Below are 72089 nucleotides of genomic sequence, written 5' to 3'. Positions count from 1 at the left end.
GTAGATTTGCCATGTTCTTAGGAAATATGAGTTTAGAAAGCCATGGGTCAGGTTCCACCCTGAACTGAAATAATCAAACAGGGTTATAAATTTGTATTCCCAAATCCTCCTTTCCCTTTGGGATCTGAAGTCACCTTTTCAGTACTCTTACTTTCAAATCCTGGAAGTTGTGATTTGGTCTGTTGAAATGTTTGCCTACCGGTGTATCTGTTATTTTGTTGGTGATTGTGAACCGGTGGAGATCAATTCTCTTCCTGAGGTGTTGTCTTGTTTCTCCAATTGGAGTGACCCCCTTTTTTGTATTAGTTACATGTAATGAGTTGCACTACATTTGATGAAAAACAAGTAAAACAGCCCTGGATTTTGTATTCCTGTTCTTTGGGTAGTGCCTCTGTTGTTAAGATGTGAGGGCAGGTTTTGCATCGCTTTACATAATGAGTGCATATTCTCCATCACAAATCTCTCCCTAGAATATTTACCAGCTGAATGCTCATCTCCACTACTAGATTTTGTATAAAGGGGACAATAAATCTTAGAAATGTATACAAATAAAGTGTGCTTGATATAACTTGCTTTACACTATAGTTGTTCTTTTTATGCATAATGTATTTAAGCATCTAAACACCTGTGAAACAGACTGTCATTTTATACGAGACCTCCCATGTTTTCTTATTATTGATTCCTTATTGTTTCCTTTTGTGTGGCTATCTTTGACCTTGGGAAACATCAGATATCAAATATATTACTTAATACAATATAACTCATGTATAACAAATAAAAAAGCTAGGCTACACTGCTAGATGTCCTACAGCGACATCAGTATTTGTTTCCCAAAATGATCTGTACAATACGTTGTATCCAAGTAGTTAAATTGTGTGCTTTGTATTCTGGAAACACAGCAGGATTCTCAGATATTATTATTATTATTATTATTATTATTATTATTATTATTAGGAAATACAATAGACCAAGTCCGTATATGCTGAGCTCCCCCCAAAATATTAATCTCCAGTGATATCACATTAAAATCCTTATTGTTATGATTATTAACTTGTATACTTGTTGTTGTTGGTAGTTCACTTGTGCATGATAGTGATATTAACACAATGTGTCTATAGTTCCTATTTCACAGTCCCTTCCATCATCCACTCCTCCAAAGATGCCACCGGCCAGCCTGGCAAGTAGTGTTGGAGCTCCACCCACTGGACAAGTTGTCTCACCTCTGAGAGCAGAAGGAGTAAAGCAGTTTTCTAACCAGTCTGAATCGGAGTGTGACATTAATGTAAAGGATATTTTAGCACCACTAAGTGAAACCCTAGACGCCTGTAAGGATCTAATCACGGTAATTACTCATTGTCCATAACAGACCTGTAGGAGTAGGTTTGTCTTCTTTTTCCTTCTGTTTTCATAATGCTCTATTTATTTGCTATTCCTTCACCTAATTTGGTCATCTACCTAGTCTGTGCTTCTGTTTTATGCTGTGTACAGCAGAGTAAATTGTAAACTGCATGAACATTGTGAAGCAGTGATTATTCTTCATGTATAAAATGTCAACCTTATTCTACTATTGTTTCTTTCTTCTGGTGATTTAACCCCTTTGCTACTGGGAATTGGAGATAAAAAACTTGCCCAAAGTACAAGAATCACTCAATTTAAACAGAAATGGAACCTTTGTGTTTGATTTACCTATGAAAACTATATATATTTTAAAGTAGACAACATAAGGTATTAATCTAGGCCCGTTATGGGATATATTAGATGACACTCTTTGGTTGCCAAATAGGATCATATAAAAAAAAAAATATTTTTCGCAAATTTTTGGTTTCTCACTGAAATTATTTACACACAACAAATGGTTGTAAAAGCTTCTCTGGGGTTCCCTTTGTTCAGAAATAGCAGGCATGCATGGCTTTGCCATTAGTTTTTGGCAATTAGAAGGTCACTAATTGTAGCTGCACACCAGTGAAGGGGTTAATCAGCTAGCTTGTTAGGTTAAAGGGTCAGTCTAGTAAAAAATTAATTTTCATGATTCAGATAGGGCATGTCATTTTAAACAACTTTCCAAAGTACTTTTATCATCAGTTTTGCTTTGTTCTCTTGGTATTCTTAGTTGAAAGCTAAACCTAGGAGGCTCATATACTAATTTTTTAGCCTTTGAAGAACTCCTTTTGACATTTTTGCACAACTAGAGGGCTTTAGTTCATGTGTGCTATATATATATATATATATATATATATATATACATTGTGCTTATGCATGTGGAATTACCTAGGAGTCAGCACTGATTGGCTAAAATACAAGTCTGCCAAAAGAACTTAGATAAGGGTGCAGTCTGCAGAGGCTTAGATACACGGTAACCACAGAGGTAAAAAGTATATTAATATAACTGTTGATTATGCAAAAGTGGGGAATGGGTAATAAAGGGACTATCTATCTTTTTAAACCATAATAATTCTGGTGTAGACTGTCCCTTTAATATTTGCTAGTGTAGGGATTACCCTTACATCCAGCACCCCCTGATCCCTCCTAGCTACTCTGCCATTAACAAATTAGTGTTTTTTTTTCCCCATTTATTTATTGTACTTTTTTTCCATAGTGTAGGTTTCCCCTCACCCTCCCTACCTCATGCAATCTTCTTTTTTTATATTGCCAGTAACAAATTTAGTGTATTTTTATTTATTTATTGTACTTTTTCTGTAGTGTAGGTTCTCCCTCATCCTCCCTACCTTCCCTGTTTAGCCCATCTTCTTTTTCTTCTTCTTTATACCAAAAAGTCAGTTTGTTGTTTCATGACCAATTGGCCTTACAGCAAATAGAAACATATATGGACATATTTCTGCATCAGCAAAACGTTAATACTTTATTATATGTAGTGTTTTGTCCTTAGATTTGAAGCCATAATTCCGTATGGCACCACAGAGAGTGCAAGTTGCTAAAAAGAGGAATGTGTAATAGAGCAAATTTGCTACTTATATGGTCATGAAACAACAAACTGACTTTTTTTTATAAGTTTTACTTAGTGGGTTTTATAGAATAACAGAGGCTGGAGAGGACTGTTAAAAAATGTCTTTATATTGATAGAAAATAGAGTGTTTTTTGACTATATTTTTTTGTTTTTTTAAATAATTTCCAGAAACAAGTTTTTAATGACATAAGTCGGAGGCTGAAAGTGCTTGAAGAAATGTGGAACAGTGAAAAATTATCTTCTCCTGTACGCAAGAGAATGAGTATCCTAGTAAAAGGTAAAAAGAGCGCTAACTTCATTTTCTACGTATGCGCTCTTAAAAGTTAAACTTTTTTTTTTTTTTTTTTTTTTACAGAATCTGCATGAAACCAGTAAATAAACCCATGTAAAATCCAAAATAGTAGTAATGAAATTAGAAATTTATCACAAGTAATAATTATTTACAACAAAATTCAGCAGTTTTATGATTAATCAAGCTCATACTGGAAAAACAGTAGATGCTCATTTATGTTAAAATTTTAGATTTTTTAAATATATCTTTACGACCCTTGCCTTTTTTGTATGCAGTTACTCGCTAAATCTCTAAAGAAAGTGTGTGTGTGTGTGTATAATCAACAAAGAAATTAGCAGTTAGTGTGCACTGAATTATTTGTATAGAAAAAAAATATTCAAAAGTGCCGGTTGTAAGTAGACACTTCAATTTAACATGTTCATTTTAAAATAATAACAAAATAGCCTCAGCAATTTTAGTGAATGTAGACCAGTTTCCCTCTAAGAAAAGTAATAGCAAAAATTATAACCCGTACTGTATTTGTGAAAGTCTTTTTCTCTTCTCAAATCTGCTGCATCCTAAAGAGAAAAACATGTGAGGGTGTTCTTAAAGGGAAATTAAGCACTAAATAGGTATGCACCTCCCTCTAATTATGGGTGTCTATAGGAGAGTTGCTGCACACGTGCAAACAGGCCAGCACTGGAATGCACATGGTAGCACCTACGACTAGAGGGAAGTAAGTGGAGCATAACTTATGCTTATAAAGTGTTTAATGTCCCTTTTAAAGGAAGTATTTGCTTTTGTTTGTAAGTTATAGTATTTTTTTTATATTTATTTATATGTTGTTGTTTTTTTTTGCCTTAAGAGCTAAAATGTCAGAACTGGGATTCTGCTGACGAGATTCATAGGTCTCTTATGGTGGATCATGTCACTGAAGTTAGCCAGTGGATGGTTGGAGTAAAACGTTTAATTGCTGAAGCAAGAAACCTTCCTGAAGATCATTTAGTGACTAAAGACGAGACACCAGAAGCCTCTTGCGAACATGAAGTTAAGCAGGACAAATAAGTAGCACATTTGCTCTATTACACATTCCTCTTTTTAGCAACTTGCAATTTCTGTGGTGCCATACAAAACACTACATATAATAAAGTATTAACCCTTTGCTGCTGCAGGAACATGGCCATTACTTTTCTATTTGTTGTAAGACCCGTTGGTCATGAAACAACAAACTGACTTTTTTCTATTTAAAAAGACAAAAAAAAATTCTTGGTGGGAATTTTTCCTTAAAGTGTTTAAAATGCATTTAAAGTGATTGTCAATCCTAGCGTTTTGTGAAACGCTAGGATTTACAACTGGAGCCAATAAAGGGGACTTTCAGTCATAAAGTAAACAAATACTTCAGGCTGAAATCTCCTTTTTGTATCAAGCGTTAGCCACACTGAGCTGCTCAGGCAGCCCACGGCAGAACTCAGTTTTACTGAAAGGTCACGTTTTCACCTCTTAGCCAATAGCTGTGCAGGAAATACGGCTTGGCGCCATGCGCGCTGGATTTCCGACATGGCTATTTGCTAAGAGGTGGAAATGTCACCTCTCAGACAAATAGCTTTCTGCCGTGGGCTGCCTGAGCAGCTCAGTGTGGCAAATGCTTGAAACAAATAAAGGAGCTTTCAGCATGAAGTATTTTATACTTCATGAATGAAAGTCCCTTTTATTTGTACCAATGGTTTCACAAACGCTAGGATTGACAATCACTTTAACATCAGTTTAATATTCTTTGTGATGAATTTGTAGTTTTAACATTTCTTCTTAATGTAGCAATCATTCTAATTAGTATTTTGTTTTTATTTTGACTAGTAGTATTCTAACAAGGCTGTAAATGTGCTTTACAAGGCTGAAAGCAAATGAACAAAAAATAATTAAACTTCCCTTAATATTACATTAGCTGTGTTTTTCTGACGGTGGCTTCTACAATCAGTCTGGTTATACTGGGTGCTTTTTATTTTCATATCTTCTGTATAAATCAGCACAATTTTTTTTGGGGGGAGGAAACGATCACCCTGATTAGTTATATTTACTGAGTTTGCGTGTTTGTTCTGCCATTTGACTGTCAGGTAATTACCTTGGGCAGCATTTTGATCCTGTGATGAAATACATGATATACATTATTCATAATGCCAAGAGTACAATTGGAGAGATGTTGATACCATATGTGAATTAATAAAATATTTATTTGTTTTTTCACTTGAATGTGTGTTTTTAGTACTCTTTAAGGGTAAAGGCTGGTTGTTGATTTTAAAACTTTTCATGGAAAAATATTTTGATATCCTGTTTTAGTTATGCCAAACCATTTACATTTTATTGGGAGTGTAAAAATGCTGTATAAACACTATTACAGTATCAGTTCTTATACGGACGCATCCCACATCTCGGCAGGAAATATATATATATAGTTCCAAGGTAATTCTTCACTCTAATAACCAACTCACTTATGCAGCTGCCATGGTGCAAAGTCAAAAATAATGCAGTTTTCCAGGAAGAGACTGCACTTACTGGGCTTGTATAAAAAAATACCTTTTATTTAACATAGGTTAAAATAGGGAATAGAGCATAACGTTCTGATGCCCTACTGGCATCTTTATCAAATGTCCCCAAATAGAATAGCAACATCACCAGCGTGATGAACCAAAGGAGGTCATTACACTGGTGATGTTGCTATTCTAACTATTTGGGGACATTTAATAAAGATGCCAGTAGGGTATCGAAAGGTCATGCTCTATTCCCTATTTTAACCCGTGTTAAATAAAAGCTATTTTTTTATACAAGCCCAGTGAGTGCATTCTCTTCCTATACAGTATGTATGTATGTATGTGTGTGTGTATATGTACAGGTGAAACTCGAAAAATTAGAATATTGTGCAAAAGTTAATTTATTTCACTAATGCAACTTAAAAGGTGAAACTAATATATGAGATAGACTCATTACATGCAAAGCAAGATAGTTCAAGTCGTGATTTGTCATAATTGTGAAGATTATGGCTTACAGCTCATGAAAACCCCAATTCCACAATCTCAGAAAATTAGAATATTGTGAAAAGGTGCAATATTCTAGGCTCAAAGTATCCCACTCTAATCTGCTAATTAAGTCATAACACATGCAAAGGGTTCCTGAGCCTTTAAATGGTCTCTCAGTCTTGTTCAGTAGGAATCACAATCATGGGAGAGACTGCTGACCTGACAGTTGTGAAGAAAACCATCATTGACACCCTCCATAAGGAGGGAAAGCCTCAAAGGGTAATTGCAAAAGAATTTGGATGTTCCCAAAGTGATGTATCAAAGCACATTAATAGAAAGTTATGTGGAAAAGTGTGGGGAAAAAAGGTGCACAAGCAGCAGGGATGACCGCAGCCTGGAGAGGATTGTCAGGAAAAGGCCATTCAAAAGTGTTGGGGACTTTCACAAGAGCCACCATACACAGACGGATCCTGGACATGGGCTTCAAATGTCGTATTCCTCTTGTCAAGCCACTCCTGAACAACAAACAACGTCAGAAGCGTCTTACCTGGGCTAAAGAAAAACAGACCTGATCTGTTGCTCAGTGGTCCAAAGTCCTCTTTTCTGTTGAGAGCAAATTTTGCATCTCATTTGGAAACCAAGGACCCAGAGTATGGAGGAAGAATGGAGAGGCACACACTGCAAGATGCTTGAAGTCAAGTGTGAAGTTTCCACAGTCTGTGTTGATTTGGGGAGCCATGTCATCTGCTGGTGTTGGTCCACTGTGCTTCATTAAGTCCAGGGTCAACGCAGCCGTCTACCAGGAGATTTTGGAGCACTTCATGCTTCCTTCCGCAGACGAGCTCTATGGGGATGCTGACTTCATTTTCCAGCAGGACTTGGCACTTGTCCACACTGCCAAAAGCACCAAAACCTGGTTCAATGACCGTTGGATTACTGTGCTTGATTGGCAAGCAAACCCGCCTGACCTGAACCCCATAGAGAATCTATGGGGCTTTGCCAAGAGAAAGATGAGAGACATGAGACTGAACAATGCAGAAGAGCTGAAGGCCGCTATTGAAGCATCCTGGTATTCCATAACACCTCAGCAGTGCCACAGACTGATAGCTTCCATGCCACGCCGCATTGAGGCAGTAATTGCTGCAAAAGGGGCCCAAACAAGTACTGAGTACATACAGTATGCATGCTTATACTTTTTAAAGGTCCGATATTGTTCTACAGGTATGTACAATCCTTGTTTTATTGATTGCATGTAATATTCTAATTTTCTGAGATTGTGGATTTGGGGTTTTCATGAGCTGTAAGCCATAATCATCACAATTATGACAAATCACGGCTTGAACTATCTTGCTTTGCATGTAATGAGTCTATCTCGTATATTAGTTTCACCTTTTAAGTTGCATTAGTGAAATAATTTAACTTTTGCACAATATTCTAATTTTTCTAGTTTCACCTGTATATGTGTGTGTGTGTGTGTATATATATATATATATATATATATATATATATATATATATATATATATATATATATATATATATATATATATATATATATATATATATATATATATATATATATATATATATATATATATATATATATATATATATATATATATATATATATATATATATATTATATTATATTTTTTTTTATTTTTTTTAGTCAATACCTTATGGACCTACTTACCATGCTGACATTTTTCCACCATGTTTCTGTAATGTTAATGTGTAATTAGCCATTGAGCTTGTTCCTTTACTAAATACAAATTAGAGTTTATATAAGTTTATGGTTTCTAGGTTAAATAGGGATTTCACTGCAGTAGTAGTAGTGTCATATTTTTTTTTTTTTATCAGTAAATCTACTTCTCAATGTACTTTAATGAAAAAAACCTTTTTTTTATTTTATTATTAATTATTTATAAACAATTTATTTTTATTTGCATCCTCATGCATATTTGGACATAACACCCTATCTATATTTTCACACTGAATGTGACTATACCCAGTATTAAAATATTTATATCTATAAATAGAACATTAAAATATCATTCTCTTTACACAATAATGAAATTTTACTGAGTACCCTTATAACCACTTTAAAATTGGGTAACACTTTCATGCCAAGCCTTAGGGTGGCATTAGATATCAATGTGTAAAGGGACAGTAAACATAAAAAATAATGTTACATAATTCTGCATCATGTGCAGAACTATTTAACGTTATCCAAGCGACACTCAAAAACGAAAGATATGTGAGAGATTTAACCCCCAAAGATATACTTAGCTTCTGCTCCTCGCCAGCCTTTACTGAATTTTTATTTCTCCTACATAGGTGTGTCCGGTCCACGGCTTCATCCTTACTTGTGGGAAATATTCTCTTCCCTAACAGGAAATGGCAAAGAGGCACACAGCAAAAGCTGTCCATATAGCCCCTCCTCTGGCCCCGCCCCCCAGCCATTCTCTTTGCCGCTCTGAACAAGTAGCATCTCCACGGGGATGGTAAAGAGTTTGTGGTGTTTAGTTGTAGTTTTTATTTCTTCTATCAAGAGTTTGTTATTTTAAAATAGTGCCGGCTTGTACTATTTACTCTACAACAGAAAAGTGATGAAGATTTCTGTTAAAGAGGGCTATGATTTTAGCACAAGTAACTAAAATCCATTGCTGTTACCACGCAGGACTGTTGAAACCAGAGAACTTCAGTTGGCGGTAACAGTTTGCAGACTCATCTGCTTCAGGTATGACTAGTCTCCTTTCTAACAACACAGGCTATTGCTAGAAGACTGTCATTTTTCCCCTCAGGGAAAACGGTAAGCCATTTTTCTTAGAACTCAGCAACAAGATAACAGGCTTACTTTTTCTAGTTCGTATGCTGGTAGACACTATTGTGGGCCAAATCGATTGATTTTTATTACATTTTAATGGCATTTGAGATGTTTTGTAAACTTACATACACTTGGGAACGTTTTTATTAGATCTGGCTTGTATTAGACGCCTAATCTAGTCAGGAAGGCCCCTTCACTCTAGTATGCTGAGGGAGGAGGCCCCATTTTCGCGCCTCAGTTACGCAGTTGATTTCAAAGGCAGTGCATGCAGCTTCATGTGAAAGGGTCCTGTGGCTCAGAAACCGACTCCGGAGGGCTTATTTCTGTGGTGGTTGACCCCTAAGGAAGGTAAAAGCTGCAGCAAAAGCTGTAGCAGGGACTGTAGTGTGTAAAACCGGTTAAAATCAACAATTGGCTCCGGTTTGCTTATTTTTGGGTCTAGAGTCTCTATATTTGGTGTGCAATACTTTCAAAGTATTAGGACACTGCGGTATAAATTTTATAAAAATCGGATATTGCCTTCATAGTTTTTTGAACATTCAGAAATAAAGTGTGTCATTTTATTATTTAAAGAGACAGTAACGTTTTTGCTTAAAATCGTTTTTATTGCATTAAAAGCCTGCCAAAGTCTGTTTAACATGTCTGAACCATCAGATAACTTATGTTCTGTGTGTATAGAGGCAAATGTGGCCCCCCCTGCGAGTGTATGTGATAATTGTGCCATAGCGTCCAAACAAAGTAAGGACAGTTCTGTCACATTTAATAAAGTTGCCCAAGATGATTCATCTAATGAAGGTAGTGGGGATAGTTCTACATCCTCTCCTTCTGTGTCTACACCAGCTTTGCCCGCGCAGACATCTTCTGGCGCGACAATGCTTGTTTCTATGCAGCAATTATCAGCAGTAGTGGATAATTCTATAGCAAATCTTTTATCCAAACTGCCAGCATTTCAGAGAAAACGTGATTGTTCAGTTTTAAATACAGATAAAAAGGATGAACAATTAGACGCTGACGATGCCTTATCTATTTTACCCTCACATCAATCGGAATTGGCTGTAAGGGAGGGACTGTCTGAGGGAGAAATTTCTGACTCAGGAAAAATTTCTCAACAGGCAGAGCCCGATATAGTAGCATTTAAATTTAAGCTAGAACATCTCCGCGCCCTGCTTAAGGAGGTATTAGCTACTCTGGATGACTGTGATTCTATGGTAATCCCAGAAAAGTTGTGCAAATTGGACAAGTTCTTAGAGGTTCCAGTGCACGATGACGCCTTTCCAATACCCAAAAGGGTAGCGGACATAGTGAATGAGTGGGAGAAACCGGGTATTCCCTTTGCCCCACCTCCTATATTTAAGAAAATGTTTCCCATTGTAGACCCCAGAAGGGACGCATGGCAGACGGTCCCAAAGGTAGAGGGAGCAGTTTCAACGTTAGCGAAGCGCACAACTATTCCTATAGAGGACAGCTGCGCTTTCAAAGATCCTATGGATAAAAAATTGGAAGATTAAAAAAAGATTTTTGTTCAGCAAGGCTTCATTCTTCAACCAGCTACGTGTATTATTACTGTCACCTCAGCGGCGTCCTTTTGGTTCGAGGAATTAGAAAGGTCGCTCCAGAAGGAGACTTCATATGAAGAAGTCATGGACAGAATTCACGCACTAAAGTTAGCTAATTCCTTTATATTGGATGCCGCTTTTCAAATAACGAAATTAGCGGCGAAAAACTCAGGTTTTGCTATAGTGGCGCGTAGGGCGCTTTGGCTAAACTCATGGTCGGCAGATGTGTCGTCCAAGACTAAGTTACTTAATATTCCTTTCAAAGGTAAGACCCTTTTTGGGCCGGAATTGAAGGAGATTATTTCAGACATCGCTGGGGGTAAGGGCCATGCCCTCCCTCAAGATAGGCCTTTCAAGGCTAAGAACAAATCTAATTTTCGTTCCTTTCGCAATTTCAGGAACGGACCGGTTAATAACCCTACAGCCTCTAGACAAGACGGTAACGCTGTCCAGCCCAAACCTGCATGGAAGCCCGTGCAAGGCTGGAACAAGGGTAAACAGACCAAGAAACCTGCTGCTGCTACCAAGACAGCATGAAGGGGTAGCCCCCGATCTGGGAACGGATCTAGAAGGGGGCAGATTATCTCTCTTTGCTCAGGCTTGGGCAAGAGATGTTCCGGATCCCTGGGCACTAGAAATAGTCTCCCAGGGATACCTTCTAGAGTTCAAAGGACTTCCTCCAAAGGGAAGGTTCCACATGTCTCGCTTATCTTCAGACCAGATAAAGAAACAGGCATTCTTACATTGCGTAAGAGACCTATTAAAGATGGGAGTGATAAACCCAGTCCCCTCAGGGGAACAAGGTCTAGGTTTTTACTCGAATCTGTTTGTAGTTCCCAAAAAAGAGGGAACTTTCAGGCCAATTCTGGATTTAAAGATATTAAACAAATTCCTCAGAGTTCCATCGTTCAAAATGGAAACCATTCGGACAATCTTGCCAACAATCCAGGAGGGTCAATATTTGACTACCGTGGACTTAAAGGATGCGTATCTGCATATCCCGATCCACAAAACTCATCATCAGTTCCTGAGGTTCGCCTTTCTGGACAAACATTACCAGTTCGTGGCTCTTCCATTCGGTTTAGCCACCGCTCCCAGAATTTTCACAAAGGTGTTAGGGTCCCTTCTAGCGGTCCTGAGGCCGAGGGGCATTGCTGTAGCACCTTACCTAGACGACATTCTAATCCAAGCGTCGTCTCTTTCCAAAGCAAGGGCTCATACAGACATTGTCGTAGCCTTTCTCAGATCTCACGGGTGGAAGGTGAACATAGAAAAAAGTTCCCTGTCACCGTCCACAAGGGTTCCTTTTCTAGGAACAATAATAGATTCTGTGGAAATGAAGATCTTTCTGACAGAGGTCAGAAAGGTAAAGCTTCTAAATGCTTGTCAAGTTCTTCATTCTATTCCTCAGCCCTCCATAGCTCAGTGCATGGAAGTAATAGGACTAATGGTTGCAGCAATGGACGTGGTTCCTTTTGCTCGAATTCATTTAAGACCATTACAGCTGTGCATGCTCAAACAGTGGAATGGGGATTATGCAGACTTGTCTCCCCAAATTCAGGTAGATCAGATAACCAGGGACTCACTCATCTGGTGGTTGACTCAAGATCACCTGTCTCAAGGAATGAGTTTCCGCAGACCGGAGTGGGTCATTGTCACGACCGACACCAGCCTCTTGGGTTGGGGTGCGGTCTGGGACTCTCGGAAAGCTCAGGGTCTATGGTCTCGAGAAGAGTCTCTTCTCCCGATAAACATTTTGGAACTGAGAGCAATATTCAATGCGCTCCTAGCTTGGCCTCAACTAGAGGAGGCCAGATTCATAAGATTTCAGTCGGACAACATGACGACTGTAGCGTACATCAATCATCAGGGGGGAACAAAGAGTTCCTTAGCGATGAAAGAGTTCTCCAAGATCATCAAATGGGCGGAGGATCACTCCTGCCATCTTTCTGCAATTCACATCCCAGGAGTAGACCACTGGGAGGCGGATTTTCTGAGTTGTCAGACTTTCCATCCGGGGGAGTGGGAACTTCACCCGGAGGTCTTTGCCCAGTTAACTCAACGATGGGGCAGCCCAGATATGGATCTGATGGCGTCTCGTCAGAACTCCAAGGTTCATCGATACGGGTCCAGATCCAGGGATCCCAGGGCGGCACTGGTGGATGCATTAGTGGCGCCCTGGTCGTTCAATCTGGCTTATGTGTTTCCACCGTTCCCTCTCCTTCCCAGGCTTGTAGCCAGGATCAAACAGGAGAAGGCCTTGGTGATTCTAATAGCTCCTGCGTGGCCACACAGGACTTGGTATGCAGATCTGGTGAATATGTCATCGGTTCCACCATGGAAGCTACCTTTGAGGCAGGATCTTCTAGTTCAAGGTCCATTCAGACATCCAAATCTAGTCTCTCTGCAACTGACTGCTTGGAAATTGAACGCTTGATTCTCTCTAAGCGTGGGTTTTCTAATTCGGTTATAGACACTCTGGTTCAAGCCAGAAAACCAGTGACTAGGAAAATTTACCATAAGATATGGCAAAAATATATCTGTTGGTGCAATTCCAAAGATTTTTCTTGGAGTAAAATCAAAATTCCTAGAATACTTTCCTTTCTCCAAGAGGGTTTGGATAAAGGTTTGTCAGCTAGTTCTTTAAAGGGACAGATATCTGCTCTGTCTGTTTTGTTACACAAACGACTGGCAGCCGTGCCAGATGTACAGGCGTTTGTACAGGCATTAGTTAGAATCAAGCCTGTTTACAGACCTATGACTCCTCCATGGAGTCTAAACTTAGTTCTTTCTGTTCTTCAAGGGGTTCCGTTTGAACCCTTACATTCCATAGATATTAAGTTACTATCTTGGAAAGTTCTGTTTTTGGTTGCTATTTCTTCTGCTAGAAGAGTTTCTGAATTGTCTGCTCTGCAGTGTTCTACTCCCAATCTGGTTTTCCATTCAGATAAGGTAGTTTTACGTACCAAACCTGGTTTTCTTCCAAAAGTGGTTTCCAACAGGAATATTAACCAGGAAATAGTTGTTCCTTCACTGTGTCCGAATTCAGTTTCAAAGAAGGAACGGTTGTTACACAACCTAGATGTGGTCCGTGCTCTAAAATTCTATTTAGAGGCAACTAAGGATTTCAGACAAACTTCATCCTTGTTTGTTGTTTATTTTGGTAAGAGGAGAGGGCAGAAAGCTACTGCTACCTCTCTTTCCTTTTGGCTGAAAAGCATCATCCGATTGGCTTATGAGACTGCCGGACGGCAGCCTCCTGAACGAATCACAGCTCACTCCACTAGGGCTGTGGCTTCCACATGGGCCTTCAAGAACGAGGCTTCTGTTGATCAGATTTGTAAGGCAGCGACTTGGTCTTCACTGCATACTTTTACAAAATTTTACAAATTCGATACTTTTGCTTCTTCGGAGGCTGTTTTTGGGAGAAAGGATTTGCAAGCCGTGGTGCCTTCCGTTTAGGTCGCCTGACTTGTTCCCTCCCTTCATCCGTGTCCTATAGCTTTGGTATTGGTTCCCACAAGTAAGGATGAAGCCGTGGACCGGACACACCTATGTAGGAGAAAACAGAATTTATATCTTACCTGATAAATTCCTTTCTCCTACGGTGTGTCCGGTCCACGGCCCGCCCTGGCTTTTTGTCAGGCTTAAATATTGTTATCTCTATACACTACAGTCACCATGGCACCCTATAGTTTCTCCTTTTTCTCCTAACCGTCGGTCGAATGACTGGGGGGCGGGGCCAGAGGAGGGGCTATATGGACAGCTTTTGCTGTGTGCCTCTTTGCCATTTCCTGTTAGGGAAGAGAATATTTCCCACAAGTAAGGATGAAGCCGTGGACCGGACACACCGTAGGAGAAAGGAATTTATCAGGTAAGATATAAATTCTGTTTTTTTTCCTCAAAAGTGCCTCACTGGTGCGCTGTATCGGCATTGAACTAACTGTAGCGCACTCCTGCAGCTGTAACTAGACAGCGTGCCATGACGTGTCTTTGGAAAAAAAAATAACACAGAATCAGAAGAGGCTGGCAAGGGGCAGAAGGTAAGTATACCTTTTGGGGGGGGTTAAATCTCTCACATCGCTTTCATTTTTGAAGGTGTCGCTAGGATAATGTTATATAATTCTGCACATAGTGCAGAATTATGTAACATTATTTTTTACGTTTCCTGTCCCTTTAATATTATTTTTTCTGGAATGACAAAACTACAATTGTGTCATTTTGTTGTAGATGCACTTTGATTTGCAACCCACAGCTCATGCGTTTTTAGAACCCTATGACTCAATACTTTCTCAGCTCACGTCAGATATATCTTTAACACTGTGTTCTTCATTATTCTCGTCAACATATTGTTGTTCAGGATAAATAAGGAATCCAGTAAATAAACTATCTGTCCAGTAAGGGTCATAAAAAAGCCCATTTTGTTCAGAGTAAAAGATCTGTAGCCATACTTCATCACCAAGTTTAAGAGGTAAAATAGTAGATCCAGAAGCAACATCGTGGTTTCCAGTGTTGGCATCAAAAGTCTTTATCCTGTAATGACCATTGTGCACCAAACCAATAGCTAAGTGTTTGTTGGCTAGTGTAATATCATACGTGAAGTAGTAAATGCCGGGTATTCTGCATACATATTTGCCACTGGACACATTGTAGTGTCCTCCTTCATTCATAAGAACTTTATCAAATTTGATGGGCAACCGTTCCTTTGGGTAACTTTTAGTTACAGCAACAGAGAATGCTGATTTTGCTTTTCTTGAGCCACATCGACATGGTCCTGGCATACCCGTATCCCCCTTCTTTCCCTTTGGTCCTTGTTTTCCTGCAACACCCGCCTTTCCTTGATCTCCACGGATGCCCTTTGGTCCTCTTGGACCAGCTCTCCCTATGGCACCTTGTTTCCCTTTAACTCCTGGTTTTCCAGCATTTCCTACTCTACCTGGTGTGCCTGTAGAGAAATAAAAAAAAAAAAAGAATTACAAGTAACAAACATCTTTTTTTTTTGGAAGTGTGTGAAATGTTATAATCGTACACTTGTTTCCCTTTAAGAGCCTGATGCTAAAAAAACCTCACCAGCATGAAAATAAATTATGCAAAATCTTTTGGGGGGGGGTTCTTTTACACATTATAGGGTAATATATGTCTCTCCTTCACATCTAGAATCTTGCATAGAGAGCCATCTCTCAAATTACAATTTTCCATTATAAAATTATTTAAGGGAACCCACAGTACTGACGAGGCCTCTTAGATCATCTCATCTAACTGAAGACCTTTAGTTCATTGGGCCAAAAGTATAGTGCATTATAGGCCACAATAATTACTGTTAATACTTTAATGATACTGATTAATCCACTTCATAAACATCCATAAATGTTACATATTTTAGTAACATAAGGAATGGAGATGATTAGTTTTTTAGGAAAATCATTAGGTCATACTTCCTCCAGAGAGACAGAAATGTAAAAGCTTAAACCGGTATTTTACAAACATTGTTCTCTACCATATTGTATAATCATGAGTCTCGCACAAAAAGCGAAGGATGTGGTGCAGAAAGGAAGGAGCCATATTTGATCAGTTTGAAATCCTCAAAGACCTCATGGATTAATTTGTTTGTTAACAAGAGCTCACAGACATTTAAGTGACATGAAAGTCTAAATTAAACGATGATTCTGAAAGAGCATGTCATTTTAATACCCTTTTAAATTCAATTCTTTACAACATTTACTTATTTGGTATCCTTTGTTGAAAAACATGCAATACTGGGAGCTATATGTTGATTTGGTGAATACACCCATTTGTCTCTTGTCATTGGCTATCAGATGTGTTTAGCTACTTCCTAGTAGTGCATTACTGTTCCGAAGCTGACTGCAGGGGTTAAACATTTACTATGAGTCCTGAGCCAAAAGATTTTTAGTCCTAAATTTTGAGTCTTGCTGATACCATGATTATTTGGAGGAATGTATGTAGCATTGTCAACCACATATTGATGTATAATGATCTAACCATACAGGATATATTGATGATTAAAGTGTCCTAGTGACAGCCTATGGTGATTGGGTTATACATATACATTATCGGATATTTAGGGCTAGATTACAAGTGGCGCGGTATTTTATTTTTTCGTAAGTGAAAACTCCGCTAGGATTTTCAATTTTACACTTTTTTGGGTTGCGTTCGTATTGCAAGTTCCAAAAAAATAACGTATTTTGCACTGGCGTTAATCCGAATGGCGCGAAAAACCAAACTTAAGTTTTCATGTGCTCGTACATGTATTCCATCATAGAAATCAATGGAGAAAAAAAGTTGAAAAAAAACACCCACGATCGCGCAAACGTCTTCTCCTTTTCACATTCCCCATAAAAGTCAATGGAAACACCCATCGCGCAAACAACATAGCATATTTGCATTGGCAAATGTAATATATTTACACTAAATACATAGTTAAAATCTTTACTAAATATGAATATTGCATAAATGTTTTATCATGTTTTTATCTGCTTAATGGCAATAATACACTTATATATATGTTTATATATGTGTACATATATATTAATGTTTTTATATGTGCATATATGACTGTAAATACAAATATAAATACATTAATATGTGTACACATATAGAAACACACATATATGTATATGTGTGTGTATGTATATATATATATATATATATATATATATATATATATATACATACATAAAAACTATAGCAATGTATATGTATGTGTCTCAATGTTAGTCATTTTTTTTTCTCTAACACCCAAGATCTCATATCTTTGTGCCCTTTTAACTTTTATGTGCAATATTATTTTTAAATAATTTTATTGAACATTGTTATTCTGAGTATAACTGTACCTTGTCATGTATTTTTGAAGTGGTTTGTGCAACTTTTTCGTTTCTGAAAACAGATCACCACGCTCTGAGATTGCGGTAAGGATTGAAGCGTAAAGGGTGATTGCGCTCCTCTTGTAATATCAGTGGAATGAAAATGGCTCTCAAAAACACGATTGCGCTAGCGCAAAACTGTTTGCGCTTCACTTGTAATCTAGCCCTTAGTCATTAACATGAAGATTGACTGGTATATTAATTTATTTTTATACCTTCGTCTCCTTGTCCACCCTTGTCCCCGTCTTTTCCATCTTTTCCATCCTTTCCTGGAAAACCCATTCTTCCTATAGTTCCAGTAGACCCTGGATGTCCTGGAATTCCGGGTGGGCCTGGAGGTCCTGGTACACTGCAGACTAGCTGGGATGTGTCTTTTACAGTCTGACGCTCCCCTTTAAGAGAGCTGCTTAGGAGGTTATTAGCAGCACAAGGCATTGTCCAAAAAATGAGAAATAGGAAAATCATAACTGGATCTAGTGAACAAAAACAAGTGAATATTTTATTTTGTAATAACCGTATTCAAGTAAATTTGTGCATAGAAAAATATTATTAAAGGGACAGTCAGGTCACACTTGGGAGCAGCAAGAATTGCAGTGCCAGGGAAGAACTTGGCAGATGAGCCAATCAGGAGTGGCAGTTGCACATAGGCACTAATAACTGGTTGTGTTCTGCTCGGGAGTTTGCAATGCTTCTGGCTTCTCGGTGAGTCTTTAAATATATATTTAACTTCTTTGCAGGGGTTAATAAACTCACAATAAGCTAGAATCGGTGATTAATGTAATTTTTGCATTAAATGTCCTTTTTATTCTGAGTTTTCCCTTGCTGTGAAAAAAATAAATATATACATATAATCTCAAGTGCTAGTTTATAACAACACACTACTGTCCTGCACTATATATCCATAACTTGCCAATCATTGCTCTGTTTAAAGCATAGCTTAAACCCTTTGAACTAAGCCGTTTCACATCGCTGCGCTAAAGCTATTTTTTAGCACTCAGCATTTAAAGGGACAGTCAACACCAGTTTAAAAAGATAGATAATCCCTTTATTACCCATTCCCCAATTTTGCATAACCAACACAGTTATAATAATAATAATACACGTTTTACCTCTGTAATTACCTTGGATCAATTCCTCTGCAAACTGCCCCCTTAGTTGTGAAAAACTCAAAATGCATTCAGATTAGAGGCGGCCTTAATGGTCTAATAAATTAGCATATGAGCCTACCTAGGTTTAGCTTTCAACTAAGAATACCAAGAGAACAAAGCAAAATTGGAGATAAAAGTAATTTGGAAAGTTGTTTAAAATTGCATGCCCTATTTGAATCATGAAAGTTTATTTTGGACTTGACTGTCCCTTTTAAACATGAATTTCTATCAAAAGTACTCACATAAATTATGCATTGTGTTTCTTCAGCACTTTTAAAAAAAACTTTAGTGTGCAGAAATACCTAACAATGGCAAAAAAAATGCCACCAACACAGCATGCAACACAATTTATTTTTTGTGTAATTGTGAAATCATACACTTTAACACACTTTGTGGTTCCCCATTCAGTTCACCTTCCTAAAAATACCGGAATTTAGGAGCGCATTGGGGAACCCTTAGCAGTTAAGTAAATGAAAACATGTAAAAGCATATTTATGTAATATTTATATTTAATAAAGGTTTTAACTGTATTTACTGTAAATATTTCACATTCCAATGTTCTGCACATAGGGAAATATGTTCTAAGTATTTATAAATTATATTAATGCAAAATTCAATCAGATATATGTAGAAATATATTTTTATGAATACATAGAACATATTCTTCTATGTGAAGAATATTGGAATGTGAAATATTTATATTTTCTCCAACATAGGTGTGTCCGGTCCACGTCGTCATCCTTACTTGTGGGATATTCTCCTCCCCAACAGGAAATGGCAAAGAGCCCAGCAAAGCTGGTCACATGATCCCTCCTAGGCTCCGCCTTCCCCAGTCATTCTCTTTGCCGTTGTACAGGCAACATCTCCACGGAGATGGCTTAGAGTTTTTTGGTGTTTAACTGTAGTTTTTATTATTCAATCAAGAGTTTGTTATTTTAAAATAGTGCTGGTATGTATTATTTACTCTGAAACAGAAAAGAGATGAAGAATTCTGTTTGTAAGAGGAAAATGATTTTAGCAACCGTTACTAAAATCGATGGCTGTTTCCACACAGGACTGTTGAGAGGAATTAACTTCAGTTGGGGGAAACAGTGTGCAGACTTTTGCTGCTTGAGGTATGACACATTTCTAACAAGACGATGTAATGCTGGAAGCTGTCATTTTCCCTATGGGATCCGGTAAGCCATTTTTATTACATAAAGAAAAAAAGGGCTTCACAAGGGCTTTTAAGACTGTAGACATTTTCTGGGCTAAAACGATTTATATATAAGCATATTTTATACTTCATAGCCTTGAGGAATTATTTTAATCTTGGGAATTATGTAAAATAACCGGCAGGCACTGTATTGGACACCTTATTCTCTAGGGGCTTTCCCTAATCATAGGCAGAGTCTCATTTTCGCGCCTCTATTGCGCACTTGTTTTTGGGAAGCATGACATGCAGATGCATGTGTGAGGAGCTCTGATACATAGAAAAGACTTTCTGAAGGCGTCATTTGGTATCGTATTCCCCTTTGGGCTTGGTTGGGTCTCAGCAAAGCAGATACCAGGGACTGTAAAGGGGTTAAATATAAAAACGGCTCCGGTTCCGTTATTTTAAGGGTTAAAGCTTTCAAATTGTGCAATACTTTTAAGGCTTTAAGACACTGTGGTGAAATTTTGGTGAATTTTGAACAATTCCTTCATACTTTTTCACATTTGCAGTAATAAAGTGTGTTCAGTTTAAAATTTAAAGTGACAGTAACGGTTTTATTTTAAAACGTTTTTTGTACTTTGTTATCAAGTTTATGCCTGTTTAACATGTCTGAACTACCAGATAGACTGTGTTCTGTATGTGGGGAAGCCAAGGTTCCTTCTCATTTAAATAGATGTGATTTATGTGACACAAAATTTAGAGAAAATGATGCCCAAGATGATTCCTCAAGTGAGGGGAGTAAGCATGGTACTGCATCATCCCCTCCTTCGTCTACACCAGTCTTGCCCACTCAGGAGGCCCCTAGTACATCTAGTGCGCCAATACTCCTTACTATGCAACAATTAACGGCTGTAATGGATAATTCTATCAAAAACATTTTAGCCAAAATGCCCACTTATCAGCGAAAGCGCGACTGCTCTGTTTTAGAAAATACTGAAGAGCATGAGGACGCTGATGATATTGGTTCTGAAGTGCCCCTACACCAGTCTGAGGGGGCCAGGGAGGTTTTGTCTGAGGGAGAAATTTCAGATTCAGGGAAAATTTCTCAACAAGCTGAACCTGATGTGATTACATTTAAATTTAAATTGGAACATCTCCGCGCTCTGCTTAAGGAGGTGTTATCTACTCTGGATGATTGTGAGAATTTGGTCATTCCAGAGAAATTATGTAAAATGGACAAGTTCCTAGAGGTCCCGGGGCCCCCCGAAGCTTTTCCTATACCCAAGCGGGTGGCGGACATTGTAAATAAAGAATGGGAAAGGCCCGGTATACCTTTCGTCCCTCCCCCTATATTTAAGAAATTGTTTCCTATGGTCGACCCCAGAAAGGACTTATGGCAGACAGTCCCCAAGGTCGAGGGGGCGGTTTCTACTCTAAACAAACGCACCACTATACCCATAGAAGATAGTTGTGCTTTCAAAGATCCTATGGATAAAAAATTAGAGGGTTTGCTTAAAAAGATGTTTGTTCAGCAAGGTTACCTTCTACAACCAATTTCATGCATTGTTCCTGTCACTACAGCAGCGTGTTTCTGGTTCGATGAACTAGAAAAGGCGCTCAATAAAGATTCTCCTTATGAGGAGATTATGGACAGAATTCATGCTCTCAAATTGGCTAACTCTTTCACCCTAGACGCCACTTTGCAATTGGCTAGGTTAGCGGCGAAAAATTCTGGTTTTGCTATTGTGGCGCGCAGAGCGCTTTGGCTAAAATCTTGGTCAGCGGATGCGTCTTCCAAGAACAAATTGCTTAACATTCCTTTCAAGGGGAAAACGCTGTTTGGCCCTGACTTGAAAGAGATTATTTCCGATATCACTGGGGGCAAGGGCCACGCCCTTCCTCAGGATAGGTCTTTCAAGGCCAAAAATAAACCTAATTTTCGTCCCTTTCGCAGAAACGGACCAGCCCCAAGTGCTACGTCCTCTAAGCAAGAGGGTAATACTTCTCAAGCCAAGCCAGCCTGGAGGCCAATGCAAGGCTGGAACAAAGGTAAGCAGGCCAAGAAACCTGCCACTGCTACCAAGACAGCATGAGATGTTGGCCCCCGATCCGGGACCGGATCTGGTGGGGGGCAGACTCTCTCTCTTCGCTCAGGCTTGGGCAAGAGATGTTCTGGATCCTTGGGCGCTAGAAATAGTCTCCCAAGGTTATCTTCTGGAATTCAAGGGGCTTCCCCCAAGGGGGAGGTTCCACAGGTCTCAATTGTCTTCAGACCACATAAAAAGAAAGGCATTCTTACATTGTGTAGAAGACCTGTTAAAAATGGGAGTGATTCATCCTGTTCCATTAGGAGAACTAGGGATGGGGTTCTACTCCAATCTGTTCGTAGTTCCCAAAAAAGAGGGAACATTCAGACCAATCTTAGATCTCAAGATCCTAAACAAGTTTCTCAAGGTTCCATCGTTCAAAATGGAAACCATTCGAACAATTCTTCCTTCCATCCAGGAAGGCCAATTCATGACCACGGTGGATTTAAAGGATGCGTATCTACATATTCCTATCCACAAGGAACATCATCGGTTCCTAAGGTTCGCATTTCTGGACAAGCATTACCAGTTTGTGGCACTCCCGTTCGGATTAGCCACTGCTCCAAGAATTTTCACAAAGGTACTAGGGTCCCTTCTAGCGGTGCTAAGACCAAGGGGCATTGCAGTAGTACCTTACTTGGACGACATACTGATTCAAGCGTCGTCCCTTCCACAAGCAAAGGCTCACACGGACATTGTCCTGGCCTTTCTCAGATCTCACGGGTGGAAAGTGAACGTAGAAAAAAGTTCTCTATCTCCGTCAACAAGGGTTCCCTTCTTGGGAACAATAATAGACTCCTTAGAAATGAGGATTTTTCTGACAGAGGCCAGAAAATCAAAACTTCTAAACTCTTGTCAAATACTTCATTCTGTTCCTCTTCCTTCCATAGCACAGTGCATGGAAGTAATAGGTTTGATGGTAGCGGCAATGGACATAGTTCCTTTTGCGCGAATTCATCTAAGACCATTACAACTGTGCATGCTCAGTCAGTGGAATGGGGACTATACAGACTTGTCTCCGACGATACAAGTAGATCAGAGGACCAGAGATTCACTCAGTTGGTGGCTGTCCCTGGACAACCTGTCACAGGGGATGAGCTTCCGCAGACCAGAGTGGGTCATTGTCACGACCGACGCCAGTCTGGTGGGCTGGGGCGCGGTCTGGGGACCCCTGAAAGCGCAGGGTCTTTGGTCTCGGGAAGAATCTTTTCTCCCGATAAATATTCTGGAACTGAGAGCGATATTCAATGCTCTCAAGGCTTGGCCTCAGCTAGCAAAGACCAAGTTCATACGGTTTCAATCAGACAACATGACGACTGTTGCGTACATCAACCATCAGGGGGGAACAAGGAGTTCCCTGGCGATGGAAGAAGTGACCAAAATCATTCAATGGGCGGAGACTCACTCCTGCCACTTGTCTGCAATCCACATCCCAGGAGTGGAAAATTGGGAAGCGGATTTTCTGAGTCGTCAGACATTTCATCCGGGGGAGTGGGAACTCCATCCGGAAATCTTTGCCCAAATCACTCAATTGTGGGGCATTCCAGACATGGATCTGATGGCCTCTCGTCAGAACTTCAAGGTTCCTTGCTACGGGTCCAGATCCAGGGATCCCAAGGCGACTCTAGTAGATGCACTAGTAGCACCTTGGACCTTCAAACTAGCTTATGTATTCCCGCCGTTTCCTCTCATCCCCAGGCTGGTAGCCAGGATCAATCAGGAGAGGGCATCGGTGATCTTGATAGCTCCTGCGTGGCCACGCAGGACTTGGTATGCAGACCTGGTGAATATGTCATCGGCTCCACCATGGAAGCTACCTTTGAGACGAGACCTTCTTGTTCAAGGTCCGTTCGAACATCCGAATCTGGTCTCACTCCAACTGACTGCTTGGAGATTGAACGCTTGATCTTATCAAAGCGAGGGTTCTCAGATTCTGTCATTGATACTCTTGTTCAGGCCAGAAAGCCTGTAACTAGAAAAATCTACCACAAAATATGGAAAAAATATATCTGTTGGTGTGAATCTAAAGGATTCCCTTGGGACAAGATAAAAATTCCTAAGATTCTATCCTTTCTTCAAGAAGGTTTGGAGAAAGGATTATCTGCAAGTTCTTTGAAAGGACAGATTTCTGCCTTGTCTGTGTTACTTCACAAAAAGCTGGCAGCTGTGCCAGATGTTCAAGCCTTTGTTCAGGCTCTGGTTAGAATCAAGCCTGTTTACAAACCTTTGACTCCTCCTTGGAGTCTCAATTTAGTTCTTTCAGTTCTTCAGGGGGTTCCGTTTGAACCCTTACATTCCGTTGATATTAAGTTATTATCTTGGAAAGTTTTGTTTTTGGTTGCAATTTCTTCTGCTAGAAGAGTTTCAGAATTATCTGCTCTGTAGTGTTCTCCTCCTTATCTGGTGTTCCATGCAGATAAGGTGGTTCTGCGTACTAAACCTGGTTTTCTTCCGAAAGTTGTTTCTAACAAAAACATTAACCAGGAGATAGTCGTGCCTTCTTTGTGTCCGAATCCAGTTTCAAAGAAGGAACGTTTGTTGCACAATTTGGATGTAATTCGTGCTCTAAAATTCTATTTAGATGCTACAAAGGATTTTAGACAAACATCTTCCTTGTTTTTTGTTTATTCTGGTAAAAGGAGAGGTCAAAGAGCAACTTCTACCTCTCTCTCTTTTTGGATTAAAAGCATCATCAGATTGGCTTATGAGACTGCCGGATGGCAGCCTCCTGAAAGAATCACAGCTCATTCCACTAGGGCTGTGGCTTCCACATGGGCCTTCAAGAACGAGGCTTCTGTTGATCAGATATGTAAGGCAGCGACTTGGTCTTCACTGCACACTTTTACTAAATTTTACAAATTTGATACTTTTGCTTCTTCTGAGGCTATTTTTGGGAGAAAGGTTTTGCAAGCCGTGGTGCCTTCCATCTAGGTGACCTGATTTGCTCCCTCCCTTCATCCGTGTCCTAAAGCTTTGGTATTGGTTCCCACAAGTAAGGATGACGCCGTGGACCGGACACACCTATGTTGGAGAAAACAGAATTTATGTTTACCTGATAAATTACTTTCTCCAACGGTGTGTCCGGTCCACGGCCCGCCCTGGTTTTTTAATCAGGTCTGATAATTTATTTTCTTTAACTACAGTCACCACGGTATCATATGATTTCTCCTATGCAAATATTCCTCCTTTACGTCGGTCGAATGACTGGGGAAGGCGGAGCCTAGGAGGGATCATGTGACCAGCTTTGTTGGGCTCTTTGCCATTTCCTGTTGGGGAGGAGAATATCCCACAAGTAAGGATGACGCCGTGGACCGGACACACCGTTGGAGAAAGTAATTTATCAGGTAAACATAAATTCTGTTTTCATGTTGGGTTAGCGCACTAGAGAATATGCGATAGGTTTGTGCTCCATTGACTTCTATGGAGGAATACGTTATTCTAAGTACAGTTTTTTATGCATGTCGGGTTAGCGCGCAAGTGAAAACAGTTTACTTTGTAAACGCTACCCGACACGCATAAAGCTTCTTTACAGACTACCGCTCCATTCGTAATCTAGCCCTAAGTGTACTAAAAACCAAACGCAAAATGCATGCACCAAAAATTAACAACATAATACATTTTACCCATTGACAACTATAAGGATATAAAACACATTATTTGAATTGTGGACCATATTTTAAATCCATCCATGTATTGTTCAGGGTGACAGGAGTGCTAACCTATCTCCTATGATTTTGTGTCATAATTATTCGATTCAACCAGGGGATAACTGTTTTATGGTGATCATCTGAAAGTCACCTGAATATGTAAGCACTCAATTTAATGAGAGACATCTTTCAAAACAGGGATCACCTGCCCCATTTTAATGCATGTTTGGGTGATACATCCATTATAGAGCTTAGAGCAACCTAATTGTCACCTAGTATACAAGTGGAGGGACATAAGACCCTACATTTGAAAGAATGCAATGCCTTTTAATATGAGGCGTATTGTATGTGTGTTCTAAGCTTTAGAGAATAGGGAGGGGCTCCTAGCTGCCAAATTAATATATCAAGTTGTTTTATCTCAAATTATTGTCCCATATGGCATAAATTACTGTTAAGCTCTGGCCTTTTTGTCCTGCTTTTCCAAATGGATTTTTTCTTTCATCTCTATCTACTAAAAAGTGTTCTAAAGGAGTGTTTTGGCACAGTTGCCCACATTGGAAAAAAAAAAAAATCTAGAGACATTTTAAAACACATCAATCAAATAAGCATGTTACAGGAGTATTAAAGTATTACATTTGTATGCTCTATCTGAATCATGAAACTTTAATTTTGACTTTGCTGTCCATTTAATTATGCCCACCAATACTTTTCATAAGTCTGTTAACTCTGCTTCACCCCAAAACACCCAATGTAAATGACATACAATATGCACAAAATATTAAATACTTTCGCCTAGATTACGAGTTTTGAGCGCTATAGGGAAATTAGCGAACGCAAAAAAAGTGGCGTTATTTAAACCCCTATAGCGTTGCCATTACAAGTTTTAAAAAACCAGGCTTGTGCAGGCGATATTGGGTTTTTAAGCTCCATACCGCACCAAAAACAAGCTCTGTTTTGACGTGCTCGTGCACGCTTTCCCCATAGACATCAATGGGGAGAGCGGGTCAGAAAAAGACACCTGCGATCGCGGAAAGAAAAGCTCCGTAACGCAGCCCCATTGATGTCTATGGGGAAAAAGAAAATACGGTTTAAACCTAACATAAACCCAGAGTCTAAACACCCCTAATCTGCTGCCCCTGACATCGCCGACTTCTGCCTACAGTTATTAACCCCTAATCCTGCCGCTCACGATATCGCTGCCACTTTACGAAAGTTATTAACCCCTATTCCCCTGCACCCCAACATCGCCCACACTATAATACATCTATTAACCCATATTCCGCCGCTCCCCAACATCGCTGCAACTAAATAAAGCTATTAACCCCTAAACCTCTGGCCTCCCACATCACTACCACTAAATAAACCTGTTAACCCCTAAACCACCAATTAAATAAACTAATAGCATTTAAGCAGCTCTAGTTCTATTGGAAGATGAATCAGCCAATAGAATGAGAGCTGCTTAAATCCTATTGGCTGATTTGAACAGCCAATAGGATTTTAGCAGCTCTCATTCTATTGGCTGATTCAAATCTTTTAGCCAATAGGAATGCAAGGGATGCCATTTTGAATCGCGTACCTTGCATTGAAGATTTAGTATACGGTGGCGACCGTATGAAGAGGATGCTCTGCGCCGGATGTCTTCAAGATGGACCCGCTCCGCGCCGCCGGGATCAAGATAGAAGATGCCGTCTGGATGAAGACTTTTCGCTGCTTGGATGAGGACTTCTCTGCCGGGAGGAAGATTAAAGAGGCCACCGGGATGAAGATCATTCAAGCAGGACTTCAAAAACTGTGTAAGTGGATTATCTTGGGGTTATTAGGTTTTTTTAAGGTTTTTTTGGGTGGGTTTTATTTTTAGATCAGGGTTTGGGCAGTAAAAGAGCTAAATGCCCTTTTAAGGGCAATGCCCATACAAATGCCCTTTTCAGGGCAATGGGTAGCTTAGGTTTTTTTAGATTTAGGTTTTTTTTTTGGAGGGATGGTTGGGTGGTGGGTTTTACTGTCGGGGGTCTTAGTATTTTTTTTTTTACAGGTGAAAGAGCTATTATCTTTGGGGCAATGCCCCACAAAAGGCCCTTTTAAGGGCCATTGGTAGTTTATTGTAGGCCAGGGTTTTTTTTTATTTTGGGTGTTTTTTTTAAAGGGCTATTAGATTAGATGTAATTCTTTTTTATTTTTGATAATTTTGTTTGTTATTTTCCGTAATTTAGTGTTTATTTTTTGTAATTTAGTCTTTTTTATTTATTTTTACGAGTGCGGTACTGACGTTGCATTACAGGCTAAAAGGTTTGCGGTACACCTATACCCACAAGACTCGTAATGGCTGCGGTGCTGTTTGAATGCTGAAAATACCATATTTTCAGCGTTAAGAGCCGTAACACACAACTTGTAATCTAGCTGTATATAATTTAATTAAATCTATAATCTGCCCAAGACTTAAAGATGCCTATTCTCCAAATAAGATATATTATGTTATTATTCTGTTTATTTTTAATGTAAATTGAAAGAGACTTATAAATGGAAAATCAAGATAGTTGGCCAGTAGGGTTTGGCATAACAACATATAGAAGTTTATAATTAGGGTTATGAAGCCGGGTTGGACCACCTTTTGCATTCAGAACTGCCTTAATTCTACGTGGCATAGATTCAACGAGGTGTTGGAAACATTCCTCAGAGATTTTGGTCTACATTGACATGATAGCGTCACGCAGTTGCTGCAGATTTGTCGGCTTCACATCCATGATGCGAATCTCCCGTTCCATCACATCCCAAAGGTGCTCTATTGGATTGAGATCTGGTGACTGTGGAGGCCATTGGAGTACAGTGTACTCATTGTCATGTTCAAGAAACCAGTTTGAGATGATTTGAGCTTTGTGACATGGTGCATTATCCTGCTGGAAGTAGCCATCAGAAGATGGGTACACTGTAGTCATAAAGGGATGGACATGCTCAGCAACAATACTCAGGTAGTCTGTGGCATTTAAACAATACTCATTTGGTACTAAGGGGCACAAAGTGTGCCAAGAAAATATCCCCCACACCATTACACCACCACCACCACCAGCCTGAACTGTTGATACAAGGCAGGATGGATCTATGCTTTCATGTTTACGCCAAATTCTAACCCTACCATCTAAATGTTGCAGCTGAAATCGAGACTCATCAGACCAGGCAACTTTTTTCCAATCTTCTACAATGCCTTGCAAAAGTGTTCACCCCCCCTTGGTATTTTTCGTGTTTTGTTGCCTCACAACCTGGAATTAACATGGATTGTTTGAGGATTTGCATCATTTAATTTACAGAACATGCCCACAACTTTGAAGATTTTTTTTTTTTTTATTGTGAAGCAAGCAACAAATAGGACAAAATAACAGAAAAAGTCATTATGCATAACTATTCACCCACCTAAAGTTATTCCTTTGTAGAGCCACCTTTTGCGGCAATCACACCTCCAAGTCGCTTTGGATAAGTCTCTATGAGCTTGCCACATCTTACCACTGGGATTTTTGCCCATTCCTCCTTGCAAAACTGCTCCAGCTCCTTCAAGTTGGATGGTTTGCGCTTGTGAACAGCAATCTTTAAGTCTGACCACAGATTTTCTATTGGATTGAGGTCTGGGCTTTGACTAGGCCATTCCAACACATTTACATGTTTCCCCTTAAACCACTCAAGTGTTGCTTTAGCAGTGTGTTTGGGGTCATTGTCCTGCTGGAAGGAGAACCTCCGTCCTAGCCTCAAATCACGCACAGAGTGGTACAGGTTTTGATCAAGAATATCCCTGTATTTAGCACCATCCATCTTTCCCTCAACTCTGACCAGTTTCCCAGTCCTGGCTGCTGAAAAATATCCCCACAGCATGATGCTGCCACCACCATGTTTAACTGTGGGGATGGTGTTCTTTGGGTGATTTGATGTGTTGGGTTTGCGCCAGACATAGCGTTTTCTTTGATGGCCAAAAAGTTCAATTTTAGTCTCATCAGACCAGAGCACCTTCCTCCACACATTTTGGGAATCTCCCACATGTCTTTTCTCAAACTCAAAACGTGCCATTTTGTTTTTTGCTGAAAGTAATGGCTTTCTTCTGGCCACTCTGCCATGAAGCCCAACTCTATGGAGCATATGGCTTATTGTCATCCTATGTACAGATACTCCAGTCTCTGCTGTGGAACTCTGCAGCTCCTCCAGGGTTACCCTAGGTCTCTGTGCTGCCTCTCTGATTAATGTCCTCCTTACCCGGTTCGTGAGTTTTGGTGGGCGGCAGGTTTGCTGTTGTGCCATTTTCTTTCCATTTGGTTATGATAGATTTGATGGTGCTCCTGGGGATCATCAAAGATTTGGATATTTTTTTATAACCTAACCCTGACTTGTACTCAACAACATTGTCCCTTACTTGTTTGGAGAGTTCCTTGGTCTTCATGGCAGTGTTTGGTTAGTGGTGCCTCTTGCTTAGGTGTTGCAGCCTCTGGGGCCTTTCAAAAAAGGTGTGTATATGTAATGACAGATCATGTGACACTTAGATTGCACACGGGTGGACATCATTTCACTAATTATGTGACTTCTGAAGGTAATTGTTGCACCAGAGCTTTTAATGGGCTTCATAACAAAGGGGGTGAATACATACGCACATGCCATCTTTCTGTTTTCTATTTCTAAAAAATAGTTTTATGTATATATTTTTCTCATTTCACTTCACCAACTTAGACTATTGTGTTCTGATCCATCACATAAAATTCAGATTAATAAAACATTGAACTTAAGGCTGTAATGTAACAAAATAGGTAAAAAAACAAGGCGGTGAATACTTTTGCAAGGCATTGTATTGTCCAATTTTGGTGAGCCTGTGCGAATTGTAGCCTCAGTTTCCTGTTCTTAGCCGACAGGAGTGCCACCCGGTGGTGTCTTCTGCTGCTGTAGCCCATCTGCTTCAAGGTTCAACATGATGTGCATTCAGAGCTGGTATTCTGCACATGTTTGTTGTAACAAGTGGTTATTTGAGTTACTGTTGCCTTTCTATCATCTCAAACCAGTCTGCTTATTCTCCTCTGACCTCTGACAGCAACAAGGCATTTTCGTCAACACAACTGCCGCTCACTGGATATTTTCTCTCTTTCGGACTATTCTCTGTAAACTCTAGAGAGATGGTTGTGCGTGAAAATCCCAGTAGATCAGCAGTTTTTGAAATACTCAGACCAGCCTGTCTGGCACCAACAACCATGCCACGTTCACTTAAATCCCCTTTCTTCCCCATTCTGATGCTCAGTTTGAACTTCAGCAAGTCGTCTTCACCACGTCTAGATGCCTAAATGTGTGTGATTGGCTAATTAGCATTTTGTGTTACCAAGCAATTGAACAGGTGTACCTAATAAAGTGACCAGTGAGTGTATGTGTATATATATATTATATACAAAGTATTCCATGCAAAATGCAAAAAACAATAACTGAGGTTAATACTTTTTATTTGCATTAAGGGATGCTAGGGCCTTTTCAGACCTTATTTCCTTTGTAATTATAATTTGTATGTTCTTGTTTAGAATTCATTTAATTTTTTTAGATAGTCTTTTTTATGTAAAGATTGAACCTATTTGTTATTATGTTTTAGTCTTTCTGCAATTATGAGACTATGTAACTACTTCTATTTTTTGTTACCATATATATGAGTTCTCTCTAGAGAGTATACTTTAGAATAACTATTTTGCATAGCTAGAGCTTATAGTTTATTACTATGTTAACATCACATGTATGTAGATTTCTAAATTGACAGGAGGAGAGTCATATCTCCGCCCATTGAGCACAGCTCAGTATGTTGAAATATATTTTGATTGGTTGACGCTGCCCTTTGTAGACAGTGAAATGAACACATTTATAAGGCCCACATCCAATAGAAACAAACCCCACCCCCTAATTAGAACAAAAAAAATGCCAAGTGGTAGTCCTAGCAGCACAAGTATACAAACAAATTAAACACCCACAATTCCTCACATCTATATGGAGGACAAATAAGTGAACATACATAATTAATAAATATTAATAAATTAGCCAGAGATCACAAGTGCAGCCTTCCGCTACAATAAACAATAACTAATTGGCACTGAAGTACATGTGGAATGAGTATTGCGCAAGCACGCAGGCTGCATGATCATTTATAATTTGTCAGCAAATTGCATGCTATTTCTAAAGAGCAGTATGCCTGAAACCTACATATTTACATATGAAGAGGCAGAGGAATGCCAGACTCCCATGCTGGCAATGTGAGTCTGATCAGGGGACTACCACTTGGTGTTTTTTTTTGTTCTAATTAGGGGGTGGGGTTTGGGGTTTCACTGTCTGAGAAAGGGGATACGGTCCCCAAAACGTTACAATAAAGGCACGTTTTTTTTAAAAACCAGTGAGTGCAAGCCACTGTTTATTGATGTGTTTCCCTGAATGCATCCTGGCAAGTTGTTTTATGAAGTGAGAGTGCTCTCCATCTGCTAAACTAAACTATATATATATATTTATAGATATCAAAATAACAAGAGTATTGCATTGAGCAATGATACTTTTTTTATTGGACTAACTATACATTTATAAATTGACAAGCTTTCGGAAGAGTTCCTTCCTTTATCAAGTCTAAAGCAATACTGACCAATTCAATGGAATTTACAGATTATATCTTAAAACACAGAATAGCTAAGAAGACAGTGCAGGGAGAGGAGGAGGTGTTGTAAAAATCATGAGGGGGGCTTAGGTAACAGACAGACAGGGGAAATATATAGCTTTACATAGAGCATATACTGAGATAAAGTTATATATCAACATTGAATCAATATCTATAAAGATGTGAAATTATATATACAGGGGGAATACAAAAGTTAAAAAAAGACAAGTGTGGACATAGGCTTACCTGTGTGCCTATGTATAAAGAATGTGGAATATACAATGTAATTGACTAAATGAAAGTACAGGTAGCCCTCGTTTTACAACGGTTCAATTTACACCGTTTCAGAATAACAACCTCATTTGACTGCTATTGAAAAGCATTGAGAAGCAGTGCATTTATTAAAATAGCCAGTAGGTGGAGCTGTCTGCTTGTGTTGCAGCAAAGCCAAGTAAGCTGAAATTAATCAGTTTAACCAGACCTGAGCTATTGAGCAGATTTCAAAGGAACAAATATAAATCAGTCCAGATTGGAATGCATAGAAAGAACTGTTTGCAGAAAAATGCAAGTGAAGTCTGTGTTGTGTGATTATTTTCTTAGGTTTATAATGCTGTTTAGCAAAAAAAAAATCATTTAACTTAGTTTAATTATATATTTTGTGTTGTGTGATTATTTTATTAGGTTTATAATGCTGTTTAGCATTTAAAGTCTTCATTTCAAAGCTTTAAAAATAATGTATTAGGTGTTACTTATGACAATTTTGAGAGAGGCCTGGAACCTATCTCCCTCACTTCCCATTGACTTACATTATAAACTGGGTTTCAATTTACAATGGTTTCGATTTACAACCATTCCTTCTGGAACCTAACCCCGGCGTAAACTGAGGGCTACCTGTACATTACAAAAAATTTTGATAATGTGTTAAGAATCCAGAGTCCACATTTTGATTTTGAGGTTTTGGATGGAGTGGTCAGGTTGGGTGAAATGGTGACCAACATTAACCAATATTCATGTATATCTGCAAATGTGGTATACATGATACATTGCACTGCATGTGAAATGGGATGCTATATTGGAGAAACAAGCCAAAAACTGCACCTTCAAATGAACTTACACAGACACTCAATCAAAAACCACTGTGAAACAAAATACTGTACCCCTGTTGGTGACCATTTCACCCAACCTGACCACTCCATCCAAAACCTCAAAATCAAAATTCTCAGAGGCAACTTCAAAAACACCATGGAAAGAAAAACCTTTGAAATGAAAATGATAATGCACTTCAACCTGTTTAATTCTGGACTAAATGTGGACTCTGGATTCTTAACACATTATCAAATTTTTTTGTAATGTACTTTCATTTAGTCAATTACATTGTATATTCCACATTCTTTATACATAGGCACACAGGTAAGCCTATGTCCACACTTTTGTCTTTTTTTATCTTTTGTATTCCCCCTGTATATACAATTTCACATCTTTATAGATATTGATTCATTGTTGATATATAACTTTATGTCAGTATATCCTCTATGTAAAGCTATATATTTCCCCTGTCTGTTCTCCTACACTGGACACTGTCTGCCTGTTACCTAAGCCCCCCTCATGATTTTTACGACACCTCCTCTCCCTGCACTGTCTTCTTAGCTATTCTGTGTTTTAAGATATAATCTGTAAATTCCATTGAATTGGTCAGTATTGCTTCAGACTTGATAAAGGAAGGAACTCTTCCGAAAGCTTGTCATCTTATAAATGTATAGTTAGTCCAATAAAAAAAGTATCATTGCTCAATGCAATACTCTTGTTATTTTGATATCTAAATCTCTGGACTAACACGGCTACTCCAATCAACGTATATATATATAAACTGTATATATATATATATATATATATATATATATATAAAAGCCTGAGATATTGCATATCCAATTTGCATATAGGGTATTTCTGAGGTAAGGCAAGCAGGGATACTTGCCTAGCTGTGCAAATTGTCATACATTTGACACATTTACCTTGCCCCTTTATCTTATGAAACCCACTTGAGGGTGCATACACTTGAATTGATACATTTGGTTATTGGTGTATACATCTACACTACTATTTTTTCAGATTACATAAAATGTAAAATGCATATTATAAACTACGCAATAATGTCAGTCTGTACCCATTGTCTTTAATATACCCATTTTTTCTATCTTTTTGTGTATGTATATATAGGAATTGATATGTCTATATTTCGGTGTGTATATAATATATATATATATCCATACTATTTTCAGTGTCTGAAAATATATACTGCAAATTGCAAAATATACATATTATGTATGATTGTTAACATGTAACCATTGTCAGGAGAAAATGCTACTTTGCAAGCTATCACTTGATACTTATACTATAAAGCTTTCTCATGACCCATTGTATGTTACCAATAGACATTCGATAGGCATCGAATAGCAGGACTACGTTTTATAATCACTGCTCAAGAAGTTCTTATATATATATATATATACATACACACACACACACATACATACATATACACAACTGGACAACTTTTTAATATACCATTTTCATTTTTGCATTCAGTAATATGCATTAACTGGTCAGACGATCTCATAGTTTTTTCAAGCCAGATAGATAGAAGTATATTTATTACTGTTATATATTTTGCACGATAACTCAATGTGGTCGTTCTAGACTGACCCCATTATTTGTATATAAAAGCACTCCTCACAGTATACATTTTTACAGTTACAAGCAATTGGTTTTGCATTCAGGAATTGTTTTCCTAAGCCTGATATGCTGGTTATAACAGAAAACACATTTTCTCCTTATAATCAAGAGTTAAAATAATTGGTTGCAGAGGGCCGAACATGTCTTCTGTGCGGTGTGGGAGTATGCAAGATGAAACTGGAAAGAAACCGATTTTATTAAGGTTTTAATACGTTTTGCACATGTGCAACACCCTTTGTATTAGACTCTTGAGAGGAAATTTGAAAAATACAAATTAACATTCAGCCTTTTATTGCAAACATAAGGCTGAAGACTATATCACACTACAGTTTCTATATAGTTTAAAGGGACATCAAAGTCAATCTTTTATATGCATAATATTTATCAACAGGTATACAGTACAAAAAGATCTGCTTAAAAAATAAGGCATATATTACGAGTGGAGCGCAATATTGCTCTTTTGCAAGTACGATATTTGCACTCCACTCAGTATTTTGTAAATGTGCGCTGGAATTAGAAGTTAGGCGCAATGCAAACGTGATCTCGCATTCGCATTGCCTGGAAGCCTTAGGCTCACAAGAGCATGCTGCTATAGGCTCCAATGGGAGCCTTGTTCTCATGCCATCAGACACAGCGAAGCACCTGGCGCAGCACAGGGGGTAATTCGCGCAGCGTTGGGCAGCAAAATAAAAATATATTTGTATAAGAATATATACATAGATATTGATGTGTTTATATGTGTATATACACATATTAACACATAAATATATATGTATATAAGCATATAGAGATATAAAAAAGAGGAAATGGTAAATTGCACTTATCATTAAGCCTTCATCAAGATGATGTTTTCACTCAATCCACATATACTCAAAATGTCCTGTTTGAGTGCGAGTAGGCAATAACATTAGTCTTTAATAAAACTTTCCACATGCATTGCCCCACTAAAAAGCCACAAACACACAAACTGTGCTTATATTGCTGCTTGTTTGAACAGACGATACACGGTTAAATAAAGCCAGTACTCAGTAGCACTTAAGCAGCATATGGCTGCAATGACTCACCGCTCCTAATGTCCTTTAGCTGCGTTCAGGCAAGTAGTGGGAAGGTCTCCGTGTCCGCTTTACTTCAGCTTGCTTTCGGTGTTCAGCGTGGATCCATAGCTGGTATCCGATCGGCTCCGGTCACGTGGTACACTTCAACCAATTGCACCCTTGCCTACCAGGAGGCTCAAAGGGAGTAACGCTGGGGGAGACACACTTGCGAAGGAAATGTGGGGAGTGAAAACGAGGCTGGCTCCCGCTCAAGCCTGGAAATATACTGGCAAATCAATAGCCAAAGAAGGACAATGTATCCAGGCCAAAATAAGATAAAAACAGTCCTTTAATAAAGTTCCACATGGGATAAAACCAAAAAAGACACATGGGGGTCCGGCACAAACAAAGTGAGCTGGTTACTCAGTTTACGCTGGGGTTAGGTTTCAGGAGGAATGATTGTAAATCGAAACCGTTGTAGATTGAAACCCAGTTTATAATATAAGTCAATAGGAAGTGAGGGGGTTAGGTTCCAGGCCCCTCTCAAAATTGTCATAAGTAACACCTAATACATTATTTTTAAAGCTTTGAAATGAAGACTTTAAATGCTAAACAGCATTATAAACCTAATAATATAGATTGTATCATCATCAAACTAAGTTTAATGAACAAAAACATTTTTTTACTTGCATTTTTTTGCAATCAGTTCTCTGCATTGTTAGCATGTTATATTGGGTCTGCAACTATTCTATGCATTTCAATCTGCAGTGATTAAGCAGTTTGGCACCCTCAACTCAAGCAGCTGGACAGGAAGATAATAGGGAAGTGGCTGCTAAAACTTGTTGCTCGATAGCTAATGTCTGCTCTGTGTACACAGATCAATTTCAGGCTGTTAAGTTGCATAACTTTGCTGCAAAACAAGTGGACAGCTCCACCTACTGGCTATTTTAATAAGTGCACTTTGCTTTCCAAAGCTATACAATAGCAGTCACATGACTGAAAAAAAAGGTTGTTATTCTGAAACGGCGCAAATTGAACCGGCGTAAACCGAGGGCCACCTGTATATATATTTACTGTAAACAGTAAAAACACAGTCCACCATTCACATCTATGTAAGGCACTTTCAGTGCGGTTTTTTACAAACACCCTACATTACCTCACTTTAATGCTCATATTTTTTTATTTATTTCAAAGAACTGCCCACTTTATTTGGGGGGCAATTGGGGCAAAAAAAATTATTAACCAGAGGTTTGACCTACGCGCAAAGTGAAACCACGAGCTTGCAGGAGCATTAACCAGCAACTTGTAATGGCTGGTTATATAACATGTGCCTGCAAATGGGCAAATTGCCCATTTACGGGCGCACGTTAAAATAGCGCTCCACTTGTAATTTAGCCCTAAATGTTTTAAAATAATTTACCACTTATTTTGTTACCACGGTATGTAAGGTTTTGCAAATCAAAAGCCTAGAGGAATTCATGTTCTTTTGTTGTGGCCAATAAGAGACAGATTTAAATTAATTTATTCTCTGAGTTAAGTAATCACTGTGCATAATATTGCACACTAAGATAAATTTCAGCATACTTAAAGGGAGATTATTCAGACAGAGCATAAAATATTATACAATTTTCCAAATGACTTTTTTTTAAATCAAATTTGCTTCATTCTTTTGGCATCCATTGTAAAAAAGCATACCTAGGTAGACTCAGGAGCAGCCAAGCAGCACTGGGATCTTGTTGCTGATTTGTGGCTGCACCTATATCCCTCTTGTCATTGGTTCACCCAATGGGCTCAATTTATTGTGTACAGCGGACATGATTAGCTTAGCAAATAATGCCCGCTGGACATTGCTAAATGCAGTCAGCATACGCTGTCCGCATTTATCATTGCACAAGCATTTCACCAGAAATTCTTGTTTAATGTCACCCCCTGCTCACTGGTGGCCAATCGGCCGCTAGCAGCGGCTGTCAATCATCCCGATCTAACGACCACTGTTTCTTAGCCTGAAACAATGGGCCTCTGAAGCAGCATCCATTGTTTGATAAAAGGAGCTCATAGTGTACAGATAGCTCCCAGTGGTACATTACTGCTCCTTCAACAAAGGATAACAAAAGAATAAAGCTAATTCTAAAATAGATGGAAATTGGAAAGTTGTTTAAAATTGCATGCTCTGTCTGAATTATGGCAGAAAAGTTTTGGTATTCAAATCCCTTTAACTATAGCAGAGAAACTCCAGCTTCTCTGGTGGAAGTACGACATGCACAATTTTACTAAAAAAAGCTGACAATCAATGATTAAATTATTTTGCAATGTTATTTTATTTTCTATTATTTATTTGCATTTTGAGTTTAATGATCTTTAAATATGTATCCTTAATTTGAATATAATATACTAATATACAAAACTTGCTTTAAAGAAATAGGTTGCAATTTGTTTTATGATCGCACATATGTGCAACACACCCCATAATGGACTCTACAGAGGAAATTGTATCTGTTCAAATAAACTCTTCCTCCTTCACCACACAGGAAAGGGATCATTTTCATATTGATTTGATTTAGTTTTATTTTGGAGCTTATGGTAAACAGTTTCCACTTTCAGTTAGAATAGTATTTGATCTTTAAGTGATTTGGGGAAATGGCTTAAGAAGTAACACATATGAATAAATATGAGGGGTAAGATTACATATGCGGCATCGCCCGCAAAAGCCGGTGACGCCGGTTTTTACACGGTTTTGGTATCACATATACAGCGCCGCATATAAATGCGGCGTTTATATTTCACCCGTCGCCCACAATTCTTACTCCCATAAACTAACATAGACCCGCGTCGCAAATTGGTGTCACATATTTAGTGCAAGGACTTATACGGCAAAAATGGAGAAATTTTACTCCATTTTCACGTCGTCACACATAGGCAGGCTTGCGCTGAGTATGTGAGCAGCGTGACTCCTTGAAAATAGTAACTAACACCTAACACATGCGCAATATCTTTCTACCTCCTGGAAATAACTAACACCTAATGCATGCGCAAATATCTATCTACCTGCCAACCGTCATCCCCCCACCGCAATAACTAAAAAAACTATATTAACCACTAATCCACCAACCCCCACATCGCAAAACATCTAATTAACCTATTAACCCCCAAACCGCCATCACCCTACAAGGCAATATACCATAATAAACTATTAACCCCTAATCTGCCATTAACCCACATCGCAAAGTACCTATTAAAACTATTAACCCTTAAACTACCACCCCCACCAACACAATAAACTTAATTAACCTATTAACCCCTAATCCGCCAAACCCACACAACAATCCTAATAAAACTATTAACCCCCAAACCCAAACAACGCAAATAACTAACCTAACCTAACACCCCCTAAATTAACCCCAATTACCTAAATTAAAAAATACTAAGTTACAAACAATTAAAATAAAAAGCTAACATTACTTAAAAATAAAAAACCTAAAATTAAATTAATCTACATTACAAAAAATAAAAAATTCTAATATTACATAAAATAATAAACCAAATGATCAAAAATAAAAAAATTAAACCTAATCCCTATGAAAATAAAAAGCCCCCCCAAAATAAAAACACCCCCGAATCTAATGCTAAACTACCAATAGCCAAAAGAAGAAAGAACAAGGTGACACGCTCCTTTCCAAATATATAAAAATTAACTTTTATTTTGTAGCATTTAAAAGTTTAAACAAGCTGTCAATCCAAAATGGCACTGAGTAGCGTAGCACAACGGCTTACGCGTTTCGGGTGTTACGGGTGAGCAGTGACCAAGTGCATGGAGCACGAAACGTTTGCTGTTTTTTGCACTTGTTCTACAACCTGTTTTTGCACTACTGTGCTTACCACTTTTTAATCTATCTTGTATGATTTTAACAAGTTTGGAATAAAATTGAACTTTTATATATCTGTGGGCTTGGAGCGCTTATTTTTCCCTACATTGGATGGACTGTTACCCGTAATCATAGCCTGATGGTGTGCACATCACAACTCTGTTCTCACAATTGATTGGTTAAAACACATGAATGACGCTGAACTCAGTGTACAAAGTTTGCTGCAGCACGTTACATGTTACCACTGTTCATTATCTGTTTTTGACATATAGTATTATCATCTCATGAGTAGTTTAACACAGATAAATCAAATTAAAAATTCATTTCTAACCATACAGATGATCTCTAAATAAATTCTTATTATTACATGGACAAATAATTACTAGTATTTATATAGCGCCTTTCTCCCAGTGGGACTCAAAGCGCTTGCTCTTGGAATTAACCAAATCGGCAGCTGAATAGTTATAGTTGTTATTATTACCCAATTTAATGGTATTCATTTTATTGACCTCAGAAGGATGAAGGGCTGAGTCGGCCCTGCCGGGATTTGAACCTGTGACCTTGGATCTTTTAAACAGGCTTTTTTGTAGTCAGGGCATTTACCAACTGAGCTACCTCACCGGCCTCAAATGGAGATAAACAAATGATGATAATATGTGCTTAATTGTCTAAAAGTATATAGCTCCTGTTATTGTATATGCATGACAAGCTTATGAGAACAGGATAATGCAAAATTCATCACTTCTGAAATAGAAAACACATTATATACACTTCTTAAAAAACACATAGGTAAAGACAATCAACATTACTATTGTTATCCCTGAATAAAAAACTGGACTTACCTAGTGGATATAATTCATAGTCCTAAGTATTTACTTTCTGAGCTTCTTTTATATAGGAGTACATTTATGAAAAAGTTATATTACCTGGTGGATTTAATACAAACATAAAAATCAATAGTTAGTTGATAATACATTTCAATTTTTTTTGCCCTATAATTTAGAACTCTTGATTAGTTGTCTAGATAATATTAGTGATGGACTAACTGTCAAACATCTCCAAATTAACTAGTCTATAGTAGAAGCGATATTAAGGGTGGATATAACGTGTCCATAATTTGGAGATGTTTGACAGTTAGTCCATCACTAATGGAAAAATACAAAATACTGACACAAGGGGGTGATCCTTTTTCCAACTCAGTGATTCTGTTTTTGAATTGTCTTTATTTTTGTCTGACATGTTGGTGTTGTATCCTTCACTTAAATATTATACGTTCCACTGAGTAATTACAACTGGATAAACAAAAACTGTGTCTGTCTTTATTTCAGGCTGAAAAGCAACAAAATGTGATTATTTTCAAGGGGGAGGGGGGTGATTCTTTTCAATACCCACTGTATATGTTTGGCTTCCATGTTGCATTTACATCATTACAACTTTAATTAGCAAGACTTTCATCCTCTAAATCGTTAAGTTCACCATATGGTTGAATGTTGAATGCTATTTTTCATGTGCTTGTTTAGATGAACAGTTTTGAAAGTTTTGCTGGCACTGAAAATAATGAAAATGTGGAGTAAATCGGTTTATTACTTTTGGAGTATTGAAAAATAGAGCTGAATGAAATAAAGCAAGACATGCTCAGTTGTAATTTATCAAAAAATATTTATGGATGCTATAGCCTCAGATACTGGTCTGGTGCTGTAGTCTGGAAGGCAGTAAGTAACTGCAGAAGTGTTCTGTAGCATACACACATAAATGCACATGTGCATAAAAACATCCCTACGCACATATGTTTTTATAGAATAAAAAAATATTTAATATTAAAGTGATAGTAGACGTAATGCTTCTGATGTACTGTAATCTATGCAGTGTATCACCTGCTTTCTTGTAAGTAAATATAATGGCAGTGCTGAGATGAGGGACTGGATGCTTGAAGGACCTAACAGAGGGTTAAAAGCATTTTTTAAGTTCAATCTTAGATGTAACAAATACATGGCATTATATCGCAGTCCAACAGTAATGTTCAGTTTACTATAACTTAAAAAAGCACAGCTGATTTATGAAAAAAGACACCCTCAACTCATATAATGTAATAATACAATACAATGAATTCTAAGATAGGGTGTTTAACTTCAAAATCTTTGATCCAGCAGGATCTAAATAAGTCTAGATGTCTCTGTTTAAATTAGACACTTATCTCTCCTTGCCCAATGGCAGCTGTGAAGGACAATCCCCTCCTTCTTACGCCCTCTCATTAGATTTCCTTCTCTGGCTGGAGCCACGTAGCAGATGCCAATAACTGCATTATTGCACAACAGTAGCTGCTGATTGTGAATGGCACTCTGCCTGTGACTCACAGGGACAGCCTGTGAAGTACTTGTGCCTAACTTCATTCAAGTTGGTACTTGTCAGTAATTGCATTACTCCACAATAGTAGCTGTTGGTCGGGCTGTATTCTGACTGTGATGTGGTTATTTTTATCTTTATCAACGACATGGCATGTCATGTTGCCCACTCAATTAATTGATGCTCAGTTACTTGCTTCTTACTTGCTCAGTGGTCTCTGGACTTTTGTTTGCTCACTCTTTCTTGCTTCTCACTTATTCAGTAATCTCTGAACTCTTGTTTTCTCTTCACTTTCTCAGTGGTCTCTGGACTCTTGGTTGCTCTTCACTTGCTCAGTGGTCTCTAGACTCTTGCTTGCTCTTCACTTGCTCAGTGGTCTTTAGACTCTTGCTTGCTCCTCACTTGCTCAGTGGTCTCTAGACTCTTGCTTCCTCCTCACTTGCTCAGTGATCTCTGGACTCTTCCTTGCTCCTCACTTGCTCAGTGGTCTCTGGACTCTTGCTTGCTCTTCACTTGCTCAGTGGTCTCTGGACTCTTGCTATCTCCTCACTTGCTCAGTGGTCTCTAGACTCTTGCTTGCTCCTCACTTGCTAAGTGGTCTCTGGACTCTTGCTTGCTCTTCACTTGCTCAGTGGTCTCTGGACTCTTCCTTGCTCCTCACTTGCTCAGTGGTCTCTGGACTCTTGCTTGCTCTTCACTTGCTCAGTGGTCTCTGGACTCTTGCTATCTCCTCACTTGCTCAGTGGTCTCTAGACTCTTCCTTGCTCCTCACTTGCTCAGTGGTCTCTGGACTCTTGCTTGCTCTTCACTTGCTCAGTGGTCTCTGGACTCTTGCTTGCTCTTCACATGTTCAGGTCCTTGGACTCTTGCTATCTCCTCACTTGCTCTGTGGTCTCTAGACTCTTGCTTGCTCTTCACTTGCTCAGTGGTCTCTGGACTCTTGCTTGCTCCTCGCTTGCTAAGTGGTCTCTGGACTCTTGCTTGCTCTTCACTTGTTCAGGTCCTTGGACTCTTGCTTGCTCCTCATTTGCTCAGTGGTCTCTAGACTTTTCCTTGCTCCTCACTTGCTCAGTGGTCTCTGGACTCTTGCTTGCTTTTCACTTGCTCAGTGGTCTCTGGACTCTTGCTTGCTCTTCACTTGCTCAGTGGTCTCTTGACCCTTGCTTGCTCTTCACTTGTTCAGGTCCTTGGACTCTTGCTATCTCCTCACTTGCTCTGTGGTCTCTAGACTCTTGTTTGCTCTTCACTTGCTCAGTGGTCTCTGGACTCTTGCTTGCTCCTCACTTGCTAAGTGGTCTCTGGACTCTTGCTTGCTCTTCACTTGCTCAGTGGTTTCTGGACTCTTGCTTGCTATTCACTTGCTCAGTGGTCTCTTGACTCTTACTTGCTCTTCACTTGTTCAGGTCCTTGGACTCTTGCTTGCTCCTCACTTGCTCAGTGATCTCTGGACTCTTCCTTGCTCCTCACTTGCTCAGTGGTCTCTGGACTCTTGCTTGCTTTTCACTTGCTCAGTGGTCTCTGGACTCTTGCTATCTCCTCACTTGCTAAGTGGTCTCTAGACTCTTGCTTGCTCCTCACTTGCTAAGTGGTCTCTGGACTCTTGCTTACTCCTCACTTGCTAAGTGGTCTTTAGACCCTTGCTATCTCCTCACTTGCTCAGTGGTCTCTAGACTCCTACTTGCTCCTCACTTGCTAAGTGGTCTCTGGACTCTTGCTTGCTCTTCACTTGCTCAGTGGTCTCTGGACTCTTCCTTGCTCCTCACTTGCTAAGTGGTCTCTTGACTCTTGCTTGCTCTTCACTTGCTCAGTGGTCTCTGGACTCTTTCTTGCTCTTCACTTGCTCAGTGGTCTCTTGACTCTTGCTTGCTCTTCACTTGTTCAGGTCCTTGGACTCTTGCTATCTCCTCACTTGCTCTGTGGTCTCTAGACTCTTGTTTGCTCTTCACTTGCTCAGTGGTCTCTGGACTCTTGCTATCTCCTCACTTGCTAAGTGGTCTCTGGACTCTTGCTTGCTCTTCACTTGCTCAGTGGTCTCTGGACTCTTGCTTGCTCTTCACTTGCTCAGTGGTCTCTTGACTCTTACTTGCTCTTCACTTGTTCAGGTCCTTGGACTCTTGCTTGCTCCTCACTTGCTCAGTGATCTCTGGACTCTTCCTTGCTCCTCACTTGCTCAGTGGTCTCTGGACTCTTGCTTGCTTTTCACTTGCTCAGTGGTCTCTGGACTCTTGCTATCTCCTCACTTGCTCAGTGGTCTCTAGACTCTTGCTTGCTCCTCACTTGCTAAGTGGTCTCTAGACTCTTGCTTGCTCCTCACTTGCTAAGTGGTCTCTGGACTCTTGCTTACTCCTCACTTGCTAAGTGGTCTCTAGACCCTTGCTATCTCCTCACTTGCTCAGTGGTCTCTAGACTCCTACTTGCTCCTCACTTGCTAAGGGGTCTCTGGACTCTTGCTTGCTCTTCACTTGCTCAGTGGTCTCTGGACTCTTCCTTGCTCCTCACTTGCTAAGTGGTCTCTTGACTCTTGCTTGCTCTTCACTTGCTCAGTGGTCTCTGGACTCTTTCTTGCTCTTCACTTGCTCAGTGGTCTCTTGACTCTTGCTTGCTCTTCACTTGTTCAGGTCCTTGGACTCTTGCTATCTCTTCACTTGCTCAGTGGTCTCTGGACTCTTCTCTGGACTCTTGATTGCTCTTCACTTGCTCAGTGGTCTCTGGGCTCTTGCTTGCTCTTCACTTGCTCAGTTGTCTCTTGACTCTTGCTTGCTCTTCAATTGTTCAGGTCCTTGGACTCTTGCTTGCTCCTCACTTGCTAAGTGGTCTATGGACTTTTGCTTGGTCTTCACTTGCTCAGTGGTCTCTTGACTCTTGCTTGCTCTTCACTTGCTCAGTGGTCTCTGGACTCTTGCTATCTCTTCACATGCTCAGTGGTCTCTAGACTCTTGCTTGTTCTTCACTTGCTAAGTGGTCTCTGGGCTCTTGCTTGCTCCTCACTTACTCAGTGGTCTCTATATTCTTGCTATCTCCTTATATGCTCAGTGGTCTCTGGACTCTTGCTTGCTCCTCACTTACTAAGTGGTCTCTATATTCTTGCTATGTCCTTATATGTTCAGTGGTCTCTAGACTCTTGCTTGCTCCTCACTTGCTCAGTGGTCTCTGCACTCTTGCGTGTTCCTCACTTATTTAGTGGTTACTGTTAGGACTGATCAGTCTCACTCATGCTGTCCATGCAGCATGCTGCTAAGCTGGTTATATAAATCTATTAACCTCACCAAATAAAGTACATTAAGGTAAGCTCGAACCTGATAACTTTGAAAATGTTATAAATATTTAAAATATTTTTTTTGTTTTGAGTCTTAATGGGTGATTATGTTAACTGAATATTTGTGTTACCTTATTGCAGTGCTTTCCAAACTGTGTGTCGGGACACACTAGTGTGTCGGCAGCAGTGTGTAGGTGTGTCCCTGCTTCAGCACAAATTTTTCTAAAAAAAATGTTTTTGGTTTCTGACTTTCCGCCTGCCTGCTACGCATATCACATGGTTGACACGTGATTGATACCTAGGGGGTCACAGATCATCTTAACCTATTGGCGCACCTCAGTGGGAACTGAAACTATTCCGATTGGTGGATTTGACGGTACATTGGCTCCTGACTGCACGTGTAGTCTCCTAAATTGGCTCCTGACTGCATATGTAGTGAGTGAGTGGGACAGCAGTGTGTTTGCAGTGTGGGCAGTAGTCAATCGGACTCACTAAGCTCTGAGGGCAGCAGCTTAAACGCTGAGCTGAAGTCAGAAGTCAAAGTGTTGTTTTTTTGCAACTAGCTCCCAGTAGTGCATTGCTGCTCCTGCTCTTGATATATGGATAGGAAATGGAAGCTTAAAAATGCTTGATGATGAAATGCGAGTGTCTGTAATAGTCCACTAAATATTCAGAAACTGTGTTCATCCCATCAACCTCATACATCCCAGTAAAATAGAAAGTAGATATTAGTGTAATTCAACTTTTGTTTAATTCTTGCACATACATACTGTTATTTGTAAATACATTTCATCCTATATTATAAAAGACAAGAGTTTGTCTGAAGCCGTCATGCGCAGTTCAGACAAACACTTGCAGCTGATCGCACGCGCACCCACCCGACAGCAGTGCGAGGACCCGGCAGCACAGCTGATCGCACGCGCAGGGGTGAAACAAAGCAGCGCGAGGACGAGAGAGAGAGAGAGAAAAAGAGAGAAAAAGAGAGAAAGAGAGAGAAAAAGAGAGAAAAAGAGAGAAAAAGAGAGAAAGAGAGAGAAAGAGAGAGAAAGAGAGAGAAAGAGAGAGAGAGAGAGAGAGAGAGATCCATCCCCTTCTCCAAAGCAGCAGAAGTCCATCAATGCTAAGGCCAGTGCGGGGTGAAGCGTAGAGGGAGAGAATGCTGGCTCTACAATTATAGGCGCAGTGATTGGGGAAGTACATGTTCCTTTCGACATGTGGATCATGTCCAGGAGTTGACAGTGCTCGCAGGCGTGAGTCAGCGGGTGGTAGACTTGCACCAAAAGAAGCTGTTGTGGTTAAGGCCAAGTTCTGCCCACAGCTTTCTTCTTCTCCAGTTATCTGTTTTCTTGTATCACAGTTTAGCAGTGCACGTTTAATATTTTTCAGTTAGGTATTTCAAACTGCACATGCACAAATCAGCATCTGAGAGTAAGAAAATGCATTTAAGAGTCAATCGTAACTAGAGAGAATTAACATACCAAAATATACTTGCAGGTGAGCGGGGCTTGCTGACCTTTTTTAGCTCCTAATAAACAATGAATATACTTCTTACACGCGTATAGATGTGGAACCAGTTGCATGATGCTTCTCTGGTATCTAACAATTAGTAAACAAGATTACTTATTGGGTCCAGAATGTCCCTTTAAGTTTCTCCAATCATGATTGACTCGTGAATATGTTTTCCTACTTGCATACGCTGATTTGTGCATGTACAATTTGAAATAGCTAACTGAAAAATATTAAACGCGCACTGCTAAACTGTAATACAAGAAAACAGCTAACTGGACAAGAAGAAAGCAGTGGGTGGAGCTTGGCAGCCATTTTCAGCTGTTAACAAACAATGATTATTTAAAAATCAAATGTACTTCTTATAAGCTTAAAGATGTGGAACCCGTTGCAAGATGCTTGTCTGGTATGCAACAATAAGTAATAAAGATTAAGTATTGGGTCTAGACTGCCCCTTTAAACAAAGTTTTTCACTTTCACTGCAGGTCTGAATTGCATCCCACTTTTAGTTAAATAGTATCTGCATGAGATTTCTGGACTGTATATTTTATATAAGATCTGAATTATATATTTCAATGAGTTTTTGTCAAAAAGGCACAAGTGAGCTAAATGAGGCATCAATGTGAGGTGGGAGGGGCCCTCCCTCAGGATAAAACAAACAAAATGAGGTCCAAACAAAATCATTTTCGTTCCTTTCGGAACGTCAAGGGTGGTCCCGCTTCAGCTTCCCCTGCTGCAAAGCAAGAGGGGAATTTTGCCCAATCCAAGTCAGTCTGGAGACCTAACCAGGCTTGTAACAAAGGTAAACAGGCCAAGAAGCCTGCAGCTGCCTCAAAGACAGCATGAAGGGGTAGCCCCCGATCCGGGACCGGATCTAGTAGGGGGCAGACTATCTCTCTTCGCTCAGGCTTGGGCAAGAGATGTTCACGATTCCTGGGCTTTAGAAATTGTGTCCCAGGGATATCTTCTGGACTTCAAAGACTCCCCCCCCCCCAAGGGGGAGAGTTCACATTTCTCAATTGTCTGCAAAGCAGACAAAGAGAGAGGCGTTCTTACGCTGTGTAGAAGACCTACATACCATGGGAGTGATCCGCCCAGTTCCAAAGGCGGAACAAGGGCTAGGGTTTTACTCAAACCTGTTTGTGGTTCCCAAAAAAGAGGGGACTTTCAGACCAATCTTGGATCTCAAAATTCTAAACAAGTTCCTCAGAGTACCATCATTCAAGATGGAGACTATTCAGACTATTCTACCTCTGATCCAGGAGGGCCAATATATGACTACCGTGGACTTAAAGGATGCATATTTACACATCCCTATTCACAGAGATCATCATCAGTTCCTCAGATTCGCCTTTCTGGACAGGCATTACCAGTTTGTGGCCCTTCCCTTCGGGTTGGCCACGGTTCCCAGAATTTTCACAAAGGTGCTAGGGTCCCTGTTTGCAGTTCTAAGACAGCGGGGCATAGCACTAGCGCCTTATCTAGACGACATCTTAATTCAGGCGTCGACTTTCCAACTAACCAAGTCTCACACGGACATTGTGTTGGCTTTTCTGAGATCTCACGGGTGGAAGGTGAACATGCAAAAGAGTTCTCTCTTCCCTCTCACAAGAGTTTCCTTCCTAGGGACTCTGATAGACTCGGTAGAAATTAAAATATTTCTGACGGAGGTCAGAAAATCAAAACTCTTAACCACTTGCAGAGCTCTTCATTCCATTCCTCGGCCATCAGTGGCTCAGTGTAAGGAGTTAATCAGACTCATGGTAGCGGCAATGGACATAGTTCCTTTTGTCCGCCTACACCTCAGACCACTGCAACTATTCATGCTCAAACAGTGGAATGGGGATTATGCAGATTTATCTCTTCAAATACATCTGGATCAGGAGACCAGAGATTCTCTTCTCTGGTGGTTGTCTCAGGACCACCTGTCTCAGGGAATGTGTTTCCGCAGGCCAGAGTGGCTCATAGTAACAACAGATGCCAGCCTGCTGGGCTGGGGTGCAGTCTGGAACTCCCTGAAAGCACAGGGCTTATGGTCTCATGAGGAAACTCTCCTCCCGATAAACATTCTAGAACTAAGAGCGATATTCAATGCGCTTCAGGCGTGGCCTCAGCTAGCTGCGGCCAAATTCATCAGATTTCAGTCGGACAACATCACGACTGTAGCTTATATCAATCATCAAGGAGGAACACGGAGTTCTCTAGCGATGATGGAGGTAACCAAAATAATCCGATGGGCAGAGACTCACTCTTGCCATCTTTCAGCAATCCATATCCCAGGGGTAGAGAACTGGGAGGCGGATTTCCTAAGTCGCCAGACTTTTCATCCGGGAGAGTGGGAGCTCCATCCGTAAGTATTTGCCCAGCTGACTCAGCTATGGGGCACACCAGAATTGGATCTGATGGCGTCCCGTCAGAACGCCAAACTTCCTTGTTACGGGTCGAGGTCCCGGGATCCTCAGGCAGTACTGATAGATGCTCTAGCAGTGCCCTGGTCCTTCAACCTGGCCTATGTATTTCCACCTTTTCCTCTCCTTCCACGTCTGGTTGCCAGAATCAAGCAGGAGAGAGCTTTGGTGATTTTGATAGCACCTGCATGGCCACGCAGGACTTGGTATGCAGACCTGGTGGACATGTCATCTGTTCCACCGTGGACTCTGCCGATGAGGCAGGACCTTGTAATCCAAGGTCCTTTTGAAGTATCCAAATCTAATTTCTCTGCGTCTGACTGCTTGGAGATTGAACTCCTGATTTTATCAAAGCGTGGTTTCTCTGAGTTTGTCATTGATACCCTGATTCAGGCTAGAAAGCCTGTCACCAGGAAAATTTATCATAAGATATGGCGAAAATATCTTTATTGGTGTAAATACAAGGGTTACTCATGGAGTAAGATTAGGATTCCTAGGATATTGTCTTTTCTCCAAGACGGATTGGAGAAGGGATTATCAGCTAGTTCCTTAAAGGGACAGATATCTGCTTTGTCTATTCTTTTACACAAACGTCTGGCTGATGTTCCAGACATTCAGGCGTTTAGTCAAGCTTTAGTTAGAATCAAGCCTGTGTTTAAACCTGTTGCTCCGCTATGGAGTTTGAATTTAGTTCTTAAATTTCTTCAAGGGGTTCCGTTTGAACCCATGCATTCCATAGATATTAAGCTTCTATCATGGAAAGTTCTGTGTCTAGTTGCTATCTCTTCAGCTCGAAGAGTGTCTGAACTATCTGCATTACAATGTGACTCACCTTATCTTGTGTTCCATGCGGATAAGGTGGTTTTGCGTTCCAAGCCTGGGTTCCTACCTAAGGTTGTTACTAACAGGAATATCAATCAGGAAATTGTTGTTCCTTCTTTGTGTCCTAATCCTTCTTCCAAGAAGGAACGTCTGTTGCACAATCTTGATGTGGCTCGTGCTTTAAAGTTTTACTTACAAGCAACTAAAGATTTTCGTCAAACATCTTCGTTGTTTGTTGTCTATTCGGGTAAGCGGAGAGGTCAAAAGGCTACGGCTACCTCTCTTTCTTTTTGGCTGAAAAGCATCATCTGTTTGGCTTATGAGACTGCTGGCCAGCAGCCTCCTGAAAGGATTACTGCTCATTCTACTAGAGCAGTGGCTTCCACATGGGCTTTTAAAAATGAGGCTTCTGTTGAACAGATTTGTAAGGCGGCGACTTGGTCTTCGCTTCATACTTTTTCCAAATTTTCCAAATTTAATACTTTTGCTTCTTCGGAGGCTATTTTTGGGATAAAGGTTCTACAAGAAGTGGTGCCTTCTGTTTAAGGTACCTGTCTTGTCCCTCTCTTCATCCGTGTCCTAAAGCTTTGGTATTGGTATCCCACAAGTATGGATGAATCCGTGGACTCGATACATCTTGCAAGAGAAAACAGAATTTATGCTTACCTGATAAATTTCTTTCTCTTGCGATGTATCGAATCCACGGCCCGCCCTGTCTGTTTAAGACAGGTAGTATATTTTTATTTAAAAAACTTCAGTCACCTCTGCACCCTATAGTTTCTCCTTTTTCTTCCTAGCCTTCGGTCGAATGACTGGAGGGGTGGAGCTAAGGGAGGAGCTATATAGACAGCTCTGCTGTGGGTGCTCTCTTTGCCACTTCCTGTTAGGAAGGAGAATATCCCACAAGTATGGATGAATCCGTGGACTCGATACATTGCAAGAGAAAGAAATTTATCAGGTAAGCATAAATTCTGTTTTTTAGAAGATGCTTTAAATAAAGCACAGTAAAAATAATTAAGTAGCAGTTTATTCTTCTGCACTTCAGAAATATTTTTTTCTGAAACTTTATAAAACTTTACTTTTCTCTGTTTCAAATTAAATAGAAAGTTTTATGTGAGATGCTTGTGCGAAAAGATGAAAGGAAAATGGACAAAATATGTTTAGATCTCATTTTTATGAAAATATTTTCCACTGCACATCTTAAGATTCACATCTGTCCAAAAAAGATGCATGCTAAATAAAGACAGCGCTCACCAGTCACATTATGAACAGTACATGATTAACCCTATACATGTTAAAGTGATGGTAAATTAAAACGTTTGTGAAACGCTAGGATTTACAATTGGAACAAATAAAGGGGACATTCAGTCATGAAGTATAAAATACTTCATGTGGAAAGCTACTTTATTTGTTGGAAGCGTTTGCCAAACTAAGCTGCTCAGGCAGCCCACAGCAGAACGCTATTTTTCTGAGAGGTGACGTTTCCACCTCTTAGCCAATAGCCGTGCGGACTATCCGGCTTGGCGTCAGTTGGAACGCATGGCTATTTGCTAAGAGGTGGAAACGTCACCTCACAGCAAAAGAGCAATCTGCCGCGGGCTGCCTGAGCAGCTCAGTGCGGCGAACGCTTCCAACAAATAAAGGAGCTTTTAGCATGAAGTATTGTATACATCATGACTGAAAGACCCCTTTATTTGGTGCATTTGTAAATCCTAGCGTTTCACAAACTCTAGGATTTACAATCACTTTAAAGAATAATAAATTGTAAAATACTCTTTATGTAATGGGCGAGATTACAAGTGGTGTGCTAAAGATAGCGCAACTGGTTAACCAATTTTGCTTGACAGTGCTATGATTAGCAAGCTACTTTGATATTTCAAGTCCATGGTAAAGCGAATTAACCAGAAAAAAGGTTAGTACGCCCAACTTTGCTCTAGCACAGCCTATACTTTAAATGGATATCGTGACTGCACTAAATTGCGCTAGTATAACAAGTTGAAAGTTATAAACTGTGCTTGAGCGAAAACTGAAATTGTGATTCAGGCCTGAAGTAAACTGTAAGGGTTAAAAAAAAAGTTGCACAAAACACATTAAAATAAAGTATTACACACATATATACAATTTTTAATAAAAATATATCATTTTAATATTGATACATATGTTATAAAATGCTTAAAATGGGATATGGTATATGGCAAGGTGTTTGACTGGAAAGGGCTCTAATGTATATAGATATGTCTAAATATTATGGAATAATATTTGTGCTTATAATCATCTATAACAGTGTGCTAAAAAAGCGTGACCTACCAGAATACATAAAGATGATTTATCAGCACAAATATTATTCCTTAGTGACACAGCAAATTCACATTGAAAGCACATATCCACACAAAGGTGATGTTTACATAACACTTTTGAAATCAGATTTCTTATGGGATCGACAACTGAGACAATACATATTTTTCAAATGCTATTTTCCAGCACCTGTGTATATGAAGGGAGCAAAAACTCAATTAAGGACCTCAAAACCCACAATCCCAAATATATAATGGCAGTACACCAGGAAATTTCCAATTCTTCAAATGTATTCAAAACATCTCCAATAGACAGAAAACCCTTTTAGAGCGTCAGCCCTTAATCATGATGCAACATGATTAAGGGCTGACACCTGAAACGTTGTTTTCTTCTACAAGATATGACGAGTTCACGGATTTCATCCTTACTTGTGGGATATTATCCTCCTGCTAACAGAAAGTGGCAAAGAGCACCACAGCAGAGCTGTATATATAGCTCCTCCTTCCCCCAGTCATTCTCTTTGCCTGTGTTATACTAGGAAGAGGTAAAGTGAGGTGTTAGTTTTATTTTCTTCAATCAAGAAGTTTTTTATTTTAAATGGTACCGGTGAGTATTATTTTCCTCAGGGGGTTATGGAAGAAGATTTCTGCCCTGAGGTTGATGATCTTAGCAGCTGTAACTAAGATCCACGCTGGTTCCCACAAGACTTCTGAAGGTAGCACAAGAGACATCTTCAGTGTGGAGCCATTTATTTCTGAGGAGACTTGATATATCAGAACTGGCTGGCATTTATTTCCCTGTAAGGGAATGGGGTAATCAGTAGACCTGTTATACAGAGGGGTGTTACTGGAGTCCCTTGTTTTTTATTTTTCGAAGTTGACATTATAAGGGCATTATATGACACTATGGGAGAGGCAAAAAAAAAAAAAACGGTTGATAGAGTTTTTTATGTTTGCAGATAACCAGTATGACTTGCTGGGATGTGTTTTGGGGTGTATATTGTTCCACTTAGCTTGTGTGTAAAACCGCTTCACCATGCGGTTGTTTTGGGCCTACTCCGGCATCGACCATAAGGGGCGGGGCTTGTTTTTCGCGCGCTTAGATGCGCACTTCATTCTAACTAAGAAGCAGCAAGCAGTAACTCCGGTTGCTCCTGGACAGTGTATCTCTGGTCCTGAGTGTTGGCAAGTCATTTCGAAGTACCCTGGGGGCAGGTAGGAGCCACAGCAGAGCTGTGGCGAGGTGCAGGGGGTATTTTGTGTGTAAACTGACATTTTTCTGATCTAAGTTACTTTAGAGCCTTAGTTCTCCCCTTACTACTGGGGTGCAGTAATTTTTGGATAAACCAACGAGTTTAAGTTAATTTTTTAGACAAAATAATGTTATTTAAGCAGTTTTGGAAAAAATGTTCACTTTTTATTACTTGAAGGCGCAGTACACGTTTTTCAAAAGTTTATTTAAAGCAATAAATAAAGTGTTTAAACGACTTCTGTTGTTATTACTAGTCTGTTCAACATGTCTGACATTGAGGAATCTCATTGTTCTATGTGTTTAGAAGCTATTGTGGAACCCCTCTAACATTGTGTACCTCTTGTACTGAAAGGGCCTTACATTGTAAAGACCATATTTTAGGTCAATAAAGTGTGCCTAAGGATGATTCTCAGTCTGAAGAGAATCAGGATATGCCATCCAATTCTCCCCAAGTGTCACAACCTTTAACGCCCACACAAGCGACGCCAAGTACCTCTAGTGCGTCTAATTCCTTTACTCTGCAGGAGATGGCTGCAGTTATGTCAACTACCCTTTCAGAGGTATTATCTAAATTACCAGTGTTGCAGGGTAAACGCAGTAGGTCAGGTATTAATGTAAATACTGAATCCTATGATGCTTTATTAGCTATTTCCGATGTACCCTCACAGTGTTCTGAGTTGGGGGTCAGGGAATTGCTGTCTGAGGGAGAGCTTTCAGACTCAGGGAATGTGTTAACTCAGACAGATTCGGACGTTACATCCTTTAAATTTAAGCTTGAACACCTCCGCCTGTTACTTCGGGAGGTTTTAGCAACCCTGGATGATTGTAACGCTATTGTGATACCACCAGAGAAATTGTGTAAGATGGACAAATATCTAGAGGTGCCTATTTACACTGATGTTTTTCCAGTTCCTAAAAGAATTTCGGAAATTATAAAAAAGGAATGGGATAGACCAGGTATACCGTTTTCTCCCCCTCCTAATTTTAAGAAAATGTTTCCCATATCAGACACCATTCGGGACTCGTGGCAAATGGTCCCTAAGGTAGAGGGGGGGCTATATCTACCCTGGCTAAGCGTACAACTATACCAATGAGGACAGTTGTGCTTTCAAAGACCCTATGGTTAAAAAGTTAGAGGGTCTTCTAAAGAAATTATTTATTAATCAGGGTTTTCTTTTACAACCTACGGCATGCATTGTTCCAGTAACTACTGCAGCAGCTTTTTGGTTTGAGGCTCTGCAAGAGTCTCTAAAGGTTGAAACTCCGTTAGATGACATTTTGGATAGAATTAAGGCTCTTAAGCTAGCTAATTATTTCATTACTGATGCTGCTTTTCAAATTGCTAAATTAGCGGCAAAAAATGCAGGATTTGCTATTCTAGCGCGTAGAGCGTTATGGCTCAAATCTTGGTCTGCTGATGTGTCATCAAAAACTAAACTTTTAGCTATTCCTTTCAAAGGTAAGACTCTTTTCGGGCCTGAATTGAAGGAAATAATTTCTGACATTACTGGAGGCAAAGGCCATGCCCTGCCTCAGGATAAGTCTGTTAAGATGAGGGGTAAGCAGAATAATTTTCGCTCCTTTCGGAATTATAAAGGAGGACCCTCTGCTTCCTTTTCTTCCACAAAGCAGGAAGGGAATTTTGCCCAATCTAAGTCAGTCTGGAGACCCAACCAGACTTGGAATAAAGGTAAACAATCCAAGAAGCCCGCTGCTGCTACAAAAACAGCATGAAGGGGCGGTCCCCGATCCGGGACCGTATCTAGTGCGGGGCAGACTTTCTTTCTTTGCTCAGGCTTGGGCAAGAGATGTTCAGGACCCGTGGGTGCTGGGAATCGTGACCCACGGGTATCAACTGGAATTCAAGGACTTTCAAGGAGATTTCATCTTTCAAGATTATCTGTAGACCATATAAAAAGAGAGGCGTTTTTACGCTGTGTAAAAGACCTCTCTACCATGGGAGTAATTTGTCCTGTTCCAAAACTGGAACAGGGACAGGGATTTTACTCAAATCCTTTCATGGTTCCCAAAAAAGAGGGAACTTTCAGACCCATTTTAGATCTCAAGTGTCTAAACAAGTTTCTTAGAGTCCCATCGTTCAAGATGGAGACTATACGAACAATCTTACCAATGATCCAGGAGGGTCAATATATGACTACCGTGGATTTAAAGGATGCTTACCTTCATATTCCTATTCACAAGGATCATCATCAGTTTCTAAGGTTTGCCTTCCTGGACAAACATTATCAGTTTGTGGCTCTTCCCTTCGGGTTGGCCACAGCACCCAGAATCTTCACAAAGGTTTTAGGGTCACTTCTGGCGATTCTTAGACCACGAGGCATAGCAGTGGCGCCTTATCTGGACGATATTCTGATCCAGGCGTCAACTTATCAACTGACAAAATCTCACACGGACACAGTGTTGTCTTTCCTGAGAACTCACGGTTGGAAGGTGAACATAGAGAAAAGTTCACTAGTTCCACAGACAAGGGTTCCCTTCTTGGGAACTCTGATAGACTCGGTAGACATGAAAATATTCCTGACGGAGGTCAGGAAATCAAAGATTCTAAATACTTGCAGAGCACTTCAGTCCATTCCTCGGCCATCAGTGGCTCAGTGTATGGAGGTAATTGGATTAATGGTAGCGGCAATGGATATCATTCCGTTTTGCTCGCTTTCATCTCAGACCACTGCAGCTGTGCATGCTCGGTCAGTGGAATGAGGATTATGCAGATTTATCTCCTCAGATAAATCTAGACCAGGAGACCAGAGACTCTCTTCTTTGGTGGTTGTCGCCAGATCATCTGTCCAAGGGGACTTGTTTCCGCAGACCCTCGTGGGCGATAGTGACAATGGATGCCAGTCTTCTGAGCTGGGATGCAGTCTGGAATTCCCTGAAGGCTCAGGGTGTTTGGACTCAGGTGGAGTCTCTACTTCCAATCAATATTCTGGAACTAGAGCGATATTCAATGCACTTCAGGCATGGCCTCAGTTGGCTTTGAACAAATTCATCAGATTCCAGTCGGACAACATTACGACTGTGGCATATATCAATCATCAGGGGGGAACAAGGAGGTCCTTAGCGATGGTAGAAGTATCCAAGATAATTTGATGGGCGGAGGCTCACTCTTGTTATCTGTCGGCAATTTACATCCCAGGAGTAGAGAACTGGGAAGCGGATTTTTTAAGTCGACAGACCTTTCATCCGGGGGAGTGGGAACTCCACCCTGAGGTGTTTGCCTCACTGATTCTCTGATGGGGCAGACCGGAATTGGATCTGATGGCATCTCGACAGAATGCCAAACTTCCAAGATACAGATCCAGGTTGAGGGATCCTCTGGCCAAACTGATAGATGCCCTGGCAGTGCCTTGGTCATTCAGCCTAGCTTATGTGTTTCCACCGTTTCCTTTCCTTCCACGCATGATTGCTCAAATCAAACAGGAGAGAGCTTCAGTAATCCTGATAGCGCCTGCGTGGCCACGCAGGACTTGGTGTGTGGATCTAGTGGACATGTCTTCTCTGCCACCATGGAAACTTCCTTTGAGACAGGACCTTCTCATTCAGGGTCCTTTCCAACATCCAAATCTAAATTCACTGCAGCTGACTGCGTGGAGATTGAACGCTTGATTGTATCGAAGCAAGGATTCTCTGTTTGGGTCATCAATACTTTGATACAGGCTAGAAAGCATGTCACTAGAAAAATCTATCATAAGATATGGTGTAAATATCTTTATTGGTGTGAATCCAAGGGTTACTCATGGAGTAAGGTTAGGATTCCTAGGATTCTGTCTTTTCTCCAAGAAGGATTGGAGAAAGGGTTATCAGCAAGTTCCTTAAAGAGACAAATTTCTGCTTTGTCTATTTTGCTTCACAAATGATTGGCAGATGTGCCAGATGTTCAGTCTTTTTGTCAGGCTCTATCTAGAATTAAGCCTGTATTTAGACCTATTACTCCTCCCTGGAGTTTAAATTTAGTTCTTTGTGTTCTTCAAGGGTTTCCATTTGAACCCATGCATTCCATAGATATTAAAATATTATCTTGGAAAGTACTGTTTTTGGTTGCTATTTCTTCTGCTCGAAGAGTTTCTGAGCTTTCAGCGTTACAGTGTGATTCGCCTTATCTAATTTTTCATTCTGATAAGGTGGTTTTACGTAACAAACCTGGATTTCTTCCTAAGGTTGTTTCAAATAAGAATATTAATCAGGAAATTGTTGTTCCTTCCTTATGTCCTAACTCTTCTTCTAAGAAGGAGCGTATGTTGCATAATTTGGACGTGGTCCGTGCCTTAAAGTTTTAATTACAGGCAACTAAGGATTTCCGTCAATCATCTTCATTATTCATTGTTTATTCTGGAAAGTATAGGGGTCAGAAAGCTACGGCTACCTCTCTTTCTTTTTGGTTGAGAAGTATCATCCGCCTGGCATATGAGACTGCTGGACAGCAGCCTCCTGAAGGAATTACGGCTTATTCTACTAGGGCGGTGGCTTCCACATGGGCCTTTAAAAATGATGCATCTGTTGAACAGATTTGTAAGGCTGCAACTTGGTTGTCCCTTCATACTTTTTCCAAATTTTCCAAATTTAATACTTTTGCTTCTTCTGAGGCTGTTTTTGGGAGGACAGTTTTTCAAGCAGTGGTGCCTTCCGTTTAGGTCTCTTTCTTGTCCCTCCCTTTCATCCATGTCCTGTTGCTTTAGTATTGTATCCCACAAGTAAGGATGAAATCTGTGGACTTGTCGTATCTTGTAGAAGAAAAGGAAATTTATGCTTAGCTGATAAATTGATTTCTTCTATGATACAACGAGTCCACGGCCCTCCCTCTCAATTTAAGACAGATTATAGTTTTTTTTTATTATTTTCAACTTCAGTCACCTCTGCACCTTTTAGCTTTTCCTTTCTCTTCCTTAAACCTTTGGTCGAATGACTGGGGGTGGAGGGGAAGGGAGGAGCTATATATACAGCTCTGCTGTGGTGCTCTTTGCCACTTCCTGTTAGCAGGAGGATAATATCCCACAAGTAAGGATGAAATCCGTGGACTCGTCGTATCGTAGAAGAAATCAATTTATCAGGTAAGCATAATTTTCCTTTTTATGTGTTTATATTTTTAAATATGTATGTGCACACACACACACATATAAATACATAAATATACATGCATACACTCATATACACAAATATATACACTTGAGCCCTTTACAGTATGTCAAACTATCTGTCTATATATATAAGCTTCAAAGAAAGAAGAGGCACTCACAGGACTTTATTTTTATTAATAATTTATCAAAAAGGTTCAGTTGACTGAACCTTTTTGATGAATTATTAATAAAAATAAAGTTCAATATTTTGTGAAACTATTAAGTCCTGTGAGTGCCTCTTCTTTCTTTGAAGTTTCTACCTATACACCATAGAGAGCACCCAGGCAATTTACGATTACAGTGAGTGCTTGGAACACAGAACTACACTATATATATATATCTTAATATAAATAATCGTATATATATACTGTCACGCTACTCCTCTACTCTGCTGTGGCCATTGCCATGGACACAGGCACACCTCCTGTTGCTAGGGATACGGCAGTGTAACTGCAGCACAGTGATGACATCATCACCGCCCGCCATGTCTTCCCTATATAAAGGCCTCAGTCTCTCTCACTTGTGCCCAAGTATAGGTGTTACTTCTTGTGCTCCTGGGTGCTGTATATCTGTATGCTGAATTGCTGTATTGATTCACTGTTGATAAACTCTGCCTGTTTGACAACGCTGCTTGCCTTAAACTCTGCATTGCTGGATTGGTTAACCGTTGACTCTGCCTGTTTGACTACGCTGCTTGCCTTAACAACTGAATTGCTGGATTGCTTTACCGTTGATGAACTCTGCCTGTTTTGACTATCTGCTTGCACCCCTGAATAGCTGGACTGCTTTACTGTTGATGAACTCTGCCTGTTTTGACTACTCTGCTTGCCTTAACTTCTGCATTGCGGGATTGCTTAACTGTTGATGAACTCTGCCTGTCTGACCATTCTATTGGTTTATCCCTGAACTGTTATACTGCTGGATATCCTTTTGTTGCTGACTCCTGCCTGTTCCCAGTCCTTCTATTGGATTACCCCTGAACTGCCATACTTCTGGATTACTTTCCTGTTGCCACTGAGTACTGCCCTGCCTGCTGTGAGTACTGCTTACCTCATTTTACAAACTCTCTCTCTGCTCTGGGATATTTCCTTTCATTCCACTTGACGCAGGGATAAGAAGACTACTGGCCAAGTTTGGTCTGACAGTGGAATATCCCACGAGCATTACATATACAGTATATAAATATATATTTTAAAATAAAAATAAAATTTTCTTCCTTGTGAAGAACAACGGAATTTAAAGTATTCATAACTACCTTCAAGTTTAGCTTAGTTGGTTTAACGTGGTGTCGGGTTAGCCTGCGAGCGATAACTGTTAGGCTTTTTTAACCATATATTTTAGAGATTGGCGAATGTTTTGCAACATTCGAAAAATGAAATTAATTTTAACACATTGGTTCGTTCGTTCGTTCGTTTGTTTCAAATTTCAAATGTTTGCACAACATTCTAACATTCGTTTTATGTAATAGTATTTCCAATGCTTTTTTAAAATGTAATATTTTATTCACATTTTTCTAATAATTAGATTCGAATTATGCAATATTCGAATTTGAAAATTTTAATCTATTTGTAATGTTATCTCTTATGCTCTCTTTAAAGTGAAAGTAAAGTTAGGCGCTTCACTCTCTTCAGTCACATAGTTGATTTAAAATCATTAGGAGTTTCATTCATGATTTTGTACAAATTTTGATTTAAATGCATTTTTCGCCGCAAATAAACTCTATAATTTCCGACTTACAATTTAACCCGTTTTATTTTCTCTCATTTTACTTCCTGATCACGTTTTTAACTAGACCAATTGACTTTCTGGCCATTAGGCGGTTGCGAGCCGACGTCATCCGTTTATGTGTTGAATTGCGTATGCTGCAATTCTTTTTTGTGCTCATTGTTTAGAACGCGCGTTCACGATTCACGCATGCGCACACCTTTTGTTTTGGAACAGCCAAGGATGATAGCAGTTTAGACTGCGTCTCGGCAACATTGAAGCACATCGCATTAATAGCGATCACTATTTAGAAGTAAGTATATAGCTGCTCTAAACAACAATCAGAACATCTACTATTGAACCAATGTCAATGCGTAATACTTATAATGTTATCAATCATTTTTAGCTTGCCCAAAAAAAGATTTATTTGTCAGCATTCTATTTATTACTATGATCTAAATGTAACGAATATGTGAATTGACCATAGAAAAAAAAAGTATATTTCCATTTTACTTCAATTCAACAGCGATGCTATTGTGTCATAGCTATTTTTTTTTTTTTTACCTATTATGATTTTTGCAAACTATATTTATGATATCGAACATAAAACTTATTGTCCAATGTTAGGTTTAGGCTATAAAATAAATACCAATTGTAAAATTATACAAACAAAAACATTAATTATAAGAAGAATAACGATGTTATCTATTCTACAGTATTTATACATTTTTAATTCAAACGAGAGAAAGAGAGAAAGAGAGAAAGAGAAAAAGAGAGAGAGATAGAGAGAAAGAGAGAGAGAGAAAAAGAGAGAAAGAGAGAGAGAGAAAAAAAGGCAGCGAAAAAGAGAGAAAAAGAGAGAGCGATAAAAAGAGAAAGAGAGACCAAATATTTTGTATATAACATAAAGCACCAGTATTATATTTTATAAATTACATTGCTGACAATTTGATATGGTTGCTATGGAAATATCCTTGTACCGATTGTGCACTGCACAGTTTATGACTTCACAATGTAATCACATATTATATCTAATTATTTATCTTTTATTTGGATAAAGTATATGTATGTCTCACTATATTAGTCAATCATTATTATTGTTTCTTAATTATTTTTTTACTGTATTGTCTTTATTATTACTTTTAATTCTCGCATACATTATCTCTATGTCTGGCTCTACATACATTGAGCAACATATCTCTACTAATTATAACAAAACGAAAAAAAAATATTTTCTTAAAGAAAACATATTTAGAGTTCATTTCATAAAAAAATTCAATTAATTTGGTATTTAGATTTGATGTTGCAGTATTGTAGATGTTTTAAAACAATGAATTTGATTGTCTAGATTTCAATATAGTTAGAAATTATTAAATTTATAGTTAGAATTAAACTATTTAAAATCCAATACTTGAATCCTTTTTTTAAAAATATACTTATATATTACACAAAATGAAAATATTCTGATCTATATATAGTTTAAAAATTCTGTTAAAGATAATATTAATATCTACAGAAACAATATAGATGTGATGTTGAATTTCTAATCAATAAAATATAACCAATAAAGTTAATAAAAATGAAAGTAAATTAAGAATAATTAATAATTTGAAAACAAATGTTATTACATATACAAACATAAAATATAGAATAATCAATGTAAACTAATTCATAGTTTGATAAAGTAATGTAATATAATTTGAGACAATGAGGATATTTTTAAAAATGTCAAGATTGTCGATCAGATTTTTAACGTAATAATGAAATATTAATAATAATTTTAGTTAGATTTAGTTAGATTCTATCAAAATAATGTTCATCTTATGCCTGACATATAAATTGTTGTGCATATCATAGGAGATGTACTCGATGTCCAGATGCAGAATAATAACGATCTACGAAAAGTTTTGCACATAATTTTATAAAAGTATTCTAATATGTTAGTTGTTGACCTTACTAATAGTAATAATAATAATCGATATACTAGTAATATATATTAATAATATAGTATTGTGTATACATGGAATTTGTAAATACTTACAATCAAAATAATATTAGAGTTTTTCAAACCGGCTCCCATTGTCACAAATGCAGCTGTCAGTTGCGCAAATAGCATAGTACTGAATGAATACACTGTGTCATTAATTGAGTACTATGTTTCCACCGCGATTCACACACGTGCGTTGTACACTGGCTCATCACAGAATCGCATGTGCATTGTACGCAATGCGCTCTGTGATTGTGATTGTGAACGTGCATTTGACCTACGTATAGAGTGGGTGGGACCGCTCTATACGTCAACGCACAAAATCATAGGAAGTTTAAGATGGGAGGAGCATGAAGGATAAAGGTAGGAGAAATAAAATTAAAAAGTAAAAATTTACACATTTATAAATAAAAATATAGCGATCTTAATATTTTGAATGTATACAATACTTGGATGTGTTGTAAAGGGCTAAAATTTACTTTTACTTTAAATGTAATATTCGAATAATGCAATATTCGAAATAGAAACATTCAAATTGATATATTCGTATCTATTATGTATCAATTTACTAAATTCTCTACCACATGAACTATTGAACTTCTGAATAGTATTTGTTACATTGGATATTTCAAATGTGGATATTCAATTTCATTATGAACATTCGAAAATGTAAATAACATACAATTACTGAATTTTAATGGATTTTCATTTTTATCAACATTTGATTGTCCAAAACGAATGTCCACAGGACTATTCGTTCCACCAATCTAATTGAACTTTCAGTACATTCGCCCATCCCTAATATATGTCTATGGAGGGAAGAAGTTAGCTAGGTCGCTATATCTGAAGTCCTGAAAATATCTCGTATTGAACTTTCACTCGCACATTTGCAATGAAATTTTACTTTGAGCGCAGTTAGTGTGCATGCAAAAAATGTAGTTAGCATGCCACTTGAAATCTGGCCCAGTATCTGTAAAATGGATTCGGAGTGTTGGAAATGTATAAAAGGCAAATGAGTTGGAGTCGTATTAAGTTAGTACTCAGTTATCCTCTCATTTTGTACAGTACTAGAATGGATATAAGGAAAAATGCTTTAAAAATATGGTTATGAAAATTTTGGGGATCACAATCAATTGGTTATCTGCTCTCGTTAAGGTTTTTTAGTTTCTCTCCAAATTGGTCAGCGTGTTTCTTGGGTGATCACAATCCAAAATGGATCCATGCATTAAAAGCCCATAGCCCTGATCGTGTCTTTAAAAGAAAAGTTTCTAAAAAAGGTGTTTTTGTGTGTTAAGTACTTAAGGCCCTTTCACTCTTAAAGGGACAGTAAAGTCATAAGTAAATATTCATGATTTAGACAGAGTATATAATGTTAAATAACTTTCCAATTTACTTCTATTTAATTTGCTTCCTTCTCTTGCTATCCTTTGCTGAAAGCTTTATCTAGGAAAGTTCAGGAGCAGCAAAGAACCTAGGTTCTTTGGAAATAGTGCGCTGTGTATGCATGACCCTACATGCGCCTGGCTCCCCCATCCACCTGCTGGTTTGGATGGCAACCCCCCTCCCATCATGGCCACTCCAGACCAGTCACATTTTTCAAATTATAGTTACACAGCAGCACACAGCAGCACATCAGGAGGAACGTGACCGGAGATAAAGAGGGAGGTGAGAGGAGCAAGAGTCTGACCAGGCAGCAGCAGTGCAGGACAGAGGAAGAAGCGGGACGCATGCAATACTGAGGCAGCAGCCAAGTGGCCAAGATTCAGGAGGAGCAGATCGATTTGGGTACCCGGTAACTGTAAGTTATCATTACATCATACATATTATGATTGATCACTGAAGGCACTTGCTGCCTAGCTCAGCTATAGACAAGTAATACACTTTTACAGCCAGGTCATTTCCTTTATTAACCCCTTTAATGACCAGCGCCATACCCTGTACGACGCTGGTCGTTATACCCTTAAAGACCAGTGACGTACCCTGTACCTCGCTGCTGTCCTGGGCCTCTCTCTGCCGCAATCTCGCTAAAAATAGCGAGATTGCACTATTTCAGTGCAGAAATAGACAGGCAGAGTTACCGATGCAGAGAGGTGCTGGGTGGGATTTAAGGAGGGAGGCAGGTGGGCGGCCCATCGCTGGAGGGGGCGGAAGGAGCAGACCTCTACGCTATACAAAAAAAAATCAGTCAGAGCGGCAGGGAAGGAGGGAGAGGGGAAATCATACAGTGGAGGGTGGGAAAGCAATCTGGGAGGGGAGGGGGTAAATGATGTGGGGGGCAGCTAACACTACAGAAACAATGTGTGGGGATTTTTTTAAAGAAACAAAATGGCCAAATTTGGGAAAAATGGGTACTGGCAGACAGTACCCTAGCTGCCAATACCTAAGATGGTGGATCTAGTTAGAGAGCTTTTTGGGGGGTTCAGGGAGTTTGGGGGGTAAGAGGGGATCCTACACCGCAGAAAGAAAATATAAATAAAAAGCCTTTTATTTTAGTACTGACAGACTTTCTGCCAGAACTTATGATGGGGGTGACCATTGTGGGGTGGGGGAGGGAAGAGAGCTGTTTAAGAGGGGTCATGGAGGGATCTGGGGGTGGGAGGCTGATCTCTACACTCAAGCTAAAATTAACCCTACAAGCTACCTAATTAACCCCTTCATTGCTGGGAATAATACAAGTGTGGTGCGCAGCAGCATTTAGCGGCCTTCTTATAACCATAAAGCAATGTATGTCTGCTATTTCTGAACAAAGAGGATCCCAGAGAAGCATTTACAACCATTTGTGCCATGATTGAATAAGCTATTTGCAAATAATTTCAGTGATAAACCTAAAATTGTGAAAAAGTTAAAAAAAAAAATTATTTGATTGCATTTGGCAGTGAAATGGTGGCATGAAATATACCAAAATGTGCCTAGATCAATACTTGTTGTCTACTAAAAAAATAAATATAGTTTTGATAGGTAAATATAAAAAAAAATCTCCTAAAAAATAGGAACAACAAGAGGCGCTTGATGGTGTTATATTGTAAAGACCATTAATGTGGATGGTATAACGACAACTAGATACAAAGTGCGTTTCACTTCCAGTGCAATAATCAGCAGGCTGACTCTTCAGAGCCATTCGGCTGCCTCAGAAAACCAAAGCAAACAGCTGGGCTGCGTAAGAAGCGTCTCAGGTGACGTCTCCAACTCCGGTCAAATGGGAACCAGACAGATGGTAAAACCTATGATAGGTTCAAGTGATCCCACTAGAAGGAGTAAAGTACGTGGCGGGCAATAACCCAAGGACAAGAGCAAGGTGCAAGAATAATTTTTTTTAATAACACAATTAAAACATAGTAAATGTGCAGCAACGCGTTTCTCCGCAACAGTGCCGTTTCAACAGCCTGATGAAACGGCACTGTTGCAGAGAAACGCGTTTTTTGCGCAGCAATACATTTTTACACGTTTTCGGTATCACGTATACAGCACCGCATATAAATGTGGCGTGTATATTTCACCCGTCACCCGCAATTTTTACTCCCATAAGCGAACATAGAACCGCGTAACAAATCGGTATCACATATTCAGCGCAAGGACTTACGCTGCAAAAATTGAGAAATTTTACTCCATTTTCACCTCTCCACACATAGGCAGGCACAGCAAGAGTTGCGCTGAGTATGTGAGCACCGTAACCCCCCTGAAAATAGTAACTAACACCTAACGCATGCGCAATATCTATCTACCTCCTGAAAATAACTAACACCTAACGCATGGGCAATATCTATTTACCTGTAAACCATCATCCCCCCACCGCAATAACTAATAAACTATATTAACCCCTAATCCGCCAACCCCCACATCGCAAAACATCTAATTAAACTATTAACCCCTAAACCGCAATCACCCCACAACGCAATATACCTTAATAAACTATTAACCCCTAATCTGCCATTAACCCCCATCGCAAAGTACCTATTAAAACTGATAACCCCTAATCTGCCATTAACCCACATCACAACAAACCTTATAAATCTATTAACCCCTAATCCGCCAAACCCGCACAACGCAATAATCCTAATAAAACTATTAACCCCTAAACCACCAAACCCAAACAACGCAAATAGCTAATTAAATTCTAAGCCCCCTAACCTAACACCCCCTAAATTAACCCCAATTACCTAAATTAAAAAATACTAAATTACAAACAATTAAAAAAAAAAGCATTACTTAAAAATAAAAAAAATAATTAAATTAATCTAAGATTACAAAAATAAAAAATTCTAACATTACATAAAATAATAAACCAAATTATCAAAAATAAAAAAAATTAAACCTAAACCCTATTGAAAATAAAAAAGCCCCCCCAAAATAAAAACACCCGCTAATCTAATGCTAAACTACCAATAGCCCTTAAAAGGGCCTTTTTGTAGGGCATTGCCCTAAGTTAAACAGATCTTTTACCTTAAACCCCCAAAATAAAAAAAACTAACACTAAATAATTCTTAACTACCCATTGCCCCTAAAGAGACATTTGTATGGGAATTGCCCTTAAAAGAGCATTCAGCTCTTTTACTGCCATTAAAAGGGCATTCAGCTCTTTTTCAAAGTCCCATTAAAACCCTAATCTAAAAAAAGAAATAAAAACAAAGCCTAAGTCTAACCCCCAGATAGGTACTCACGGTTCCTGAAGTCCAGCGGTGAAGTCTTCTTCCAAGTGGCGATATCTTCTATCTTCTTCCAGGAACAAGCCGGCGCGGAGCAGAGCATGGAACTGAAGACTGGCGATGGTGGAACTGAAGACCGGCGACCTCTGAGCCATGGAGCATGGAGATCCACTTCGTACGATCACCGCCCCACACTGAGGACTGAATTTAAGGTACACAATTAAATATGGGGTACCTTGCATTCCTATTGGCTGATTTGAGTCTTCAATTTCAAATCAGCCAATAGGATGAGAGCTACTGAAGTTAGCCAGCGGCAGTGATCGTATGAAGAGGATCTCCACGCTCCATAGCTCTGTGGTCGCCGGTCTTCAGTTCCGTCATCACCGGTTTTCAGTTCCGTGGTCACCAGTCTTCAGTTCCGCTCTCCACTCCACGAAGGCTGAAAGAAGATAGAAGATATCGTCGCTTGGAAGAAGACTTTAACGCTGGACTTCAGGAATCGGAACCGTAAGTACCTATCTGGGGGTTAGACTTAGGCTTTTTTTTAAAAAAAATTTAGATTAGGGTTTTAATGAGACTTTGAAAAAGAGCTGAATGCCATTTTAAGGGTAATACCCATACAAATGTCCCTTTAGGGGCAATGGGTAGTTTAGGATTTATTAGTGTTAGGTTTTTTTATTTTTGGGGTTTGGTGGGTGGGGGGTTTTACTTTTAGAGGGGGGACTTAGTATTTTTTAAGGTAAAATAGCTGTTTAACTTAGGGCAATGCCCTACAAAAGGCCCTAAAGGGCTATTGGTAGTTTAGCATTAGATTAGCGGGTGTTTTTATTTGAGGGGGGGCTTTTTTATTTTCATAGGGATTAGGTTTAATTTTTTTAATTTGATAATTTGGTTTATTATTTTATGTAATGTTAGAATTTTTTTACTTTGTAATCTTAGATTAATTTAATGTTATTTTTTTTTAAGTAATGTTAGCTTTTTTATTTTAATTGTAACTTAGTATTTTTTAATTTAGGTAATTGGGGTTAATTTAGGGGGTGTTAGGTTAGTTATTTGCGTTGTTTGGGTTTGGCGGTTTGGGGGTTAATAGTTTTATTGGGATTATTGCATTGTGTGGGTTTGGCGGATTAGGGGTTAACAGATTTATAAGGTTTGTTGTGATGTGTGTTAATGGCAGATTAGGGGTTAATAGTTTTAATAGGGACTTTGCGATGTGGGTGAATGGCGGATTAGGGGTTAATACATTTATTAGGTAGTTTGCAATGTTGGGGTTGGCGGATTTAGGAGTTAATACTTTTATTAGGTAGATCGCAATGTGGGTGAATGGAGGATTAGGGGTTAATAGTTTAATTAGGCATATTGCATTGTGGGGGGTTGTCGGTTTAGGGGTTAATACTTTTATTATTAGTCACGCTGAAGCCTGCACCGCATATGTAATCTCGCCCCTAATACTTTACCTTTTAGACCTCATACACGTGCTCATGGATCTATGTTATATGATTACTCTTGTTAACCCTACACAATAAATGTCATAAACATCCAGCAGATTTAAAAATACACAGGGATGGAGCATGTGTTTTCTGTTATTGTATACTGTTTTTTTTGTTGTTTTGTTTTTTTTTGTGGCAATACTCCTGATCTAGGCTTTAACGCTTTGTGAAGTAGAATCCTATCATCACTTTTCAGTAGTACTGTTTAATGAGAATATTATTTTATGATGAAAATGACAATAATAGGATACGAAAGAAATATATAATGAAATTCTGTTACAATAGCAGAGCTCCCAGCTTTCCGACATTATGAAGGATTGTGATGGACTAAAACCTCTGTCTCTACCCTATAAATGTCACAATTTTACTTAGAGAGTCATTGAGAAAGCAGGCCATATATCCTATAAATATGTTCTGTTTTCATAAACATTATATATGTAAAATATTTCAGTACCCAGTTTTGCTTTTACTTTATGCTTGTATTTAAGATTATATTTTTTTTTACATAAGTTTTCTTTTTCTTTACTTTGTGAAATCTGACTCCACCTCCAGCCCTCCAATCCTAAACATTGATCAGTGAATACTGGGAGACATGAAAGAGGTATTTACTGATGTTTAGTGCTTCTATTTTTATCAAATAATTATGCACTTCTTCCTGTTAGTGTCAAAGTCGAAAACCCCCAACTTTTTCAGTGCACAAATATGTTTTCTTTAAATGTATTACAGTTATTGTGGGTGTTCCTGTGCTTATTTGAATAACTTTTTAAGGCCTGTTGGTCTTTGTCCTTTTCAGCCTTCAGAGTTGTGGCAATAGTCTCTATAAGCAAACAAGCCATGGATACTTCAGTAGTAGATATGCACAAAGGTGCATTTTTAGCTTGTTTCAATATCAGTTTAAGCAGCATCAACATCACCTTTTAAATGCAAAAAACTCAATATTTAAATATGGGACACGAACCTCAGAATTAAACTTTCATGGGTCAGATAGAGCAATTTTAAGAGACTGCAATTTACTTATTTTTTTTAAATGTACTTGGTTCTCTTAGAATGATTTGTTTACATGCATCCCTAGGCTCAGGAGCAGCAATGCTCTACCGGCAGGTAGCTATTGAGTGGTGGCTATGGATGTCATTTGTCACACCAGTTTTGGTAAGCTAGCTCCCAGTAATGCATTGCTACTTTGCAACTGATTTAGCTATGTGTTTAACCCCTTTCTATGCAATAATTCAATAACAAAATAATCAAAGAAATAAGTGTGTTTGCTTTTTTTCAATATATCTTTCTTTAGTATGTGTCACAAGCTTGTTTTCCATATACATTATAAAAAAAGATTGTCCATACTGCTCTTCTATACCTGACTTATAGACTTATATACCTGAAAAGGTCTCTCCCCACAAAGGCTAAAGGTTATAAAACCTGAAGCAATTATGTGATGAAATGGTTCTCATAATTCAATAATAAATGATAAATAATATAATGCAGAAAAAAAGCAGCTTTTGTCAAAGTTAGGCTCAAAATTCAAGAATATAGAAAGCATAAAGTATATTTTACTCTTAAAGAAGAAACATTTCTTTCTCAAAAAAAAAAAAAACATTATAAAAAAAAATACATTATAAAAAAAATACATTATATAAAAAAAATACATTATATAAAAAAAATACATTATAAAAAAAAAATACATTATATAAAAAAAATACATTATATAAAAAATACATTATAAAAAAAATACATTATAAAAAAAATACATTATATAAAAAAATACATTATATAAAAAAATACATTATAAAAAAAAATACATTATATAAAAAAAATACATTATAAAAAAAAATACATTATATAAAAAAAATACATTATAAAAAAAATACATTATATAAAAAAAAATACATTATATAAAAAAAAATACATTATAAAAAAAAAAAGATTATTTACTGAGTAAATATTTTATATTCAGTTATTCAAAGGTAAAATTAAAAAAGGAATATAAATACTATCAAAATAAAGGTGAGATAAATGCATTAATTTAAAGAATTTGAATAAAATCTCATCTTGTCCTGTTAAATATCGTTGACTTACAGGCATATTAATCAGAGCTCTAAACCAAAGCATATTGTAAATGAGATATTTTCTTGCATCCTAACCATGGGCCTCGGCAACACCAGACACAGCTATATTAGATTTCTTAAGACTATGCTGGCTTAACCTACACAAGAAGACTGTTTACAAGTGCTCGTCATACTCACACTGATCAGTGATTTGAATGGTCCGGAAAACTATAGGTGAACAGCTGTACAATTTTCCGCTGGTTACTACAATACTAGATGAAACCCTTCAGCTGATTACAATATTGCACATTTGCAGAACTAGCCTGCAAGATATTTGTTATTTGGTCCCATCCCCTCATTCCCTGTTTCCCCTTAGCCTGAACTCTAAGGTTTGTCTTTGCCAACACATATTTTTCTAATGTTGTAATTGGCCTTAGGTCCTTCATGCAAGTTACATCACAGAAGAAATAAAACTTTTAACAGATGGTTGGAGAGTTTGTAGTACCTTATAATGCAAAATAAACTATTTTAAGTCATGTCTTTAGCGATGCAGAATCTTTTGGCACTCCCCAAATAACTGATAATTATAATAATAAAAATAATAAGAGGTGCATCGTGTTAATGTTTGCCTGAATAACATTCTGATCTTTCTGTTCCATAGATGATAGATAGATAGTGAAATAGATAGATGATATATAGATGATAGATAGATGATATATAGATGATAGATAGAGAGATAGATAATAGATAGATAGATGATAGATAGATAGATAGTGAGATAGATAGATGATAGATATAGGGTTGCCACCTCAGCTATGTTTTCCTGGACACTTATGAGATACACATGCTGCAGGGTGTGCAGGGAGGAACATGTATTGTGCTTCTGGACAGCACTTGTTATATGCAGTATTCATATTCCTCCCTGCACACCCTGCAGCATGTGTAACTTATATGTGTTCTGTATTTTAAGGGACTGTGTCAACCCTAATACAAATATGCTGCTGTGATACACTATATACAAACATGCTGCTGTGATACACTATATACAAATATGCTGCTGTGATACACTATATACAAACATGCTGCTGTGATACACTATATACAAATATGCTGCTGTGATACACTATATACAAATATGCTGCTGTGATACACTATATACAAATATGCTGCTGTGATACACTACATACAAACATGCTGCTGTGATACACTATATACAAATATGCTGCTGTGATACACTATATACAAACATGCTGCTGTGATACACTATATACAAATATGCTGCTGTGATACACTATATACAAATATGCTGCTGTGATACACTATATACAAACATGCTGCTGTGATACACTATATACAAATATGCTGCTGTGATACACTATATACAAATATGCTGCTGTGATACACTATATACAA

The 72089-nt window shown here is 38.9% G+C and overlaps 2 protein-coding genes across 2 annotated transcripts in view; one reads left to right on the top strand and one right to left on the bottom strand.

The window, feature by feature from the left end:
* SRA1 (steroid receptor RNA activator 1) overlaps positions 1-5483 on the top strand; it is a 15606-nt gene extending 10123 nt beyond the window's left edge. Inside the window, exons 3-5 of the mRNA XM_053718593.1 lie at positions 1119-1342; positions 3134-3242; positions 4102-5483. Coding sequence (XP_053574568.1) covers positions 1119-1342; positions 3134-3242; positions 4102-4301 — 533 coding nt within the window. The 3' untranslated portion in view covers positions 4302-5483. The remainder of the gene's footprint in view (positions 1-1118; positions 1343-3133; positions 3243-4101) is intronic.
* An 8877-nt stretch (positions 5484-14360) lies between these two features.
* C1QTNF2 (C1q and TNF related 2) lies at positions 14361-71038 on the bottom strand. Its single transcript, XM_053718592.1, has 3 exons — positions 70875-71038; positions 17726-17983; positions 14361-15574 (listed from the first exon to the last, which is right to left on the bottom strand). The coding sequence occupies exons 2-3, from the start codon at positions 17973-17975 to the stop codon at positions 14922-14924; spliced, it is 903 nt and encodes a 300-aa protein (XP_053574567.1). The 5' UTR covers positions 17976-17983; positions 70875-71038; the 3' UTR covers positions 14361-14921.
* Between the last annotated feature and the right edge of the window lie 1051 nt (positions 71039-72089).

The sequence above is a fragment of the Bombina bombina genome, chromosome 6 (assembly GCF_027579735.1).
Source record: "Bombina bombina isolate aBomBom1 chromosome 6, aBomBom1.pri, whole genome shotgun sequence".
Lineage (NCBI taxonomy): Eukaryota > Metazoa > Chordata > Amphibia > Anura > Bombinatoridae > Bombina > Bombina bombina.
This window is presented reverse-complemented; position numbering and strand designations above follow the sequence as displayed.

Excerpts from the sequence above, each read along its gene's own strand:
- C1QTNF2 (XM_053718592.1), bottom strand. The coding sequence starts at position 17,975 with ATGATTTTCCTATTTCTCATTTTTTGGACAATGCCTTGTGCTGCTAAT. Across the intron at positions 15,575-17,725 it reads GGGTGGACAAGGAGACGAAG|GCACACCAGGTAGAGTAGGA; the intron begins GTATAAAAATAA and ends ATTTCTCTACAG.